At 51.1% G+C, this 70,063-nt stretch overlaps 1 protein-coding gene and 2 long non-coding RNA genes across 7 annotated transcripts in view; 1 reads left to right on the forward strand and 2 right to left on the reverse strand.

The window, feature by feature from the left end:
* Nucleotides 1–876: 876 nt before the first annotated feature.
* Nucleotides 877–5,712, reverse strand: LOC109023273 (uncharacterized). Of its 2 annotated transcripts, none has more exons than XR_010130833.1 (3): nt 5,482–5,712; nt 1,218–1,409; nt 877–1,116 (listed from the first exon to the last, which is right to left on the reverse strand). It is a non-coding gene; the product is annotated as an uncharacterized lncRNA (long non-coding RNA). The 2 variants fall into 2 exon arrangements; XR_002002668.4 differs by lacking the exon at nt 5,482–5,712 and adding an exon at nt 4,141–4,285.
* Nucleotides 4,615–18,682, forward strand: TNFAIP2 (TNF alpha induced protein 2). Of its 4 annotated transcripts, none has more exons than XM_031001836.3 (13): nt 4,615–4,764; nt 7,621–7,997; nt 8,294–8,918; nt 11,029–11,143; nt 11,291–11,413; nt 11,604–11,704; nt 12,340–12,438; nt 12,927–13,050; nt 13,969–14,091; nt 14,605–14,760; nt 14,925–15,046; nt 16,466–16,598; nt 17,056–18,682. In XM_031001836.3, the coding sequence occupies exons 2-13, from the start codon at nt 7,769–7,771 to the stop codon at nt 17,248–17,250; spliced, it is 2,145 nt and encodes a 714-aa protein (XP_030857696.1). In that variant the 5' UTR covers nt 4,615–4,764; nt 7,621–7,768; the 3' UTR covers nt 17,251–18,682. The 4 variants fall into 4 exon arrangements, with proteins under 4 accessions (XP_030857696.1, XP_030857697.1, XP_055217602.1 ...); XM_031001837.3 differs by having other exon boundaries at nt 4,741–5,262; XM_055361627.2 differs by lacking the exon at nt 4,615–4,764 and adding an exon at nt 5,762–5,817.
* Nucleotides 18,683–68,532: 49,850 nt separating this feature from the next.
* Nucleotides 68,533–70,063, reverse strand: part of LOC129526681 (uncharacterized) — a 2,370-nt gene continuing 839 nt past the window's right edge. Inside the window, exon 2 of the long non-coding RNA XR_008671402.2 lies at nt 68,533–69,578. This is a non-coding gene — a long non-coding RNA (uncharacterized lncRNA). The remainder of the gene's footprint in view (nt 69,579–70,063) is intronic.

Consider the following 70,063-nt stretch of genomic DNA (forward strand, 5'->3'; position numbering starts at 1 on the left):
GTCCCATGGGGCTGGGGTGGGGCACCGCCTGATGGTACATGTCTGGGCTGCTGAGGGTCCTCATGCTCCCTCCTTTGCAGGAGGGGATGTGCCTTGAGAGTGGCTCCTGGTCAGCTGTCCTGGCCATCCCACAGTCCCGGAGGAGGTCAGCAGACTTCAGCCAGGGTCTCATGGAGCTGTAGGTGATGCTGAGCAAGTCACTGCTCCTCTTGGGGAAGGCTGGGTGGCAGCAGGGACCTCAGGCTTAAGGCCTCAACCTCTGTGCCTGCTTCTCTGAGACTCAGTTTCCTCATCTGTCAACAGGGAACACAATGGCCCCACCCCATGCAGAGAGTAGGGCATCCCCAGGAAGAGTCTCAGGGCTGGTGACAGCCTGAGAAGTGAAAGGGAGAAGCAGGGTGAGTGTTGGGGTCCTGGGAACCAGGGTTAGGGCAGTGGGAAGTGCAAGTCATCATGCAGAGGGAAGTGGGCCCGGGCTGCTGGGGGAGGGGCTAGGTGACCCACCCTGAGGTCAGCACCACTCTTGTGACCAAGGCTAGCAGCTGCAGCCACGCCTCTGGCCAGGCCCAGCCACCTATAGGCCCTCTGCCCCTCGTGATCACCCACCACCCTGGGCCCTGCTCCAGGTTGCTCTCCCTTCTGCCTTCGACTGCCCTCTTCTTCCTTTTTTTTTTTTTTTTTTTTTTGAGATGGAGTTTCACTCTTGTTGCCCAGGCTGGAGTGCAATGGCGTGATCTCAGCTTACCGCAACCTCTGCCTCCCAGGTTCAAGTGATTCTCCTGCCTCAGGCTCCCGAGTAGCTGAGATTACAGGCATGCACCACCACACCTGGCTAATTTTATATTTTTAGTATTTTGTATTTTGTATTTTTAGTAGAGACGGGATTTCTCCATGTTGGTCAGGCTGGCCTCGAACTCCCGACCTCAGGTGATCCGCCCGCCTCGGCCTCCCAAAATGCTGGGATTACAGGGGTGAGACACCATGCCCAGCCCCAACTGCCCCTCTTCTAGAGAGCTTTCCTCTAGGTGCCTTCAAGAATGCAGAGAGAGAGAGGGCCAGTAATGCGCCTCCCTGTGTTATTCTCTGGTCCGTGCTGAATCGGCCTTTTCTGCTGCCCTACAGGGTGCAGGTGGAGGTTTAATTAATGGACTAAATGAGGTAATGAAAAAGATTGGGAACAATTTTTTTCAAGGTGAAAAAGGAGTGAAGGATAGTACCTCCCATTTCTGCATCTAAACTCCTTGGTCTGGAAGTCCTTTCTTGTGTCTGACTTAAATACATCAAGCTGAATTTCAGACGCTGAGCAACGTTGGAGGAGAAGCAAGATAACACTGTGCTTAGTGAAGGGGCTCCTAGCTTCACCACTGGCTGACACATGACTGGACCGCCCTGTGCCTCAGTTTCCTCATCTGTGAAAAGAAGAGAGTTAGTGCCCACTTCATTAGGCTGTCCGATGAAATCGGCTAATGTATACAAAACACTTAGAACAATGCCTGGCACCGGTGGAGATCAACAAACATCAGCAGTCTACCCAAAAGAATTGAAAGCAGGAACGTGAACAGATATTTGCATACCCGTGTTCTTTTGTTTGTTTGTTTGTTTTTGTTGTGAGACAGGGTCTTACTCTGTTGCCCAGGCTGGAGTGCAGTGGTGCAATCATGGCTAACTGCAGCCTTAACCTGCCAGGCTCAGGTGGTTCTCCCACCTCAGCCTCCCAAGTAGCTGGGGCTACAGATGCACCCCATCACACCTGGCTAATTGTTTGTATTTTTGGTGGAGACAGGGTCTCACTATGTTGCCCAGGTTGATCTTGAGTTCCAGAGCTCAAGCGATCCACCCGCCTGGGCCTCCCAAAGTGCTGGGATTACAGGCATGAGCCACCACAGCTGGTATACACCCATGTTTTATAGCAGCACTGTACACAGCAGCCAAGAGGTAGCAGCAATCCCAGTGTGCACAGAGAGATGAATGGATGCACAGTGTAGCCCATCCATACAATGGAATATGATTCAGCCTCAAAAAGGAAGGGAATTCTGATACCTGCTACCACATGAATGAATCTTGAAGGCATTATGCTGAGTGAAATAAACCTGACAACGCCCTCCTGGCAGATGCAGACACAAAAGGATAAACGCTGTGTGACTCTATTTATTTGCAGTACATAGAATAGTCAAGACCACAGAGACGAAAGGTAGAATGGCGGTTGCCAGGGCCCGGGGGAGAGGGAAAGAGGAGTCAGTGCATAGTGGGTAGAGTTTCCGTTTTGCCAGGTGACGATTTCTGCAGGTGGAGGGTGCTGTTGGTTGCACGACCCTGTGAATATACTTAATGCCACTGAACTGTGCACTTAAAAGATTATAAATTGCATTATGTATATTGTACCATAATAATTTTTAAAAAGTCAGCTGTCATTGCTCTGGCAGAGAGAAGGGAGGGAACATCCCATGTGTCGTAGCCTCTGAGGCCCTGGGTTGCGTGCGAGGAGCTGACCGTGGCTCCTGGCCAGGTGCTGGCACACTCGCCTTCTAGGCTAAATGGAGAGGTCATTGCCAGTCTGCTCCTGTCTGCTGCCCTCCCCGCCAGGCAGAGCCCCCTGCTCACTGCCCCTGGCCTGTGCCCTGGGGAGCTGGGGAATGGGACAGCCGCTGGCCACTGGTCACAAACATCCCCACCCAGCATGTGATGCTGGCTTCCTGCTGGGGAGGAGCCGTAGGCTGGCCTTTGGCTCCTCTGGAAGTGCCTGGCCTCTTGGGAACTGCTTTCTGCATCTGCGAGAAGAGGGTAAGGACTGCTCCTGCCCTATGGGCCCCATTGGCTGTCATCCCTTGGGCCTCCATGCTGCCCCATTTTCAGAAGACTTTCCTTGTCTTGAGGACTTCACGTATGTTACCATTAACCCTCATGCCTGAGCTTAGAGAGGGGAAGTGACTGGTGCAGACACAAGTCCAAGGCAGCAGCCTCGTTTCCCAATCCCCAGCCGGTGCTCTGGGCGGGCCACTGCCGTCAGTGGGGGACAAGGGTGGCAGCCCCGCCTCAGCCCTGCAAAGCCCGTGGAGACCAGGGGCTGCCTTCGAGGGGACAGTGGGGCCTAAGGCCTGACAACGCCCTCCTGGCAGATGCAGACTTCCCGAGCAATTTCCCGATCTGCTTGGGAATGGGGGGTGGGGGGTGAGGGGGTGGGGTGGGGGAACAGAGTCTGGCAGGAGAGTCTTGTGGGGATTGCACAATGAGGCCACGGCAGCCAGCCGTGAAGGCAGCCACCGGCCAGGGCCCCTCAGCCCGTATCCTCATCGCCCCTGTGTGGATGAACTCCATCTGCGCAGTGCCGATGGAAGGACCCTCCCAGCCCCGGGACACCGTGGCTCTGTGGACTCATCTGAAAAATGTCATCCCTGGAGTCCTAGGAGAGAAGGGGTGGTGTTGGCAGCCTTAACGCCCCATCCTGCATCCTGGCGGCCTCCTGCATCCGCTCCCCCACAGGTTCCCCAGAGACAGGGTGGATGGCAATCCGAGTGCAAACCTGGCGCTTGGCCAGCACTCTGGAAGAGGAAGTTCTCAGTTCCCAGGGCACCTGAACCCACAGCCGCCCCCACTCCGCTGGCCCCCCTGGTCCTGGAAGACCTGTTACTAGGCTGCAGAAGGGGTGGCGGAGTGATCAGGGGGCGGGGAAAGAGGCCAAACAAAAGAGGGGAGGAGCAGAGGCCCCAATGAGGCAGGAGGGAAGCCCCTGCCCAGCGGGAAATTCCTAAATGTCTGGGTCCTTTCCAGAGGGCAGGAATTCCTAGCCTAGAGTGTGAAATAAGGAAGGAAGTGAATCTCCAGTGGGTTCCCTTCACAGCCCCTTTCCATCCTCCCCACATGCCCCACCCCCACATCTCCCAAAACAGACTCTGAGAGACAGTGTGGATGGGGAAACAGGCCTGGAAACGGAGGCCTGCGCTGAATGGGCAAAGCCGGGTTGATGATCCAGACGAGGCCCTGGAGTCTGGGCTTTAGGCCCCTCCCCTTCTGCCTGCTCCAGCAGCCTGTGGGTCCAGCCCTAGCCCCAGAGGGGGAAAGGCTCCAGTGGGAGTCCCATAGGCCTGGCTAGGAACCCCACTCCGCTACTTAAAGTGGTGTGACCCGGGTCAGCCACTTCACCTTTCCGCATTTACGCATTTCAAGCAAGGCTTGACGACCGGAGGGGCTCAAGGCCCTGTGCACAGCCGCGCGGCCAGCACTCTGGCCAGCCTTGTAGCCCCCTTCCCCTTAGGGGGCCTCCTTCAGGAAGCCCCCGTCCCCTGCCTCCTTGTGGCCACGGTGATACCGGAACACTTCAGAGGGGCGGCTGGGGAGTTGGGGTGGGACGGGCTCTCCCGCAGCTGGAGCCGGTCTGTGACGCGGGAACGCGGCCAAGCGCGCCCCATCCAGGCGGCCTATCAGGAGCCGTCGTCGGACAATGGCTCCGCGCCTGACAACCCCGTCCTCCCCGTGCCGTCCCCCGAACTCCACATACCATGCGACGCGCGGCCAGACCCCCGCCCCTGCCCGGCTGCTGGGAGGAAGTGACAGCGCCCCGCATCCCCCGCTGGGCAGGCCGGGCGCGCCCAGCCCCTGGGACGCAGGGACACAGCCGGGCCGCACTGGGCCTTGGCCTCCGCCCGCGGGTTTTCCGCGGTTGCGGCGGGGCGGGGAAGGAGGGGCGGGCGGGGCGGGGCTGACTCTGCGACTATTTCAGGCCTTGCGGAACCCGGGCCAGGACAGTGGCGGCCAGGCCGGGACACGGTAAGTGACCTCCGCTTCCACGCGTCCATTCCCCGCCGCTCCGCGCGGCTTCTCGCCCGCCCCTACCCCGAGGCCAGGCCGGATTCCCCGAGGGAAGAGCCTGTCTCCGCGGCGGGGACAGGAGGGGGCTGGACGCTTCCAGGGACCCTGGCCCCACTGCCAGGGAAACTGAGGCCCTGGCGCGCCCAGCGTCCGCGCGTCCGGGCGCAGAGGGGCCAAGGCTGGCTCTCGCGGCGGAGGGCCCGGACCTGCCAGAGGCAGGGAGGGCGGGGCTGGGGCAGGCATAGGGGTCTCCCCTCCATTACAGCAGAAAGGCCCCAGGTCCGGCGTGACTCCCCGGCCGGGCGACACAGGCCGAGTCACTTCCTCGCCTGTGCCCGGGTGTCCTCATCGGGGGATGGGTGCGCCTTCCACATCCTGCCCAGGACTGAAGGAGCCGGGCCCAGCGAGCTCCCGGGAGGTGTGTGGACATCAGCCCTGACGGGGAAGGCGAGCCAGGTCAGTGGACCTGAGGAGAGGCCGGGCAGCAGGAGGCTGGGGGGCGCTGTTGAGCCACTGGCTGTGACCGATCTACGAGCCTCCCAGCAGGCCCCTTCCTGCCTCAGTGGGCCCAACCAGCGGCAAGGCTCAAAGGAACGCCCCTCCTCCCCTTCTTCCTTTCTGGCTGCACCGGCTCGCTGCTGCCTGCAGGACAGACTCAGGACACAGGAGACTCACCCCCACTGAGGCCCAGCTAGGCGCCCGGCACTTGGCTGTGCGGTTTGGCCACATCCCCTCAGCAGCACTGTGGGGTGGGGGTCCTCATCCCCTTTTCAAAGACGGGGAAACAGCGGCTTGTGAAGGAAGGAGGTGTGCAGTCCACGCACTAGTGAGAGGTGTGCTGAGCCCACACCAAAAGCGTTTCTCTTCCCATGGCACCAGCTGCCTCGGAGAGCGGAGACCTGGGGCGAGGCCCAGGGGGCTGCAGCAGGACCTTCAGGCGCTCTGGGTTTCGTGTCACAAAGGGGAGAAGGCGGTGATGCTGTGGGGGTCCTGCGGGAGCTGTGCCTGGAGGTGGGACAGAGCCTAGTACATGTGGGGTGGGACAGCGAAGGCTGAGGTGAGGCTGGCAGGGAGCATTGCTGGTAAGGGCCACCCTCCCCCACCCCAGGAGAATGGCAGAGGTGGGGCCTGGGCACCCAGGGTGGGGCTGAGTGGCCCTGCCAGACAGACCAGCTCCCGCGGGTGCTAGGCATGCACCTGAGAGGGGCTGGGAAACGAAGTTGGGGCACCGGGTGGGGAGCAGAGGTGCCCCGTGGCCTTGCCCCTGAGGCTCCCCGGAGCATGCCCCTCTTGGTCCTGGAGTGGAATGCTCAACCCAAATGGTACTAGGGAGGCCAGTGCCATCCAGGAGTGTGGGACTCTGCCCAGGGCACTGGGTGAGCATGGCAGGGGCTGGGGGTGGGAGGAGCCCAGGCTTCCTGTCCCTCAGGTGGCTCTGGCCAAGCCCCTCCAGGATGGGGACAGGGTAGTGGGGCTGGTGGAGGCAGCGGGGCCATGGGAAGAGTCGGATGGGCCCAGTCTGAGCCCCCATGGCTGCTGTGCTTGGGGCAAACACCTCCTACTCAGCCTCAGTTTCTCCTTCTGGATGGTGGATCATCCTGCCTGCCTTGCAGGGCTGTTTCAGGGGTCACTTGAAGTTACCATGATACATGAGACAAGGCTGCATGCATTTAGTCTTGGGGTGGGGCAGACAGGTGGCATCAAGGTTACAGGTCACCCCAGTTCTTGGGGAGGCCCAGCCCCTGCCTGCTTCCCCCTTTCAGATCAGCCATGCTCTTCTCCAGTGGACCTGGCCTTGCTCTGACAATGGTCAGGTGCTGGGCAGGGACTTTGGAGAAGCTCGGGTCTTGCCTCTCTGGATGTAGCTTGTAGGATAGCCGGGGATGTGGAGGCAGGGGAAAGCTGGGCTCTGGGACCGGGTGGCCTGAGTTCCAAGCCCAAGCTATTGACTATAGGGACAGTTTAAGCCGAAATAACACCCTTCCAGATGAGAGAAAGGAAGAGATGGGATGGGCACCCAGGAAGGCTGCAGAAACTGGAAGCCTTTGTGATGATGCTACGATCCCATTTGGGAGGGGGTGGGAGCCAGGAAGCCTGGCTTCTGGACCGGAGTTGCTGTGTGACTTCAGGCCGCCCTGTGACTTGCTGAGCCCCTTGCCCCAGTGATGTGTGAAAGGCTGTCTGAGGTCCCACCCACTGTGGCTTCTGTAGATCCTGGTCAGGCTCTGCCCCTTTCATGGCCCAGCTGGAGCAGCTGTGTTTCTGTGACCCCACCGCTGGATCAGAACTGGACAAGATGGTAGAGGGGCTGGGTCTGGGCAGGAGGAGGCTGGGTTCCAGTCTCAGGCCGGTTCTGGTGTTCTAGACCCCGGCATGTCCCAGACCTTTCTGGACCTCTGTTCCTGCTCTGTCCAAAGGGACAGAGCCCATGCCCCGCCTCTTCCCTAGGGTCTCGTGGGATCCAGGGAGGTGTCCATTGCCTGCTTCCTGCCCAGAGGGTGGGCTGGCAGGGAAGGATTTGCCCAAGTAAAGTGAAAGTCCCCCTCTGTGTGGCGGGCTTGGCGTCCCCAGCCTCTTCCTTGCTTCTGGGGCTGTGAAGTATTGGAAGGGGAGCTGTAGATGGTGAGATGCTCGTGGCCAGGGAGGAAGCACAGTTGTTGGTGCTCATCTGGGCCAGGAGATGAGCAGAGCCCTGGTGGTTGAATGGGTGAAACAGACTGAGTGTACTCAATGCAGCCAGCATAGCTGTGTGTCCAGCCCGGGAGCCAGGGCCGGTCCATGGTGACCACTGATGCCTTCACCCCCACCCCGCAGGAGCCTGCAGGCCTGAACCAGGGTGATGCTGAAGATGATGACCTTCTTCCAAGGCCTCTAGAGCCATCAGCCTGTGCCAGGCACCCTCGACTTGCCTAGAAGCCCCCAAAAGTTGCAGTCCACATCAGAGGCAGAGTCAGAGGCCTCCATGTCGGAGGCCTCCTCTGAGGACCTGGTGCCACCCCTGGAGGCTGGGGCAGCCCCATATAGGGAGGAGGAAGAGGCGGCGAAGAAGAAGGAGAAGAAGAAGTCCAAAGGCCTGGCCAATGTGTTCTGCGTCTTCACCAAAGGGAAGAAGAAGAAGGGTCAGCCCAGCTCAGCGGAGCCCGAGGACGCAGCTGGGTCCAGGCAGGGGCTGGATGGCCCGCCCCCTACAGGTGCTCTAGGACCCTGGGTTAGAGCTAGTCTGGGGCCTGGACGGGGTTGGCGCTCATCCGCGTGAGTGAGCCACTTGCACAGTGGGCCGGCAAGTGGGGCTGGAAGGCGCGTCTGTCTCCCTGCTTTCACCTGTGCCGCAATCTGGGGGGCTGGGAGGCCTTCAGCCTAGTCAGGGACACCGACATCACCCTTTAGGGTGTTGGCCGCCGGCCCTCTGCGCGTCTAGGGGAGGACGGTCCCGCTTGGCGCTGGGCGGTGGGCTGGGGCCGGGGCTGACGCGGCTTTCCCGGCGCAGTGGAGGAGCTGAAGGCGGCGCTGGAGCGCGGGCAGCTGGAGGCGGCGCGGCCGCTGCTGGCGCTGGAGCGGGAGCTGGCGGCGGCGGCGGCGGCGGGCGGTGTGAGCGAGGAGGAGCTGGTGCGGCGCCAGAGCAAGGTGGAGGCGCTGTACGAGCTGCTGCGCGACCAGGTGCTGGGCGTGCTGCGGCGGCCGCTGGAGGCGGCGCCCGAGCGGCTGCGCCAGGCGCTGGCCGTGGTGGCGGAGCAGGAGCGCGAGGACCGCCAGGCGGCGGCGGCGGGGCCGGGGACCTCGGGGCTGGCGGCCACGCGCCCGCGGCGCTGGCTGCAGCTGTGGCGGCGCGGCGTGGCGGAGGCGGCCGAGGAGCGCATGGGCCAGCGGCCGGCCGCGGGCGCCGAGGTCCCCGAGAGCGTCTTTCTGCACTTGGGCCGCACCATGAAGGAGGACCTGGAGGCCGTGGTGGAGCGGCTGAAGCCGCTGTTCCCCGCCGAGTTCGGCGTCGTGGCGGCCTACGCCGAGAGCTACCACCAGCACTTCGCGGCCCACCTGGCCGCCGTGGCGCAGTTCGAGCTGTGCGAGCGCGACACCTACATGCTGCTGCTCTGGGTGCAGAACCTCTACCCCAAGTGAGCAGACGAGGGGCTGGGCCCGGGCCGGCAGGGAGGGTGTCCTCTGTAGGAGGGGTGTCGAGGGGTGTCGAGGTGTGCCGCCGGCAGCTTTTAGTGAGGTCGGTGTTTGCAGAGTTTTGGGTCCGAGAATGCAGGGGTGGGACTTGGACTCCCTGGGGCAGAGCCTGGACAGGCAGAGACTGGGCCTGGACACAGGGATAAGGCTGGGGCTGGGTCTGCGTTGCTCTTGGAATCCTTAATTTCCTGGGCCTCAGTCACATTCTGCTGTTGGGGAAACTGAGGCACAGAAAATGGTAGGGATTTCATTCATTCACGAGCACCCAGTCTGAGGAGGGGGCAAAGCAATCAATAACCATCCAGAGCTGGAAGGGCTGTGGCAGCAGAGGCCAGGCCCCGTGCAGAGCATGGGCCCAAAGCAGGCCTGGAGAAGTCAGGGAAGCCAGCCTGGAGGGGGTGAAAGCCAGCGGTCCTTCTCTGAGCCAGGGAATCAGGCCAGGAGGCAGGAGGAGGGGTGATAGGGCAGGTAGGGGAGAAGGTGAGAGGAAGGTTGGTGCTTCTGAGCATGTCCTCTTCCAGGGCACTCTGGAGCTGAGCAGAGCTATGCGGGCACCCCCAGGCAGGAGAGTTCGAAGTGATGGGCTAGGGCCACGCGTCTTGTTAGACCCCCATTGTGTAGGGTTACCCTGTGAGCCTGCCGCAGAGCTGGAGCCCCTCAGGTGGGAGGCTGGCTGTGCAGCTGGTACCCCTGCTGAGTACAGCCTCAGGCGTCCCTTGACTCCATAGATCCCTGGGCGTGCCCGTCATTCGCACGGTCTGCATGGAGAGAGGCTTACTGCAGTGTGGAAAGGCCCAGGGCGGGGGAGTCCAGGGGCTGTTATTGTGGGGCTTGGCCACTGCTGGCCCCAGATCCTAGTGTGAAACTTTAGGAAGGAAGCCTGGAGATATAGACAGTGTGGGCAGTGTCTGCCGTCTCGGGGGCCTCGGGTGGCCTGTGGGCTCAGTTCATGTTGAAGGGTCAGCCTCTGGCAGAAGGATAGAGAAAGGGTCCAGTGGGGAGGGTGGGAGAGGAGTCAGCAGGGCATAGGGGAACTGGCACAGGGCAGGGGCCACGGGAGAGATAACCCAGCCCAGAGCCAGTTCCCGCTTGCTCGTCCTGACTCACCAGGAAATGCCGGGCACCTGCACCCCTGCCTGCCAGTCTTTCTGTCCCAGTGACCTCGGGGTCTGCTGGCCTGGGGTTAGCAACAGGCAACTAAAGCCAAGCTGGGCATGGAGCCCTGGTGAGAGGATACCCAGGGGGGCATCGTTGAAGCCTGTGTGCCAGAAATGTGGGGAACAGAGGGACACAGCTGCATCTGGATTGGGTGAGGGGCAGAGAGAAGGTCATTTGTAAGCCTCTAGGCAGACAAAGGGCCCTTAGGAAGTGCCAGGGCTGGGCAGTCCCCTGGGAGCTCTGGGGCGCTGCAGAGGCGCCAGGACAGTGAGCCAAGATGCGTCTGTGGAGCAGTTTGGGGCAGCCCTTCCTGCCCATTCTGGCCTACCCCTGGGATTGGGAGGTGGCCGGGGCTGGTGAGATGCCCAAGACCTGCAGGGCTGGAGCGCAGTGGGCTGGGAGCTGGCTGGATTCCAGGGCTGCTGTGAGTAGGAGCAGGGTTTTATCTGGGTGACACGTAGCCTTGGAGCAGGAAGAAGATTAGATCTTAAAGGTGGCTCTGGCTGCTGGGTGGAGAAGGAATTGCTGGAGGTGAGGGAAGGAGCAGAGAGGCCGGGAGGAGGCTTTTGCAGTGAGCCAGCAGGGAGCTGATGGGAGCCGGCCAGGGCGCCAGAGTGGCATGAGGCTGCTGATTTTGGGGGCTATTTTGGAGCAGGACCTAATGGGGGGGAGTGAGAGAGTCAGAGGAGGCATGATGACTTCAGAGTTTCTGTTCCAAACCAAACTAAGTAGATGGAGGACCCATCATCTGAAATGGGGACCGGGTGGGGGTGCGGGAGGGTGTGCTGGGCAGTCTGGGCCTGCCAGAGACCAAGGCTGAGGGCCTGGGCTCTAGCTTGAGTGGTGGTGCTGATTTGGTATAGTTGTCCTCATGCCAGCCTCCCCTGCCTGCAGTGACATCATCAACAGCCCCAAGCTGGTGGGTGAGCTGCAGGGTATGGGGCTCGGGAGCCTCCTGCCCCCCAGGCAGATCCGGCTGCTGGAGGCCACATTCCTGTCCAGCGAGGCGGTAAGTCTCCACCTGGGCCGGGGAGGGGCAGGGAGGCAGCAGAGGAGAGGCTCGGAGACAGACAGGACATGGGCAGGGAGCTTGACGGGTCTTCCAGGTGAACGAGGTGAGGGATAGTGCCCCAGTGACCTGCCCCTCCTCCTCCAGGCCAATGTGAGGGAGTTGATGGACCGAGCTCTGGAGCTAGAGGCACGGCGCTGGGCTGAGGATGTGCCTCCCCAGAGGCTGGACGGCCACTGCCACAGCGAGCTGGCCATCGACATCATCCAGGTACTGCAATCTGCCCCAGGGCACACGTACCGCCCATGCACATGCATGGGGAGCCCCACGCACATTCCGTCCTGTGTGCATACCCATGCCCACCTCGGGGCACCCCCTCTGTTCCCGCCTGTTTCCTCCCTGTCCCCTGACCCCTTGTCCAGGCGAGCCCCTGCTCAGCTCACCCACCACCACCCTGCAGATCACCTCCCAGGCCCAGGCCAAGGCCGAGAGCATCACGCTGCACTTGGGCTCACAGATAAAGCAGGTGCTGCTGGCGGAGCTGCCTGCGTTCCTGAGGAGGTGGGTGTGTGCCCAGGATGGGGTCCCTGTAGCCACCTCTCTCAGAGCCACGGCCCCTCCCTAGTGCCTCAGGTGGGGAGCTGAGCTGGCACCCCGCCCTCCACCCCTGTCCCTGTCATTCTGAGCCAGGAGTTGTTTCCCACTCAGCCAGGGCACTGAGAGCCTCAGGTGGTCTGACCTCCACCAGGATTCAATGTGGGAGCCTTTGCGCCCACCCCATCAGCAAAGCTCTCAGCAGAGCAGCCTCTAGCTTCAAAGAGGATACCCCAGGAGGGACTGAGACCCCGCCACCCCTTCATACAACACTCCTAGTCTCCACCGCCTGAATTCTCTCTGCTCTCTCCCTCTCGACCTCTGAGGGCTTCTCCAGCCAACCACGCGCTCACTCCTACCTGGTCTCCCAACTCTAGAGAGGGCCTGGGAGCAGCAGAGATGGGCTGGTACCCTCTTCAGGAGCCCTGGCCTTAGTTTGTGAAGCCAGTTCCATGATGCCCAGGGGCTAGCGGCCCCTCCCTTGGCTATGGGCAGCCAAACAGAAAAGTGAACCCCAGGAGCTGGCAGGGAGGGCGGGGAGGCTGCTGCTGTGGTCCCAGTGTTTGGGCTGGTCCTGAATGTGCCCCTTCTGGTTTCGCCAGCTACCGGCGCGCCTTTAATGAATTTCTGGAGAGAGGCAAGCAGCTGACGAATTACAGGGCCAATGTTATTGCCAACATCAACAACTGCCTGTCCTTCCGGTGAGAGTGTTGGGAGGGGCTTGCGGGAGTGGGAGTCACTCGGCAGGTAGGAGAGGGGAGCTGGAAGGTGGAGGGAGGAGGAGCTGCTTAGGCCAAGAAGTGGAATTCAAACCAGCAACATGTGTGAGGACGCCACGGCCTGCAGCAGCAGCAGCAAACATTTCCCAAGTGCTGGCTGGGGCAAGCACACAGGCAGATGTTTCACCCATTATCTTATCCTTAAAGCAACCCTGTGAAGTAGGTATAGTGATTTGTCTATTAGGCAGATGGGCAAACCACTGGAGGAGGCTCACTTGCCCTCAGTTACAAGGGGATGTGGTGGAGGAGTGTCCTGAGGGCATGGAGAACATGGATGGGAGGACTTGATCCCATAGAGAATGGGGAGCCATTGAGGGTTCTAGAGTGAAGAGAGGGGGCTGTCTGACTCCCTGGGTATGGGGCTATAGGCTGAGCAGGGCTGGGGTGACCTCTCTGCCTCCACCTTCCAGGATGTCCATGGAGCAGAATTGGCAGGTACCCCAGGACACCCTGAGCCTCCTGCTGGGCCCCCTGGGTGAGCTCAAGAGCCACGGCTTTGACACCCTGCTCCAGAACCTGCATGAGGACCTGAAGGTAGCGGGAGCCTCTTGCCCTCAGGAGCCCAGTGTTGGGGGTTCCCAGGGAGGGACTGGGAGGTGCCCCCAGGGAGGAGTGGCAGAAGCAAAGATGTGGGGAAGACACGCTCCAGGCCTGTGGACGGCACCGCAGGCCAGCTCTGGTGCAGCGGTGATGCCCGGTTGGGGACCCTAGCAGGCTCTGAACTCCGCCGATCATGTCCTGGGGTTTCACCTGAGAGGGGCCGCCTGGGGCTGGGAGGTCCTGGAAAAGTTTCACTGCCCCTCCCCGATTCAGACCCAGCCCAGTCCCAAGCCTGCAGACACCTTTCCTTCAATCCCCTCAGCCCCTCCTATCCACCCCCATCCCCGCGCCTGATTCCCAGCAACTGAGGCTCGGGGTCATCAGCAGCTGGGGTTATATCTGTTATGGGCCAAGAAATCCACAGAAAATGCTGTGAAAACAAGTAGTTCCTTTAGCAGGGTGTAAAGTGGGGGGTCTCTCAAAAGGAAGGGGAGAGGTTCCCTTCCTGGTGTCAGGGACTAGCGGCCATGGGTGGCCTGAGTGTGGTGGAAGCCCGAGCGGTGACCCCAGATCCCCTGGTACTGATCTCCCTGGCCCAGCCAAGCACAAGGTCTTGTTTATGAAGGGATTTATTTATTTAAGTGGCAGTGGACTTGGCCTCCGGGCCGGCAGACAGGCTCTCCTGGCTCCTGAGCTGCACTGGGTGACCTTGGATAAGGGTGCACAGAGCCGGCTCCCACTTCCTGTCTGTGAGCATGGACCTGAGCTTGGCCCGGGTTCCCTGGGAGTCCTTGAGTGCCCCCCGCCCCTCCACCAGGCACATGTGTCGGTGTGTGTCTGTGTCTGCGTGTCTGCGGCTGGCAGCCCTTCCTCTCCAGGGCGTGACTAGACATCCTGCCTCTCCTGTCTCAGCCACTGTTCAAGAGGTTCACGCACACCCGCTGGGCGGCCCCTGTGGAGACCCTGGAAAACATCATCGCCACTGTAGACACGAGGCTGCCTGAGTTCTCAGAGCTGCAGGGCTGTTTCCGGGAGGTGAGGAGGCTCTGGGCTGGTGGCTGGGTCTTGGGGAGTGGGGGGCACCCCGGACACGCACACTAGCACGTCTGTGTACACTCACGCACATGTGCTCACACACGCACATGTGAACACACGTGAATGCACGAGCATGTGAACACGTGTACATGTGAACACACGTGAAGGCACGAACATGTGAACGCACGAACAGGTGAACACACACGTGAACGCATGAGCATGTGAACACACACGTGAACACACGAGCATGTGAACACATGCACATATGAACACATGTGAAGGCACGAGCATGTAAACACACACGCATGTGAACACGAGAACACATGCACATGTGAACACACACATGTGAACACATGAGCATGTGAACGCACACATGTGGACGCACGAGCACGTGTGCAGTCTTTTACTCTGGCATCTGCTTCTCGCTGGAGGCCTGGCTACAAGGCTTCAAGGGAGGTGGCGAGCTCCCCATCAGCAGACAGCTCACACGCCCCTGGCTGCTTGCCCTCCCAGGAGCTCATGGAGGCCTTGCACCTGCACCTGGTGAAGGAGTACATCATCCAACTCAGCAAGGGGCGCCTGGTCCTCAAGACGGCCGAGCAGCAGCAGCAGCTGGCTGGGTACATCCTGGCCAATGCTGACACCATCCAGCACTTCTGCACCCAGCACGTAAGCCCCTGCCCACCTCTCCCAAGCCCCTCTGAAATGGCTGCCTCTTCTCCCCTAGCCCTTTCAGGGTCGGAGATAGGCCGTTGGTGCCTCTCTAAGCCCAACGAGTCGCTGACCCGAGCCTCTGGACCCCTGGGTCCCTCCAACCACACCCACTCCTGCAGGGCTCCCCGGCGACCTGGCTGCAGCCTGCTCTCCCTACACTGGCCGAGATCATTCGCCTGCAGGACCCCAGTGCCATCAAGATAGAGGTGGCCACTTATGCCACCTGCTACCCTGACTTCAGGTGAGAACCTGGGGCACCTCAGGACCACTGTCACATCACTGTGGCCAAGGCCTCACAGGGCTGGCATTGGGAACCCAGATCCTGGCAGCTGCCCACGTGCCAATCACTGTGTGAACCTCACCAGGGGCTCATTCTTGTGGCCTTCACCACAGCACTACGAGGACAATACTTCCCATTCCCGTTTCACAGAGGAGGCCTGGAGAGCTCACAGGATGTGTCCAAGGTGACACGGCTAGTTAGTGTCTGGCTGCATGGCCCACACTCTTAGCTTTACCTGACACTGCCTCTCACAGGGGAGACTGAGACCAGAGAGGCCAGCTTCACCCAGCCTGGGGGGCCTCTGCGGCCTAGGCCTATGCTCTGGGACCAGGGCTCATATTCGGGAGTGGAGGCTTAGCCCTTGGCTGCCTGAGGCTCTGGTGGGCCAGGGACATTGTTTCTTCCTGGGCTGGGTCCTCTGACATGTTAGGGTAAGTTTGAATGGGTCTTGACGGGGTTGACCCCAGCTTAGCCAAGTCCAGTCCCTGTCTGATCCATTCCACCCATTCATTCATTCACCCACCATACAAGCACCCATCTGCTCATCCACCCATTCCTTCACCCATCTGGCTATCCGTCTATCTTCTCACCCGCTCATCACCTGTCTACCCATCCCCCCACCCACCCACCCACCCATCTGTCCATCCATCTATTCATCCACCTACCCATATAAGCACCCATCCACCCATCTACTCATCCATCCACCCCTCCACCCATTTAGCTATCCATCCACTCAACCACCCACCCACCCACCCACCCACCCACCCATGCGTCTACTCACTCATCCATGCTCCCATCCCTCCACCCATCTAGCTCTCATCCCTCTGCTCACCCACCCACCATCCATCTACCTATGCCACCAACAATTATAGAGAAGTCTGCTAGGTGTCAGCCTCTGTTCTAGTTACCAGGATGCAATGAAGTACAAGGGAAGCCAGGTCTCAGTCCTCCCTTAAGCAGCTCATTCTGTTGAGGGCCAGCAATAATAATGACATAATCAGGCAAAGAAACAGACAATTACAAGTTGTAAATAGGGTTTAACCAAGGTTGTGAATAATAGGAGGTGCCGACTTTAGAGACAAGAAAGCCTTTTGGGGGTGGACATCTTAGCGGAGACCTAAGGGGTGGGAAGAGGCAGTCATCTCAGGGCCTGGGAAGAACATTGCAGGGGAACAGCCAGTGCGGAGGCCTGAAGCAGGCTGGGGCATGGCTGCTCTTGGGACCATCAGGTGGAGTGCATGGGTGAGGGAGAGTGAAGTGCAGCCCCCTCGTGGGCCGGGCGTTGGCTGTCGGGCCCTGTGGCACTGGCCGGGAGTGCAGGGAGCTGGTGAGTAGGGGTGTGGGTGACAGGCTGGGCTGACAGGATGCTCTCTTTGCCAGCAAAGGCCACCTGAGCGCTATCCTGGCCATCAAGGGTAACCTATCCAACAGTGAGGTCAAGCGCATCCGGAGCATCTTGGACGTCAGCGTGGGGGCGCAGGAGCCCTCCCGGCCCCTATTTTCCCTTATAAAGGTTGGTTAGCTTTTCCTGTGGCCTGACCTGCCTGTGAGTGCCCAGCAAGCCTTGGGCACACCCCGCTGGGAGCTGTTAAGAGCAGCGCTGGTTCTCGGTTCCTCCCGGGTCTCCTGTGCTCTGATGCTACTTCTGCCTAGCCCTGGCGGAGGTGCAGGCCCTGTCAGCTGGAACTGGACAGACCTTGGTTTGTTTACATGTCCGATGGGGGCAGGAGCTCCCATTCTGGGCAGCCAGCCAGGCAACACCAAGGACTCTTTGTAAACGATAGCTGATCGTGTGCACGCAAGGAAAGAACCAGGAGGGAGAGTGCAGCCAGGCTCAGGGATCCCCGGACACCTCTGTCCAGAGCCCCTCCACAGTCGGCCTCATGACTGTCCTCCTCGTGGGTGGGGCCGAGGGCCCTCTTCAGCTCTCTGGAGACAGGGGCCGAGCCTCACCCATCTGCCCTCTGCAGCCCAGGACCGCCGTGAGCTGGATTCAGCAATGGTGGAATGGAAGACAGAACTGGAAGAGAAAGAAGGAAAAGATGAGCTCTCGTCTGGCAGGGGCTTGTAGGGTCCCGTGGCGAGCTGTGAGCACCGCCAGCATTAGACGTCACACCCAGGTGGCCCCACGGCCCCTACAGGCTGGCCCTGCAATGGGGCCCTGAGCCCTTTCTCTTCATCCCCCAAGGCCTCAACTAGAGGGTGGTCCCCCAAGGGCTTGGTGTCCACTACAGAAGGGCCCAAGGCCTCCTGGGTCCTCTCAGGCTCCCCCTTCCCCAAGGCAGGGACAGGCCCTGGGGGTGCCACTGTGGGCCCTGCCACCCAGAAGTCTGGCTGAGGTCTGGGCAGGGGCAGGGCAAGCTTGACCTCTCACTGTTGACCCTTTGGCCTCTGTATTTGTTTCCTATTGCCGTGACAGGTTTCCACAAACTTCGTGGATCAAAACGAGGTCTTCCAGTTCTGCGGGTCAGAAGGCTGACCCGGGGCTCAAATCTGGGTGTCGGCAGGCCTGCGCTCCTTCTGGAGGCTCTAGGGGAGAATTCATTTCTGGCCTTTTCATTTTTAGAGGCTGACCATAATTCTTGACTTCAGGCTCCTCCATCTTCAGAGCCAGCTGTGGGTAGTTGAATCTTTTTCCCGTCACCTCATTGAGGCCTCCCCTCTCCTGCCTCCCTCCACCACTTTTTTTTTTTTTTTTGAGACAGGGTCTTGCTGTGTTGCCCAGGCTGGAGTGCAGTGGCCTGGTCATGGCATCAAGGCTCACTGCAGCCTGGACCTCCTGGTTCAAGTGATCCTCTTGTCTCAGTCCCCTGAGACAATCCCCCACGCCCAGCTACATATTTTTTGTGGATACAGGGTCTCATTCTGTTGCCTAGGCTTGTCTGGAACTCCTGGGCTCAAGGGATCTTGTCCTTAGCCTCCTAAAGTGCCGGGATCGTAGGCATGAGTCACTGCACCTGGCCTGCTCTGCCGCTTTTAAGGACGCTTGTGATCACATTGCGCCTACCCAGAGCACCCAGGTCGTCTTTCTATTTTCAGGTCAGCTGATTAGCCACCTTAGTTCCATCTGCAACTTTAGTTCCCACTGGCTGTGTAACCTAACATAGTCACGGGCTCTGGGGACTGTCACGTGGACATCTTTGGGAGGCCGTTATTCTGCCCACCGCAGCCTCCGTTCATCCCCTGCCCTGCCGGCCACCTCGCTCTACCCCAGGAAAACGTGAGCTCGTTTTCCTGCTCGGCATGTGCTACCCCTAGGGCTCTGCTCCTCCCTGGGCCTGAAAGTTCCTTCTCAGCCTGAGAGGGGGCCCTTCGGACTCAGGCATGACTCAGCCCGGCTGATGCCTCTGCAGTGCTGAGTCGGGATTTGGGGCCGGCTCTCTTGGGTCCGTCCCCTTTTCCCAGGTACTGCCTTACAAAGCTGTGGCCAGGAAGTGGCCGGTATAAAGGATGCCCAAGGTCTTTGTACATGTGTAGGAGTTAGCGTGTTTGATATTGTTAATATAATAATAATTATTTTTTAGAGTACTGCTTTTGTATGTATGTTGAACAGGATCCAGGTTTTTATAGCTTGATATAAAACAGAATTCAAAAGTGGCTGTGGAGTGATTTATTTTGGGAGCTGCACAATGATGGGGGGCCCAGCCAGGCAGCCTTAGCAGCTTTCTGAGCCTCTAGGGGTCCGGGCAAACCTACCTAGGTTCTGTGTCAATCCCCAGCCTGTCCCAGCCCCCAGAGCACCTCATGTGGTCCAGGCAGGAGATGGCCCACCATCCCCTCACTGTGAGCAGGAGCTTTGGAAGTGTCTGCCTGTAGGGCATGGACAGTCACTTCACCCTTCCGTGCCTCAGTTTCCTCATCTGTAAAAAGGGGACTGTGACCCTTTGGGGCTTCCTCCACCGTCCTTTACTGAGGAAGAGGGTGGGGTGGACACGGGGCAGCCATTTCAACCGCATGCGTGGGACACAGAGTGGGAACTGACTCTTACCATGCTGGCATTGACCTGAAAGCTACAGCTGTGGACACAGGAGGTCTGGTTTGTGTTCAGAGAGGGCCTCAGCTGCCACGGAAGGGTGGGCCTCTCCGCAGCCAGTCTGGCCTGGAATTTGGGAAGGAGCAGAGTACCTGGAAGGGAAGAAGGGTACCTTGATGAACGTTGCACAGAGGCCGGGGAGGGCCCCAAGGGGAGCCGTGTGCACCTGAAGCAGGGTGTGGGCTTCAGCAGGGCCTGGGACAGCCGGGAGCTGGGGGTGGGGGAGGGGAGGCCCTTTCTCCTGAGTTCCATTCTTGGGGCCAAAGCGAATGGCATGAGGCCACCGTGCAGTGAGAGAAAGGAGGGAGACGAGGGCCAGGGGCAGTGCGGCTTGGCACGGAGACCCTCTGCCCGGCTCCTGGACCCGCCGGTCCATGTGGCTGTGAGGTCCTGGCCTGGTTGAGCCACGTGGCGAGCGTGGGCCTTGGGCGGGCGAGTTCCCGTTCCTCTCCTCGGAGCACAGGGTCAGGGGGAAGTGGGGGCAGCGCGACTCTCCCCTGCATGGCCCCCTGACCCTGGGCAAACGTGGGGAGAGATGGCGCCTGAGCCCCGATGGAAGCTGTCAGTGGGCCCTGGCACACATTCTCCCACGGGGGCGGACTTAGGTCCCAAAGTGACCCCCAGCCTCGCGGCGGCCAGGGCGGGCCGAATCGTCGGAGCGCGGCGGGACCTGGGGCCAGGTGGACCCCCCTCGCGGGCTGCACCCACCCCTGGCAGAGGGGCGGGCTCCGGGCGCGAGGCCCCAAGCGAGGAGGAAGAGGGTGCGGGCGGCGCCTTGGAGGTTCCTGCTGTTCCTGCTTTTCGGGGCGGGGGCCTTCCGGGTCACTGTCCCGCCAGCTCTTGGATCTGCACCAGTAACTTCTCCAGGAAAATCCCCCGGAGAGGAGGATCTGCCCGGCGGGGAGGAGCGAGTCCCCCAGCGCGGGGACAGGGGGGCCGGAGCGGGGCCTGGGCCAGGCCTGGTGCCTTTGTGCAAGGACGGGCCCCGGGCTGCCCAGGCTCCTGTGAGCAGGGGTGGAGCGGGGAGGCCGCAGCCCCCGCGGAACACCGGGCGCCCCCGGCCTCCAGCAGTGGGAAGCAGCCGGCCAGGGCCTGCTCCGGGGGCTGACGCTCCCTGCAGGAGCCAGGAGCAAGCAAACAAGCAGCTTGAGTGCATGCGCGGGGACGGGCCCGGGGTGCCTGCGGTTGAAAGGGCGGCTCAAAGGGACAGTCGCTGGAGGCCCGGTCTTGAGGAGGTGCCTGGAGCAGACCCGGGCTGGGCGCTGCGGGGGAGGGAGGAGCTTGCGGAGGCCGGCGGGCGGGAACGGGGAGGAATTCCAGGTTTTAGGCAAAGAAAGACGGCAGGACTGGGGAAAAGGGATCCTGGACAGGAGACTCCGCAGGAGGAAGGAGGAGGCTGGTAAGTGGGCTCCTTCCAGCTGGGGAGCGGGGCTGGAAGGGGCTGGAGACGCGAGTTTCAACTCATGGGATTTGAGGCTTGGAAAGACCCCTCTGCCCTTCAGGGGCGCTGGGGTCCCCAGGGGAGAGATGAGGGCGGCAACGAGGGCCCACTCGTGCAGTGAGATGGAGCGAGCTCTCGGTGGGCTGAGGGAAAGAGCAGCCCAGGGGCTTCTAAGAGACCGGGAGGGAACCAGGCTGCTTCCAGGGACAGGGAGGGCCTGGGAGGGGAGAAAGGGCTGAGGAAGCGCTTGGTCAAGTTCAGGGGGAGAGGTCCCTCCGCACTCGCAGTTGTGCCCTGTGTCACCAAGATGTTGTTCCCAAAGTATTCTTTTGGTGTTTTTTTTATTTTTATTTTTTCCTTCTTTTCACAGGTGTTGACCCAAAGTATTTTCTCTCATGCCTGGCCACTCTGCCCTGGACCCTCAACCCAGCCGAATATGACACATCTCCAGAAACCCAGCAGGCGCAAGCCGCAGGGTTGGCCTTAAAATCCTGCTTAAACAGGAGACCCTGGAGGCCTGCTTCAGTGCCACTAGCCTAACCGCCAGGGCTCATCAAAGATGCTGCCCAGATGCATTGAATGTAAGCAAGATCAGCAAAGGTTTATCTCAACTTCAGACTCACTCCCAGAAACTCACTCTTGGGAGCTCTCTGTGGAATTGGGCCCCCCTTCTTCTGGTATTATGTTTTCAAAACTGACAGGGGTATGAAAGAAAAACTTATCCAGGAAAGAAAATTGGGTTGAACATTTAACATCTCATTTAAGTCTTGCAATAATGGCTATATGTATTTTTGCTAAATAAATCTTCCATTAATCTTTTTTTTTTTTTTAAGTTTGAGATGTCTGCAGAATGGGCATGTGGTTCATTAGAGTGACCAATACCCCAGTGAGTGACAACACTTTGTGTGCGAGGCTGCCGGCCGCCAGGCCATCTCTCTCACTCACTGCTTTGGGGGCATCATTTTGCACAGCCCCTGTGGAGGGTGATTTGGGCTTCCGGGTCAGGCTGACAAATGCAGGAACCTGTGAGGCAGCCATTCTCCTTCCAGGAATGTACCTTATCCATGCTCTACCAGCTATGCAAAGCAACTTGAGTGCCAGACTAGTCACTTCAGTTACAGTAGCAACATACTGGAAACTCCCTAAATGCCCATCGGCAGACACCAGGGAAATCACTGCAGTGCACCCAAACAATGGAGTACTATGTGGCAGTGAAAAAGAATGAGGAAGTTCTCTCTGTTCTCATGTTGACATTCAGGACACATAACGTTAAGTGGAAAAAAGCACAGTGCAGAGCAGAGTTTGTGGTGTGTGTGTGTGTGTGTGTGTGTGTCTGAGAGAGAGAGAGAGAGAGAGAGAGGTGAACAGGGTTGGATGGGGACAGGAGTTAGGAAGGAGCTATTTGGCCGTATATCTTGTAAATTTTCATTATGAGGCATGTGAATGTGTTATATTATTAGCATTTTATAACTGAACATTTAACTGAGAAAATGAAAGTGGCGTTGCTGGAGATGGGAGGAGAGAGGAGGAAAATACTTTAGTGTCTCAGGGGTAGGCTCAACCAGCCATGTCCAGCGCCTCTTTGAAGTGGGTTCATCAGCAACCTGTGACTTGGCGTGAAGCCAAGTTCAGCACTGAGGTGCAGACTGTAATCACAGGGCTGAGTTTAACCAAGACTCTGGTTTTGTCAGGCAATCACTATGGAGGATGATAGCTGAGCCGTGGGAGGGGCTTGCCAGGGAGAAGTCATACTGATGGGCAATACCCATACTGACTGCTGCTATACCCAGCAGTCCCTGGTCGCCCCCAGAACTCCCGTCCTCTGACCCTGTGCTGCCTTGCAGCCCCTCAGCCTCCCATGCATGCCCCCCATGCATGCCCCCACCATCCCTGCAGTGAGACCCCACGGCCTCCTGAGATGCCAGGTAAGCCATGCACAGCCAGGTGCTGTGCCTCAGAACTTGCTGCAAAGCTACTTATGCAAGGCGGGGGAAGCCGTCCTGGGAGGCTGTGCAGGTGAGCAGCCAATAAACAAGTGAAAAGAAACCACCCTCCCTCCTTGTTTGTCTCTCCAGCGCCCTCTACTGACAGTGCACAGCACGGTGCCAGCAGGAGAGAGGGAAAAGTTCCAGAATCCCTAAGCAAGGCAGTGAAAGATGGGCTTGGGTCAGAGGCAGTAGATGTATAGCAGGCAGTTGCTTTCCATATGCACCCTTTTACACACGTTTAACCTTTTCTAAAAATTCCAGTAAATGCAATACATGTATCCTTCCCACAAGTGAAGATGCACTCACGCTGTCTCCAAAATGAGGAGACAGTGAGGACAAGGTGCCAATGGTTACTGTAGCCACTGTTGGCTCTGTTAATTACACCACAAATTCAACCACAGTCCACTGAATATCTTGTTACCTGAAGACTGAATGGTAACACTAACCTCCAAAAAATTGTGTGTACAATACAGATGCCAGCGAGAGAAAACAGGAAAATGGTTGGCATGTGGAAACAAACACGTGAAAACAAGCAAAGGAAACTGAGCAAAACTACTACACTCCTTGCTTCTGTGACAGTTGGGAGCCGAGGCTTGAAGTCCATGGTTCCTTCTCCCATCACTCATCCTGGATTTTCCCCTCCCTCAGCCAGGACCTCAGCTAGTTGGTGATCTTTACTTGATGAAACAACCAAAACTTTCATTTCAGAAGGTTCTGAGTCCTCAATTTTCCTGCCTTTCTATGGCTGGGGTAGTTTTCCATGAACCTTTTCTATTGGCCATGGAAATAGTCAGAAGTGCCGCAGAGAATGAATGCCCTGATTTCCAGACATAGTAGCAGCTGCCTGGTCTCCCAGGAGAATCAGAACCTATCACTGCAGTCAAGAGAGCAATCATTTTTTAGGTCTTTTGGTGTCGTGACAGAATGAGCCCCAGACGGCCAGGCGGCGGCATCATCTTTCAATTTAATGAAACCATTGCTGTGTCTCCTGGTTGAAGGATGTTCCTCTCTGGGACTAAGACCTTCACATTGGCAGAGCTCAAAGTTGCTGCGACAGGAAGCAAAAATCCTACCAGCTGGTTGTTATTGGGGGTAATAGTAAATGGATCCCCCTCATATCAACTGGTTGCATGGAGTTCTAATCGGGGAAAAGGAGTCAGGCTGGGGGAGCAGGGAAAGCAAAACAAACAAACAAAAAACAGATAAGCTATAAGCCTGCCTTTCTACATGGCCCAGGACACACAGAGCCCTCCTAAGCAAATAACTCACAATCTTTCTGTGCCCAACTTATCACCAGACCCTCAGCCGATAGACAAATGTAAGTTAGCTCACTGCAACCTTGGCATTATCAGTACTGCGCGTGGCCCTCTCCAGCACAAGCACCATCCTATAAAATCCCCCACAAGTCTTTGTCTCCTTGTAGTCAGCTCCCCTTTTGCTGATCTGCCCATTGCTTTCTTGCAATGTATTTTCCTACGTTCTCTAATAAGCCTGCCTGTCTTTACCTACAACTCTCTTGGTAAATTCCTTTATTGCATGTGCCACTGGTCCTGGTTAGTCACTGCCTGTGACAGCTTGGTTTCTGGAGCCATGCATTTTGGCTATAAGGGAAATAGATCCATGTGGTGGCCCCTGATTCAAAGCGTATATGGAATCCTGTAAAATAGAGTCCATCTTTCCTGGGTATTGCCACTCAGTCTTTTGCTGAGGCTAGCTCCTTCTGGGTGATAGAATAAGCAGTAAGATCAGTGAACTCCATGGCCATGAGCCACTGTGGCATTTCCTTGGTGGTGAAATGGGTTCCTTGGTCAGAAGCAGCCCTGCATGGATGCCATGATGGTGGAAGGCCTCACGTGAGGCTACAAGCAGCAGTGCTGCAGAAACACTCTGGGTAAGGGAGGCAAAGTGTGTCCCTTCCAGGAAGGTGAGTCCGTGTCCCCTCCATGATGGAAGCGACCAGGATCCACCTGCTACCAGATGCTGCTGCTCTCTGTGGGGGAAGGTGCCATCAGGCACTCAGTGCTGCTCTCTGGGGTTGTGAGAGGGGGCTGCCAGCGTGAAATTAGTCAGACCAACCTGGAGAGATGAGCCTGTGTTGCTGGGCCCGTGCGTAACCTCCATCTTGGTCACCAATAAATACATTGTTTCTGGGTTCATTGAAAAAGCACTGGTGTGGCTAGGGAATTGTGTCCCCCCAAATTCATCTTAAAATCGTAACTCCCAGTACCGTGGAATGTGGCCCTATTTGGAGCTAGAGTGTTCACAGAGGTAATCAAGTTAGAATGAGGTCATTGGGTGGCTCTAATCCAATACGACTGGTGTCCTAAAAAGGGGAAATTTGGAGACAGACACAGGGAGAATGCAGTGTGAGGATGGAGACAGAGATCAGGGTGCTGCTCCTGTCAGAGGCATTCGAACCAGAGTGACTCCATCTTGAATAGGGGCTGGGAAAAATGAGGCTGGGGCCTGCTGGGCTACATTCCTAGGAACTTAGGCATTGTTAGTCGTAAGAGTTTACGGTTGAGGGAGCAGATTAATGTTTACTAACAGACCCGGAATGTCCTGATGTCCCAATATCTTGAGAATGCAAGCATTCCTAGTTTAAGACGTTTTGTTTTAAAGATAATAATATCGATTCTTGTGAAAGATGGTAATTACAAAGATTAATCCTTTATCACAAACCCTTGCAGTAAAGCACATCTCCTATGATTTTTGTATCTTAAACAGGCATCGTACTTAGGCTGGGCTTGGTCCTCCTTTTACTTTAAGGAATGCCCTTCTCTGTCTATAGAGTAGTCATTCTTTTTTTTTTTTTTCTTAAAAAATATATGTATATATTTTGGGGGCTCTATTTTACAGGACAATATATATATGTATATATCTTTTGTATATATATTTGTGTTACAGGCCGAAAGAATGAGGGTGGTGATCAACTCAGTATACCACTGGAGGCTCTATGAGTAAACAGCAAACTGTTTCTCATAAATGCGGAATGTTGGCAAACTGACAAACTGTGTCTGCCACCCAGAAGGGATGCTGAGGGCAGTCACTCCCCAAACGCAGTGTTTCTTGAGATTAGGTACATCTGAAGCCTGTTAGTAATAACATGAACCTGTTATCAATTAGCAGCCGACCAGTTGTTACCTCCTCCTCCCTGCCCTTGCTACCCAATAAATATGAAGGGCTGTGGAAGCTCAGGGGCTGCCTTTGCTCACTAGAAGCAGGGAGCTCTCTTCTTCCTTCCCTGGACAGTTCCTTTAAAACAGTTTCTTTTGTCTTCAGTTTTCATTTCTACGTTTGTCTCTTCGTTCAGTCTTGTAATGACGGTCTCAAGTAGTAAAAGTAGTAATTGTTGTGGGAATGATCTCAAGTAGTAACCGTGGCAGTCAGCCACATATTTGTATATATATATTTACAGGATACAAATTATATATATATATATTTTAAGACAGAGTCTCACTCTGTTGCTCAGGCTTGAGTGCAGTGGCACAATCCTGACTCACTGCAACCTTTGCCTCCCAGGTTCAAGCAATTCTTGTGCCTCCGCCTCCCGAGTAGCTGGGATTACAGGCACACACCACCACACCCTGCTAATTTTTGTATTTTTAGTAGAGATGGGGTTTCACCATGTTGGCCAGGCTGGTCTTGAACTCCCGACCTCAGGTGATCTGTCTGCCTTTGGTTTCCCAAAGTGCTGGGATTACAGGCGTGAGCCACCAGTCCTTGTCAAAAAAAAATATATATATAATATATATATTTTATATTTTATGTTTTATATATATAAATATAAAATATATATTTTATATTTTATGTTATATATATATATAAATATAAAACAGGCGTGAGCCACTGGGCCTGGCCAAATATATATATATATAACAGGCATGAATGGGCCTGGCCAAAATATATCTGTATATTTTATAGAGACAGGGTCTTACTATGTTGTCCAGGGTAGTCTCAAACTCCTGGGCTCAAGCAGTCCTCCTGCCTTAGCCTCCCAACATGCTGGGATTACAGGCATGAGCCACCATGCCCATCCAGGAGTAGCTATTCTTTCATTCCTTTACTCTCTTAATAAACCTGCAGCTAGGTGTGGTGGCTCACACCTGTAGTCCCAGCACTTTGGAAGGTCGAGGCGGGCAGATCGCGTGAGTCCAGGAGTTTGAGACCAGCCTGGGCAACATGGTGAAACCCTGTCTCTGTGAAAAATTTAAAAAATTAGCCAAGCATGGTGGTGTGCACCTGTAGTTTCAGCGGAGGTGGGATGATCACCTGAGCCTGGGAGGTGGAGGTTGCAGTGAGCCAAGATCACGCCACTGCACTCCAGCCTGGGTGACAGAGTGAGACCCTATCTCAAAAGATAAAATACATAGAATAAAACAAACTTGCTTTCACTTTGCACTGTGGAATTGCCTCTAATTCTGTCTCGTGTGAGATCTGAGAACACTCTCTTGGGGTCTGCATTGGGACCCCTTTCCGGTAACACTTCTACAAACCAAGAAAGGCCAGAGATTGCCAGAAAACCCCCACAGCTGGGAGACGGCCTGGGATGGAGTCTCCCTCACTTCCTCGGAAGGAGGCAATTCTGCTGACACCTTGACCCCAGACTTCTAACTTCCAGAACTGGGAGATAGCACCTTTTTAGGGCCTAAGCACCCCCAGCTTGTGGCACTTTGTTGCAGCATTCCTAGGAAACACACAGGGTCTGGCTGATGACTTCACAGAACTTCCTTCTTTTACCTGATTCAGCCTCTTCTGAAGAGGACACCCTTTGGTGAGCATTTATATGATGCGCAAATGTTTCTATAGTCTGTGTCCATTTTGAGAGGTTGACTACATACTTCTTCCCCAGACATCCTTGTTACCAAACTTCCAATCCTTTTCTTCCAGGTCCCTGAACATCCAACCAAACTGTCAGCAGCTGTTTCTAAGTGGGCACAGATCTGTACCTCTGGGCATCTCTCTGTCTGCATGTAGTGGACAGCCGAGTGAATGGCTCAAACTGTGCACCTAGGGAGGGTTCCTTCGCTACTGGGGCTCGGCCAGTGGAGCTGTAGTACTCATGTCTATTTTCGGGGGAACTGGCATAGCATGCCGAGCCCTCTGTCACCAGGCTCGAGTTTCTTCCTCAGCCAACTGGTTGTGAGGAGTACCCGGGGAGGCTGGAGGCATGGATGGGGAGGGAGACAGGGCAGCAGGGGTAGGTGCTGAGGGAGTCTGGGCCACCTGCCTTCCCTGTGAAGTTCCCATGCCTTCTGGACCCACCCCAGCTTGCCTCTACTGCATACATGGACTGAGAGGCTGCCGCTGCAGATCCCACGCCTTGTGGCTGGGTGGGTCCAACAATGCCCGGCCCCTTATGGGAACTAGGCTGAATGATCACCTAATGACACAGGGATGGGTGTTCAGACTCGAATCCCAGTAGAAAGCCAGAAGCAGTTTCTCAGAAGGAAACTAGTTATCTACAGAAGAGAGCAGAGAATTGCTCCACAATTCTAGAGGTCCGGACTGCAATTTTCCCATTGGCGCTTGTCATGGATAGGTTGAGCAGCAGCGGCTCACAGGGCTGGGTGGCAGAGCGGCTTGTACGCATACAGCAGCCCAGGCCTGCAGAACCTCCTCTTGCTCAGCCTCTTATGGAAACTGGCTGCCTTATGGGGCACTCGGGAGATGGGTCATGGTAACACACTAAAATGTGTTGGGCCAGCTTGGTGGCTCACACCTGTAATCCCAACACTTTGGGAGGCTTAGGCACAAGGATTGGTTGAGGCCAGAAGTTTGAGATCAACCTGGGCAACATAGTGAGACCCCCAAAAGCCCTTCCAAGCATTTGCCTCTTTTTTCATAGTAGGTAGTGGGAGGTGTAGCAACTTGCCTTCACCTTAGAGTGAATATTTCAAAATTCTCCAGCCCAAATAACCCCCAAGAAGCTTAGAAATCACAGGTCTCAAATTTGGGGGGATTTATCCCCCATCTTCTAGCTGACATATGTTTTATTAAAGCTTCTAGAGGATGTGCTATTTCTTATCAGATCCAATCAGCTTTATATCAATGCAGGGGGCCAGTGTAGTGGTGTGTGGAATGTTAAATAATAAAGATCAATTTGGCCAGGCGCAGTGGCTCACGCCTGTAATCCCAGCACTTTGGGAGGCCAAGGCGGGCAGATCACTTGAGATCAGGAGTTCGAGAACAGCCTAGCCAACATGGTGAAACCCTGTCTCTACTAAAATACAAAAATTAGCCAGGTGTGGTGGCCCACGCCTGTAATCCCAGCTACTTGGGAGGCTGAGACAGGAGAATCGCTTAAACCCAGGAGGCGGAGGCTGTAGTGAGCCAAGATCCCACCACTGCACTCCAGCCTGGGTGATAGAATGAGACTCCATCTCTAAATAAATAAATAAAGATCAATTCATAGAGATGGAAAGTAGAATGGGGGTTGCCAAGGGTTGGGGACAATGGGGATTTATTGTATGATGGGTGCAGAGCTCCAGTTTTGCAAGGTGAAAGGAATTCTGAAGATGGGTGGTGATGACGGTTGCACGACAATGGGAGTGTGCTGAATGCCACTGAAGTGTAGACCTAAAAATGGTGAAAATCGTGAGTTTTATGTTATGTATGTTTCACCACAATTTAATAAATAAATACAAAGTATAAAGGAAAAAAGGAACTGAAGCATGGATTAAAATAAAGGATTTTCATGTTGTTTGACTACATTTTAGAAAGCAGTGTGTTAGGACCTTGATACTGTAAGAATGGTTAAGATACTAGCAGCATGGGCACTGCCGGGAAAGGTTTTAGAAAGTCAGAATGCCTGCCTCAGCTGGGTGCAGTGGCTCACACCTGTAATCTCAGCACCTTGTTAGAGCAAGGCGGGCAGGTTGGTTAAGTCCAGGAGTTCGAGACCAGCCTGGGAAACACAGTGAGATCTCATCTCTACAAAAAGTTAGCCAGCATGGTGGTGTGTACCTGTAGTCCCAGCTACTTGGGAGGCTGAAATGGGAGGATCACTTGAGCCTCGGAAGTGGAGGCTGCAGTGAGCTGAGATGGTGCCACTGCACTCCAGCCTGGGTGGCAGAGTGAGACCCTGTCTCAATCAATCAATCAATCAATCAGTAAAAAGAATGCCTTCCTCAGACCTACTAGATCAGAGTCTGCAATTGTACAATCCCCAGGTGACTCATACAAATTAAATATTTATCTGGGCTTTTTTTGAAGTATAAGGTACAAACAATAAAGCTTACTTAAATACAAAATAAAAGATAACAAAGCCCTTTCAGCCGGAACCGCCGTTTTCCAGTAATTCGCCAAAATGACGAACACAAAGGGAAAGAGGAGAGGCACCCGATGTATGTTCTCCAGGCCTTTTGGAAAACATGGAATTTTTCCTTTGGCCACGTACATGCGAATGTGTAAGAAAGGTGATCCTGTAGACATCAAGGGAATGGGAACTGTTCAAAAAGGAAGCCCCACAAGTGTCACCATGGCAAAGCTGGAAGAGTCTACAGTGTTCCCCAGCATGCTGTTGGCATGTTGTAAACAAACAAGTTAAGGGCAAGATTCCTGCCAAGAGAACTAATGTGCATATTGAGCACATTAAGCCCTGTAAGAGCCCAGACAGCTTCCTGAAACGCGTGAAGGAAAATGATCAGAAAAAGAAAGAGGCCACAGAGAAAGGTACCTGGGCCGGGCACTGTGGCTCACGCCTGTAATCCTAACACTTTGGGAGGCTGAGGCGGGTGGATCATCTGAGGTCAGGAGTTCGAGACCAGCCTGGCCAACATGGTGAAACCTCGTCTCTACTAAAAATACAAAAAATTAGCCAGGCATGATGGCACGCACCTGTAATCCCATCTACTCAGGAGGCTGAGGCAGGAGAATCACTTGAACCCGGGAGGCGGAGGTTGCAGTGAGCCGAGATCACGCCATTGCACTCCAGCCTGGGCAACGAGAGTGAAACTCCATCTCAAAAAAAAAAAAACAAAACAAAACAAACAAACAAAAAAAAATAGAAAGGTACCTGGGTTCAACTAAGCTCCAGGCTGCTCCACCCAAAGATGCACACTTTGTGAGAACCAACGGGAAGGAGCCTGAGCTGCTGGAACCTATTCCCTGTGAATTCATGGCATAATAGGTGTTAATAAAATAAAAGACCTCTGGACTGTAAAAAAAAAAAAAGATAACAAAGATACCTGTGGACTATATTATAGCAGAAGCCAGGATTCATGTAGTTAAGACACGAAGGTGTACTGTTGGCCCTGCCAGGTAAAAGCAAATTGTTTTTGCAAATTAGTATGGAAAATAAGACATTAGCTAGGCCAATAGCTGCATACCAAGTGCCAGGGGCCAGGTGGATTTGCACCAGTAAAAGTGCTACGTCTGGGACAGCAGCCGCGAGTGCAGTCAACCACCTGATCACGTTTATTACAGGTCACAGTCATTCTCCAAGGTTTGTCCAGCATCTGCATGGGTTGAGCTGGTGGGTTCTACGGCATGGGAATGTAATAGATAGCCACATCTCTGCTTCTTTCAAGCCTTTAGTGGTGGCATGAATCTCTGCAGTTGCCCAGAGATGCAGTCAAGGCCAGGATGAGAGGGAAGCTAGTGAGGCACCAGGGCACAAAATGGAAGGATCTCAGGATGATGCCAGAGCTGAGCCTGCACTACATTCTGTGCCCAAGATGCCTTACTATTTTTTTTTTCTTTTTTCTTTTTTTTGAGACAGTCTCACTCTGTTTCCCAGGCTGGAGTGCAGTGATGCAATCATAGTTCACTGTAACTGAGGACTCCTGGGCTCAACAATCCTCCCTCCTCAAAGCTCCCTCCCACCTGTAGCTAGGACTACAGGCCTGTGCCTCATTGTCCAGCTAATTAAAAAAATTATTGTAGAAATGGGGTCTTGCCATATGGCCCTGGCTAGTCTCAAACCCCTGGCCTCAAACAATCCTCCTGCTTCAGCCTCCCAAAGCACTGGGATTACAGGTATGAGCCACCATGCCAGGCCTATATGTTACTGCTAAGGAGACCCTCACTCCAAGGCTGTGCAAGTGCAGTGTTGAAATTTAACACATGAATTCACCGTTGGTGGGACTGTAACCTAGAACAAACTTTACAGAAGACATTTGATAGTTTATTTTAAAAAAATTAATTCCGGCTGGGCACGCCTGTAATCCCAGCACTTGGCAAGGCTGAGGCGGGTGGATCACGAGGTCAGGAGTTTGAGACCAGCCTGGCCAACATGGTGAAACCCATCTCTACTGAAAATACAAAAATTAGCTGGGTGTGGTGGCGAGTGCCTGTAATCCCAGCCATTCGGGAGGCTGAGGCAGGAGAATCGTTTGAACCCAGGAGGCAGAGGTTGCAGTGAGCCGAGATTGCGCCATTGCACTCTAGCCTGGGTGACGGGTAAGACTCCATCTCAAAAAAAAAAAAAATTAATTCCAAGGTTTCAAATTGTCACTTCTCACAAATTTGTTTTTTTCTGTGAATTTTAAATTTTTGATTTACGTTTTTGCCAGAGTAGTACATCAACATAGTTTCAAAAATCAAATAACAGCTCTAGAACAATGTCCATCCTGCGCCCCCTGCCACCACCACCCCAGGCAGCCCCTTTCACCTCTACCCGTGTCTCTGGTCCTTCTTGAGTTTTAGTTTTGAATGTTCTGTATTGAGTTGTTACTATGTAGGTCTTGAACAATTCTTTTAAAACATATTACCAGGTTTTTCATAGTTTTAGGCAATACTGTGAATCAGACCCTTTCCCCCTAAAAATTATCTAACTAGGTCCTCAGTGTAAAATGTAAACCTACTGAGTTTTTCATATTTGTATTATAATCAGTGACCTTTCCAGATTGTGATATTTGTTCTAAGAGGCTTTTGGTTTAGTCTCTGATTTTCTGGGTGAACTATCCTGTCATTTGGGGGATTATACATTCATATATGCACTGTGTCACATCTGCATAAGACGCATGTACCCTGTCTAATGGCACGTATAAGATGCGTATAAACTGCTGGTATACAATCAATTGTTTGTTGGGGTGCCAACAAATGACCTACCGAGGCACAACCTGAGAGAGGCAGGCAGGCGAAGATCAAATATAATCGTCATTCCTGAAAAAGCCACTGTGAAGAATGTGGCTGTCATCTGCAGCCCACGGCTATGTGAGCACCACCAGCGACAGACAGATGCTTTAACCCAGATGTGGGCAGCTGTGCTTCCCCCCTTGGAGACATAAGAAGGAGAAACACTGAATAAATGTAACAAGTTAAAGCACAGAGAAATGGGCTTAATACCTTCACCCATCTGCCAGTCAGGTGAGTTCTCCTTCGCCTGGGATAGCGGTTGGAAAGGGAGAGACAGACGAGGCCAGGTCACGGCTCTGGCAGATCCTACACAGGGACAAAGCATGCTGGCACCCCGCTCTGCCCATGGGCTTCGTCTCCACATGGCATCTTGGAGCAATTACTGTTTTTCTTTCTCTCTCTCTTTTTTTGTTTTTGAAAGCAGCTGACAGTACTCCATTGTTTGGGTGCATTGCAATGGTTTCCCTGGTGTCTGCTCCTGGGCATTTAGGGAGTTTCCAGTATTTTGCTACTATAATTGAAATGATTTAGCCCGGGACTGAAGTCAGTTTATGGGTTTTTTCTGTGTGTGTGTTTTGCGTTTTTGTTTGTTTGTTTGTTTTGTTTTTTGTTTGTTTGTTTTGAGTTGGAGTCTCGCTCTGTAGCCCAGGCTGGAGTGCAATGGTGCAATCTCAGCTCACTGCAACCTCCGCCCTCTGGGTTCAAGTGATTCTCCTGCCTCAGCCTCTTGAGTAGCTCGGACTACAGGCACCTGCCACCACGCCCGGCTAATTTTTGTATTTTTAGTAGAGACCGGGTTTCACCACGTTGGCCAGGCTGGTCTCGAACTCCTGGCCTTAAGTGATCCGCCTGCCTCGGCCTCCCAAAGTGCTGGGATTACAGGAGTGAGCCACTGCACCCGGCCACTTTGCATAGCTGTTAGAGAATGAATAAGATACATTCTTGGAAGGGGAATGGCTGGCTGACAGGTTCCTGCATTTGTCAGCCTGACCCATGAGCCCAAATCACCCTCCACAGGGGCTGTGCAAAATGATGCCCCCTAAGCAGTGAGTGAGATGGCCTGGTGGCTGCCATTATAAATATTAACTATTCAACTAAGATCAGATGGTACCTGGAGATGGGGGAGCAGGGAAGGATGAGAGGGACAGGTCACCCAGGGGCATGGTGAATCCTTTGGTGGTGGTGGATATGCTCATTATGCTGATTGTTGTGATGCTTTCACAAGTATATACACGTGCAAATTAATTAAACACATACTTTACATATGTGCAGCTTATTGCATGTCAGTTATATCTCAATAAAGTTGTTTAAAAATCATAAAACATTATTTTTTTGGTCCCATCAGATTGTCAAAAAAATAAACAAACAAGGTGGCCGGGCACGGTGGCTCACGCCTGTAATCCCAGCACTTTGGGAGGCCAAGGTGGGCGGATCACGAGGTCAGGAGATCGAGACCATCCTGGCTAACACGGTGAAACCCCGTCTCTACTAAAAATACAAAAAATTAGCCGGGCGTGGTGGCGGGCGCCTGTAGTCCCAGCTACTTGGGAGGCTGAGTCAGGAGAATGACGTGAACCCGGGAGGCGGAGCTTGCAGTGAGCGGAGTTCGTGCCACTGCACTCCAGCTTGGGCGACAGAGCAAAACTCCATCTCAAAAACAAACAAACAAACAAACAAACAAAAAAAACCAAGCAAGGTAATTAACTCTAGTCCTGGCAACTTGTAAGGAAGCCAGCTCCCTATCTGTGAAAGAATGAATTGGCATATGGAATTAATTTTTGAACTATTCATTTGAAAAGTGTTTCTGTTCTCTGTGGAAGAAAAATTATATTGCTCCTCCTTCAGCTGTTATAACTAAGATCCTATTAATGCATTTCATTTTTGACCGGGTAAAACCGAATTCCATGGGTTTGCTTTTTGCTTCTCAGGTAACTAATGAATTTTCAGATCCTCTCCTTAAAAATGAAAATGTGCATTAACAAAAAAAAATCTAAGAGAGGGTTAAAGATTTCTCCTTTCCCCTGAAACCATGGAGGAGAGATATTCCAAATGATAAAGGTTGATCACAGAATTTGATTGGATAAGGTGTGGAATTAAGACCATTTACAAGAGTATAAATCTTGTTTTCCTATAGGAAATTAGAACTTGTGTGAAACTTTGTAACTGTTATCAGCTTTCCAATCTCTTGATTACCATGAACTGTTATTGAAACAGAAGAGCCTTGCAGTGTTTCTAAGGCTTTAGAGTCTGAGGCCATGGTTTTTGAAAATAACTTCAAATAAAAACCTGGAATTCTGGCTGGGCGCGGTGGCTCTCACCTGTAATCCCAGCACTTTGGGAGGCCAAGGCGGGTGGATCACCTGAGGTCAGGAGTTTGAGAAACCCCGAACTGCTTTAGTAGAGAAACCCCATCTCTACTAAAAATACAAAATTAGCCGGGTGTGGTGGCAGACGCCTGTAATCCCAGCTACTCGGGAGGCTGAGACAGGAGAATCGCTTGAACCCAGAAGGCAGAGGCTGCAGTGAGCCAAGATCACACCACGGCACTCCAGCCTGGGCAAGACAGAACGAGATTCTGTCTCAAAACAAACAAACAAACAAACAAACCCTGGGATTCTGCTTGATTGTCTTGATAACCTGCTGCCTTAGTAGCCCTGTTATAATCACATTTCTGGATTCTTAAGCCATACAGGTCCCTGGGAGAGTCCTCAGACAAACGAGATGGTTTGCATCCCTGCTAAAATTTTTTTACCTTAGTAAAGAGATTTCTTATCCTAGGCTGGGTGCGGTGGCTCACGCCTGTAATCCCAGCACTTTGGGAGGCCGAGGTGGGTGGATCACCTGACGCCAGGAGTTCGAGACCAGCCTGATCAACATGGAGAAACCCCGTCTCTACTAAAAATACAAAATTAGCCAGGCATGGTGGTGCATGCCTGTAATCCCAGCTACTCAGGAAGCTGAGGCAGGAGAATCGCTTGAACCCAGGAGGTTGTGGTGACCCAAGATCATGCCATTGCACTCCAGTCTAGGCAATAAGAACAAAACACCGTCTCAAAAAAAAAAAAAAAAGAGAGAGATTTTGTATCTTAATAAAGAGATATTGAACAGTATCTTTGAGGTAATAATTCTACTTGTAGGGAATGTATGTTATCAGAAATAATAGGACAAACCTTTGTCATTATTCATACAAGGATTCTCATTGTAGGGAAAACTAGAAACTCCCAAACTATCCAGCAAGAAGGAAAGAGGAAAACAGTTATACTACACAATGCAGTGTGGCCATTCACACAAGGAGGCAGATCTGTTTCCACTGATCTGGAAAAGCACCCGTGACATGACATTAGTGAAAAATGCAAATTTGTAGAACATTATCTGTGCGGAATGGCTGTGCTAATATAGATGCGTTGGCACCAAAATGTTCAAGGGGAAGGGGAAGGTGGCAGGATCCAATCTGTACTTCACGTAATCCTTTAAAATGTGTGGGATGGTGGGTGAGTCTTCTCTGTATAGAATTTTGCAAACAAGATGGTATTTTGCATAAATATAGTGGGGAAAGGCATTTAAGACATATTCATGCCTGTAGTGCTTGAGTAATGTAAAATTTCTTATTTTGATATTTAATTTGAACATTTTCTATAAGAAGTGCTTTTAAAACTAGAAAAAAAATTTTTTAAGTCTATGTAATAAATTCCTACAGCTTTACTTAAATAAGGGTGCCTAGGATTTTTCTTGAATATGAACCTGTCACATGGCTGGTTGTGTGTTGAGGCCAGAGGGTGGGACCATCCCTGAGGGCCGGGCTGGGACATCTCCCCACGAGGTTGGTCAGTCCTTCTGCCAGCTCATCCATGAAGAGTTCAACCCAGGTCAGGGCCTGGGCCCTGGCAGGCTGGAGGCTTAGCCTGGCAGGCCCTTCCCTTTTCAAAGGCCAGCACTGTCAGGCACTTTGGTCCAGACTCCAGGCCTGCAGAGGCACAGAGCGCACCAAGAGGGGCAGTGGGAGGGGCCAGGGTGCGACCCCAGGACAGGCTGGGACCCCAGGACAGGCTCGGACCCCAGGACAGGCTCGGACCCGAGGACAGGCCGGGACCCCATGACAGGCTCGGACCCCAGGACAGGCCGGGACCCCAGGACAGGCCCGGACCCCAGGACAGGCCGGGACCCCAGGACAGGCCCGGACCCCAGGACAGGCCGGGACCCCAGGACAGGCCCGGACCCCAGGACAGGCCGGGACCCCAGGACAGGCCCGGACCCCAGGACAGGCCGGGACCCCAGGACAGGCCCGGACCCCAGGACAGGCCGGGACCCCAGGACAGGCCCGGACCCCAGGACAGGCCGGGACCCCAGGACAGGCCCGGACCCCAGGACAGGCCGGGACCCCAGGACAGGCCCGGACCCCAGGACAGGCCGGGACCCCAGGACAGGCTCGGACCCCAGGACAGGCCGGGACCCCAGGATAGGCTGGGACCCCAGGACAGGCCGGGACCCCAGGACAGGCTCGGACCCCAGGACAGGCTGGGCTCAGACTTCACTTGTCCTGTGTCCTCTGGGTTGCTCTGTTGTTCCACCATCCCCGATCCCACAGTAAAATCCTGTCACCCTCACTGCCTGGTCTCTGCCCCTGTTGCGGGTGAATGAGCAGCTTGTCCTGGGTTTGGGGCAGAGAGGCCTGAAGGAGGAGCCTGGGCTGGGGGCAGCCATGCTCATTTGGGGACAGGGCAGGCTTGGTCAGCAGAGGGGTTCCCCACCCGGAGGGCAGCTGATTCTCAGGGTTGGGCAGAGTCTGGAACTTCAAGGGCAGGACCCATGTCCTAGGACCAGCTCTGTCCACCCTCCCACATCCTCCCGTTGCCATGACCTTGGCCCCATCTCCGTCAAATAGCCTGGCCCTCATATGTGCAGGAGCCCGGGGGTCCTTCCCGAGACCAGACACTTTTGCAGTGAAGGGCCCTGCCTAGCTTCACCCCATGCAGGCCTGGGCAGGGGCAACTCTGTCAGGTGCCCTCTGCCCCCAGGTCTTTCCCCTGAAAGCAGCGAGCATCTCAGTCACTCCCACTGCATGGGTGGGTAGAGTTCAGAAGAGTGGGAGAGGAAGGGGAATGCTTACTTTTTCCAAAGCGATCCAAGGATTGTTCTGGAATTGTTTGGCAAGGGCTGTGTGGCCATGTGTTTTTCTAGATTCACTTAAAGAAAAAACAGTGTTGGGGTCCCCAAGGAAATAGGGCATCCAGGCTGCAAGGACAAAAGCCAGGTGGGCTGAGGGGCTGGCGGGGCCAAATCTGTCACGAGGAAGGGGAAACTGAGGCCTGGCCTTGCGGGCCCAGGACCTACCCTGCCCCTTTGCACTGAAGGGAGGGAAGGTCTGAGTCCCTGGGAAGCAGAACTGGGGCCAGCTGGGCAGGGGACAGAAGCTGGGTCACCCCTGGGACACCCAAGCAGAGTGACGCAGCCCCTGGGACGGGCCTGGCTGGGTCTCTCGTCGGCTCTTTTCTCTCCTGTAAGACGAGAACATGGAAAATCCTTCCCCACGAGCGGGATGGCCCAGCACACTCCCCCATAGCTGGTGGCAACGCCCTGGACGTCCCGGCTGTCACGGCTCTGCCTGCCCCTTTCAGATGCTGTCTCGATGACGTGTGTCCAGGTCGAGCCTGTTCACCAAGCTTCAGCCCTCCCATCCCTCACCCTGGGGACCAAGAGACAGCTCCAGACTAGCCCAGTCTTTCCCGAGGGCTCAGGTGCTTCCCAGCTTCCTCCAAAGGCCAGCAGTCCCAGCGAAGTCCTGGGAAAGGCAGGACAGCCTCAGGCAGCTCCAGCGAAGGCTGTGACCACTACAGGGAGCACCTCTGCCAGGTGGTGGCCCCAAGGACTGCCCACGACTGTGGGACACTCAGCTTCCTGGGGGGAGAGGCCCCGGCCCACTGTGGGCAGCACAAACTGGCTGTAGAGGAAGCTCTGGGGGCTATGGGAGCCCCTACCCCAGGGCACGCGGGGACTCGGCCAGGTCCAGGCCTTGCAGGAGGCTCTCTGGGGAGTTGCAGAGGCGCAGTTTCCATTCCACGGAGCTGCTTTCTCACCCTAGTGGTGGGACAAGCCCTCTCCCGGGTCCATCCCTTCCCTGCCCCTTCACCCAGGTCCTGAGAACTTCTTCTGAGCCATGGGTGGGTGATTTATGACCCACTTCTCACTACAGAGGGGCCGGGGCAGCTCGCTAACACCAAGCAATGCAAAAAGTCAGTGCGAGGGAAACACAGACTCCAACGTTTTTCACCAAAGTGCTGGTTGAAACACTTTTGAAATCCGGGAAGTCTTGTAATCATGTCAACATATAACCTTTTAAAAAAGCACAAGTTTAGTGGCATGGGCCTGCAGTCCCAGCCACTCAGGAGGCCGAGGTGGGAGGATCGCTTGAGCCTTGGAGCTTGAGGCTGCAGTGAGCCACAGTCCCAACACTGCTCTCCAGCCTGGGTGACAGAGCGAGACCCTGTCTCTGAAAAAAATTTAAAAACTTGGAGCTTCCGTCGGACGATCCCCTCAGATCAAGGCACCGAGTTACTTTTTCCAAGTTACTTGGAAAGATTGGCCCTTTGGGTCTTGCATGAGAACTCCATTAGATGAGACCCAAGCAGCATCAAGCCTAGGGCTAACTTTCCCTACTCCTGAGCTGAGACCCTTCTGAGGGCCCTTACCAATGCCAGGTGAAGTACGAGTTCTTCCACTCCGGCTGATGGGAACAGGCAACTATTCCCAGCCTTGGGTGAGCACCAGACACTGCGACTTCTAATCCTTTGCGGTGGTTCTTTCCCCAGGCTCAGGCAGGTTCCCCTTATGCACGTGCTGATCAGTTCTCGGCTGAACACTCGCGGGAACCTTCTGCAGACCTCCGGCTCCCTCTGTGCAGCGCTTTGCCCTCCTGCTCCGCCCTGTGGACCCTGCCGCCTGGGCTTGCCTGGACTCCCAGCTCACTGTGCTCCGCTCAGGAGGAGGCTGGTCCCGTCTCCCTACCCCATGGCCTGGAGACTCTCCACGTGGCTAGCCAGGCATCTCAGGGCTCACCCCACTTGATTCCCGTTTTCCTTCATTGCCTGACGCTCAGTGTCACGAAAGGTCATCTTGTAGATTTTTCTCTTTCTCAGGGTTGTTTTTTTTTTAGAGAGAGAGTCTCATGCTGTCACCCAGGCTCTTGACAGAGTCTTGACAGAGTCTTGTTCTTTTACCCAACGAAGTGCAGTGGCGCAATCTCGGTTCACTGCAACCTCCACCTGCTGGGTTCAAGCAATTCTTGTGCCTCAGCCTCCTGTGTAGCTGGGACTACAGGAGCACAGCACCGTGCTCTGCTAATGTAGAGATGGGGTTTTGCCGTGTTGGCCAGGCTGGTCTTGAACTCCTGGCCTGAAGTGATGTGCCAACTTGGCCCCTCAAAGTGCTAGGATTAGAGATGTGAGCCACGCCCAGCCTCAGGTTTTTCAGTTGTTTCAGAGCAGAGGGTAAACCTGGTCCTTGTCCCATTTTGACCAGAATCAGAAGTCCTCTTTGTAAACCAAAAATACAATTCTGAGGCTCCCCATCCATCTGAATGGACCCCACCTCTCAGCCAGGGCACTCCAAAGTTAACCTGAAAAACTGGTTCAGACCATGCCAGGAAGCAGGGTGGGACATGCCTCACGATGCCCTCCTCCCTTTGTGAGTTCTGGAAAAGCCAACCAGTGTTTCACATCAACACAGACCTTAAGTCTGATAAGAAGTATTTATGAGCTATTCTCTCTGAAGCCTGCTACCTGGAGGCTTCATCTGCAGGATAAAAGCTTTGTCTCCACAACCCCTTATCATAACCCAGACATTCCTTTCTATTGATAATAACTCTTTTTTTTTTTTGAGATGGAGTCTCACTGTCACCCAGGCTGGAGTGCAGTGGCTCAATCTCAGCTCACTGCAGCCTCCGCCTCTCGGATTCAAGTGATTCTCCTGCCTCAGCCTCCCATGTAGCTGGGATTACAGGCACCCACCACCACACCCAGATAATTTTTGTATTTTTAGTAGAGACAGGGTTTTGCCATGTTGGCCAGCCTGGTCTTGAATTCCTGACCTCACGTGATCTGCCTGCCTCGGCCTCCCAAAGTGCTAGGATTACAGGCATGAGCCACCACACCTGGCCGATAATAACTCTTTCAACCAATTGCCATCAGAAAAATTTTAAATTAAGTCTACCTATAACTTGGAAGTCCCCCACTTGAAGTCGTCCCACCTTTCTAGACTGAACCAACGTATTTCTTACATGAATCTGATTGATGTCTCAGGTCTCCTGAAATGTATAAAACGGAGGCTACGCCCTGGTCCCCTTGGGCACAAGGGCTGGGTCATGGGCCATGGTCACTTATATTTGGTTTAGAATAAATCTCTTCGAATCTTTCACCGAGTTTGACTCTTTTCGTTGACATCTTACGTGGTTTAAAACTGTGAGAGACTGTCTTAAAATCTGAATTGAGTCTGTTTAACTGAACTGTCAGAAATTACCAGTGACTTCTGTTGCAACAGGAAGATAAGACAGTGAACGGTTTTGTTTTTAACTATTTCTTTCTTTCTTTCTTTTTTTTTTTTCTTAGACAAAGTCTTGCTCTGTCACCCAGGCTGGAGTGCAGTGGTGCGATCTCAGCTCACTGCAACCTCCACCTCCCGGGTTTAAGAGATTCTCCTGCGTCAGCCTCCCGAGTAGCTGGGATTACAGACACCCACCACCAAGCTTGGCTAATTTTTGAATTTTTAGTAGAGACAGGGTTTTGTCATGTTGGCCGGGCTGGTCTTGAATTCAAGACCTCAAGTGATCTACCCGCCTTGGCCTCCCAAAGGACTGGGATTACAGGTGTGAGCCACTGCTCCCGGCCTGTTTTTAACTATTTCTAAGTTTTCACAGGTCTGCGAAGAACAGGCATTTAAGGAGAGAAATGCAAGAGTTCTCTGCCGCTGAATTCCCCCACCTGGCACACGATATGAGGTGTGTGCATGTCGGGACAGTTACAAAGCCTCACTCAACACGAAGTCAGGATCTCTTCCTTCTCCTTGGCCACCAGGAGTCTGGGAGAGCCGAAATGACAATTTAGAGCAAGAGTCCATCCACTTTTGCATTCCCTCCTGGCCACTGAAAATCCGCCGTGTTCTCCCCCACAGAAGCAGGGGATCCCAGTGCTGGGTTGTGCTGCAGAAACCCCCAAGGGGTCTCCTCCAGGGCCCAGATGCTGGCCCAGCCCCAGCCCCAGCCCCAGCAAATCAGAATAACGGGGATGTTGAATAAAGACCCGAGTTTTCAACACCCCGTCCCTGCCTGCAGTGATTCCGATGATCAATCAGGCGCGAAGCCCAGAGACCCAGGAGGACGAGTCACTGACTGGGCCATGAGACAGGACCCCACAGCCTGCACCCCCCACAGCCCGCACCTCAACAGCCTCCTGCCTGCACCCCTACAGCCTTCTGCCTGCACTCCCGACAGCCTCCTGCCTGTACCCCCCACAGCTTCCTGCCTGCACCCCCCCACAGCCTCCTGCCTGCACCCCCCACAGCCTGCACCCCGACAGCCTGCACCTCAACAGCCTCCTGCCTGCACCCCTACAGCCTTCTGCCTGCACTCCCGACAGCCTCCTGCCTGTACCCCCCACAGCTTCCTGCCTGCACCCCCCTACAGCCTCCTGCCTGCACCCCCCACAGCCTGCACCTCAATAGCCTCCTGCCTGCACCCTGACACCTGACAGCCTCCTGCCTGCACTCCCGCTCACTTCTCCAGTTCCAGTGGAGGCAAAGACCCTGACCTGTGAGTTCTCCAGCACTGAAACCTGTGCTCCCAGCTCCCTGGGGAGGAGGCTGTCTCTGCAATGACCCCATCCTAGCTGGGCTGTGTCATTCTTACAGAGGGTAATGGCTCTACCTGCATTCCTGAGGTTTCTCAGGCTCAGGACCTGTGGAAAGTGAGCCATAGAATCTGCTGGCATTGCAGAGAGGAAAGCCAGACAGCCAGGGTCACAGCCACTGTGACGTCCACACTCGGAGTCCTCTGTCTGCCACTCTGAACACAGGGTAGAAGCAGTTATTGCAAAACAAATGCCACTGTCCTGTCCAAAAGTTAGATGGGTTTGGTTCCCTACAAAACCTCCTGCAGTGCATGCTAGGAAATTTTGGAGGAAATACCAAACGTCCTTTAATTCATAGCTGAGATCCTAATCAAGGGAAAACTCTATTGGCCAAAAATGAAAAGGAGCTGCAAAGCAGGCACTAAGCTGACACAGATGCTACAGTGGCCCTGGGGAGATTTGCTAGGCCAGGTAACCAAGACACTTCCATTTCAACGGCCATATTAGGATGGGGAACCAGGCCTTGTTCTGTGAAAGGTTAGCACTGACACCCCTGAATGAAGCCCGTAATTGTGAAGGGCTCTACTCACAGTGGAACTGGTGGATTAAGAGGGAAAAATTCCTTTTTCTTTCAAAAAGTGTCAAGGATGAAGCTTGTCTTGGTTTGATCTCTGGAAAGAGAAAAGTCTCTGTAACTTGGAAGCCAAGGCCGGTCTTCATGTCAGCATGCAGCTCAAACTCACCCCATGTGCAGTTTTAGGAACTGCAAGCTAAGACTCTGACAGGAGGTGTGGGTAGCCGAGATGACCCTGTTTCTAGCTTCTGCACGTGATGCTTTACATCTGGGGCCTTGATTAGCCCGTTCCTAGAGAGTAAAGGACCAGCCTACACGCACGCCGCCATACGGCAGCCACCAAACCAGAGCTCCTACCCAGCCACCTCCTCTACTGGCTCTAACACTCTGGGCCCGTCTCCACCTGCCCTGAGCACCCTAGAACCAGGTACCAGACATCTAGGGGCAGTCCCTATGCGCCAGAGCCCGTGAAATTATTTTATTTATGCTTGGCAGTCTTAAACCATTCATCCTGCCTCACCTGTTCCTTCCTGCAAAAACCCTGATAAAGGCTCTTGCCCATGTTTTTCTGCCCTCTCTGCCTCCTGACAGATCTTGGTACTTCCCTGTGTGGCCCCTCTGTGGCATGGCCCCTGCTCTTGGTACCTGTGAATATAACAAACTATCTTTTCAATAGTATTGATGTAGGATATTTTGCTCCTTAGTTCAGCTAAATCCAGGTTCTTGTCTCACGACCAGGAAAAATTAGGCACATGGACATATTGAAGGGTGAAGAGAGTGGCATTTATTAAGCAAAAGGGGAGCTTTCAGCAGAGAGAGGGGTCCCACCAGCCAGCTCCTACCTCACAGATTGAATACCAGGCCACCACGCACAAGCTGAAGAGGCCAGTCTCCTTCCCAGCATAGGGCATGGATTCCTGAAGGCTCCATCCTTTTCTTCCAGTGCGCATGTGGGCCATTAGTCTGAGCCACTCCACATTGATTTATTTCCCTTACTGCGCATGTGTGAAGGGATGGAATTTTTCACTGAGGGCATGTTTAGGTGAGCCCCCTGTGCACAGTGACCTGGACGGGTCGGAGGGTCTCTGAGGACCTTCCCTTATCAGCCTAGGCATTTGGCTGTCTACTGCTTCTATCAGTATAACTAGCTATCTTTTTAATTTGTTTGTTTTCTAAAACAAACAACCAAAAATCTCCTACATTTTAAAGCAGTAAGAAGTTCCCCAGGAGCTTCACACAAAGGGTGAAATCTATGGAGCAATGCACCTTCAGTGTAGACAGGCTGCCAGGATGCCCTTGGGCACGGCCCCAGTGAAGGAGAACCCATGAGCCATGTTATAGATGGGAGAGGGCACAGACACCTGAGTGACTGCCTTTAGACAAAAAAATGGACTGGGGCCATCTGAAATTTCCAACTACAGAATGACTTGATAGATACACAAAGTTAATATTTAAAGTACAAAATACTATGTTTCATTTGTCATGTTTAAATTCTATTAAAATACTAGAAAGATGGGAAATAACTAAATAAGACCTTTAAAAACAAAAAAGTATCATCACTGAAATCAAATACTTCTGGACACGTAGAACATGATTTTGGACACAGTGAATTTTGGACACATGAACTGCAAGAAAGATCTGAAGTGAGACCCGGGATACAGAATACAAGTACCGGGGCACAGAGTCCAGTCCAGCAGAATGGAGACTAATTCTGCTGCCCGGTGGGTGTGTTTCTGTTGTCTGTGGCCCCTCTTTGTCCTGGCTTCCATCCTTGGTGTTTGGACAGAAGCCCCACCTTGTACTTGAACATAATCATGATAGGGACAGGAGGAGGGGAAATTCTGGGCAGAAGAGGGTGAGTCCCCAGTGAGGGCCTCACTCTCAAGCCTGGAATTATAGCCCAAAGTAAGAACATGCATTCCTGTTTTCCCACTCAAATGTTGCTTTTTCCAAAACCACCCATGGCCCGCCCCCACCCCCATCCTGCACCCATAAAAACCCCAGGCTTCACTGGCTCCACCAGCAAAGAGCAGAGAAGAGAAGAAGCAGCTGGACATTGGAGACTATGGTTGGACATCAGAGGGAGGCAGCTTGACTTCAGAGGGGCAGCTTGATGATGTTGCTTTGGAGAGGAGTCCAGCTGGAGATGGCTAGACTTGGGGAAAATCACCTTCCAGCTCCATCCCCTTGCCAGCTCTCCTTCCTGCTGAGACCCACTTTCATTGGCAGTAAAATCCTCCACGTTCACCACCCTTCCATTTGTTTGTGTGACCTGATTTTTCCTAGATTCTGAACAAGAGCTCAGATACCACGAGTGCACATGCAAAAGGCTGTCACACTGACCCTCTGCCCTCACTGGTGGAAAGCAGCTGCCTCATGCAAAAAGGCAGAGGGTCCACCGAGCTGTTAACACTTAAACCACCTACGGATGGCAGAGCTGAAAGAACATTGACTGTAACACTCCTTCAGGGACTTTGGGGGTCATGGGTTCCCACCATAGATGCTGCCACGGGGCTCCCACGGGGTTTTGCTCCTGCTGGCACCCAAAAGCACTCACCCCGGCTCCTGCACCTGCTCACCTGCATGCTCCCTCCCACGAGGAGTTGAGCACAATGGGTTAGAATGAGTGGAGTTTGTCCCTGCCGGCGCCAAAGTGGCCAGCTAGCTCCAGTGCCCACACTCCAGTTCCCGCCTGTGAAGGGGTCAGGGGAAATTTCCTGCTCATTTATGGGGGCTCATTTGGGATACGTCAGCAGGGTGAGTAAATGCGAATCTGCCAGATCTGTCTCTTCTTGTCCTCAGACTTTGCTCTGAGCTATGCCACTTTCAGGGGAGAGGATGCAACCCTGCCATCTCTCTCTTTCTTTTATGTAAAAGGAATGTTGGCTCCGTTCCCTTCATGGAGGTCTAGCCGTTGCCTGGGACTGGAATAAAGTCCTGGGGCCACTGAAGGCATCTGGTCGAGGCCATACCTCGGTGTTGCCAGAAGGCCCCAAGACTGTACCCAGTTCCTGACTGCCCATCAGGGGGCTGGCCAAGACCCCCAGAATTTTCCATGGTATCTTTCCTTTCTTCTTTCATGGTTTGAAATAGCTCTTATCTCTTCTGTCATAATGTTAAGGGTTTTGCTGCAAACTGCAGAAATATTGCTAGAGCATTTGGCCCAGCAGTCAGACATGCAATTCAGGACAGTGTGATTTCCACTTGTCCTGAGAGGTGCCGTCCCCAACCCCAGCCCAACAGCCACAGGCACGTGTGGCACATGGTGGCCCCCTCCTCACCCCCCTCCCTTCCTGGCTGGGGTGCTTGGGCATGTCTGCGGCATGCACGTGCCATGCCACCAGCCATGGGCAGTGAGAGAGAACCATGGCTGCCGCCAGGGCCGCAGGGCAGTCTTGAGGGCAGGGACCCCGTGCAGCCTGCTGGCCAGTGTTTGCCACTCGCCGCCCCCCCTGCCATGTGCCCATAGAGTCTTTCCTCCCCTGGCCAGGGAGTTCATCTCGGTCCAAACCGTGGGAGGGATACAATGATTAAAGGAACCCGTTTGCAGAGAGCAAGAGGTTCCTCCCACAGCTGTTTTTTTCTTTCCCTTTCTATGCAAGAGGGTTATTTTCCTGCCTCAGCACTCCGCTTATGATAGGGAAACAACCGAGGAGCGACCCCCACCGGCTAATAACTGCAAGTTTGGCAGGGCCCATCGGGGAGTCCATCTAAAGGGACCCATGCACCCCCTCAGACACCTTTTTGTTCCAAACTCGATTCCAAGTTTTGGGTTGAAGCCCTAGAAAGAAAAACCAGATCTGAGGGATCCAAAGTGAGGCAACAGGCACAGTGTAAATGGTCAGGACAGATTCCTGCTGGCTCAGCCCATGCTTCATGGAAGGAGGCCATGCTCCACGGCATAGATAAGGCCCAGGGAACCTGAGGGCTGCCGACAGTAGTGGGGGGTGGAGATGTGGGTGAGGGCAGACGATTCCTGTTGTGTAGGCACCCCCTGCTTCACAGGTGCGGGCCATAGTGGCACCTGTGGGTGGTATCTGTCTAAAGGTCGGTGGGTTTCAGGGATCAAAAACCAGAAGAGAAAAGGGGGATGCTTGCTTTCTCTCTCCCTCACACCCCAAGTTTTTGCCGAAAGAAGGAAGGGCAATGAGGAATGCCTATTTCCCTGTCTTTCCCTGTCTTTCAGAACCAGCTATCTTCACCACCCCCAGTCTATACTCCTCTGGAGTGTATACTGAATCACTGGGACTGCTTTGACCCTCAGATTCTGGAGGAAAAACACCTCATAGTCCTCTGTACAAAGGCTTGGCCAAATCATGATCTGCAGGAAGGACTGGCTTGGCCTCAGGAAGGAACCATTCATTTTGATACCATCCTGAAGTTGGAACTTTTTCCGTAAACATGAGGGCAAATGGTCCGATGCCCCATATGTGCAGGCTTTCTTTACCTTGCAGGGTAATCCAGACCTTTGCCGACAGTGTAGGATTGATCCATCCCTCCTGTTTGCCATCTCAGGAGAGGCTGCAAGGGGCAATCCCAGGGAACTATAGAAATGAGCCCCGGAGGCACCTCCAGCAGGGGAGCTAGCTCCCACCAGCCCTGCTCCTCCGGATCCACCCGGTCCTCCCTCTCCAGCTTCTCTCTCTCACTTGCCCCCTCCTAGAAATCCTCACCCTGGACAAGCCCCAGTCTCACACTTGCCCCTCCAACAGATGCTTGGTGAATTTGGCCCCCATGAGGTCCAGGTCCCCTTCTCTCTACAGGACTTAAAGCAAATCAAGGGAGATCTTGGCAAGTTTTCAGATGACCCTGACAGATATATATAAAGGCTTTCCAGAATTTAACCCAAGTATTTGAACTCTCCTGGAAAGATGTTATGTTAGTTTTGAATCAAACCCTGAGTAACAACTGAGAAGCAGGAGGCTCTGCAAGTGGCAGAGGGGAGGGATTTGGGGATAAACTTTGCATCACATATAGTGTCAGGGAAGGGGTCAAACTTTATCCAACTGGAAGAGAAGCAGTAGCATTGGATGACCCTAAATGGGATCCCCATGATGACATGGGAGAATGGAAGAGGAGACACTTTCAGGAGTGCATAATGGAGGGCTTACATAGGACTAGCACTAGGCCTCTCAATTACACCAAGCTATCCATGATCAAACAGGGATTTGATGAGAATCCCACTGCCTTCCTGGAAAGGCTAAGAGAGGCCTTGGTAAAGCACACCTCTCTATCTCCTGATTCAGTCAAAGGAAACTAATCCTAAAGAATAAATTTATTACTCAGGCAGTCCCTGCAGAAACAGGCCCTGGGATCAGATAGTACTTTTGAGAACTCCTGAAGGTGGCCACCTCAGTCATTTATAATAGAGACAGGGAGGCTCAGGAGAGAGAGAGGACGCACAGAAAAGAGGCAGAGGCTTTAATGGCCACCATGCAGGTCCACAAACCCCAGAATTCCTGAGGTTCAGCTGTTAACTGCTACAGACGTGGCAAGCCAGGGGATTTTAGAACGAATTGCCCTAGCAGCATGAGGAAGCCACTTCGTCCGTGTCCAATCTGCAATTGGGACCACTGGAAAGTGGATTGTCCCTGAGAATGCTGGTCTCTGCCAATCTCCCAAATGGTTCAGCCAGACTGACAGATCCTGGGGCTCCTCTCCCTGGCTCTGGTGGTCTAGACCACCATTAGCATTCAGGAGCCCTGGGTAATTCCAGAAATCGAAGGAAGGAAAGTGGACCGCATTCTGGACACCAGAGCTGGTCTCTCGGTTCTCCTCTCCAATCTGGGTCCCTTTCCTCTGTTAGCACAACCGTGAGAGGCATCTCAGGAAGACCTTTAACCCAATAGTTCTCCCAACCCCTTAGTTGTAGTTGAGGAGACCTCTTGTTCACACATGCTTTTCTAATTATGCCTGAAAACCCAACTCCTCTGTTGGGCAGGGATATTCTGGCCCATATGGGGACCACCATCCTGATGGCCCCAGGACAAACTCTTTATCTCCTCCTTGTGGAGACCAATATTAACCCAGAAGTTTGGACAATTCAAGGGAAAATGGGCCAAGTTGGCTGGGTGCCGTGGCTGACACCTGTAACCCCAGCACTTTAGGAGGCCGAGGCAGATGGATCAACTGAGGTCAGGAGTTTGAGGCCAGCCTGGCCAACATGGCAAAACCCTGTCTCTACTAAAAATACAAAAATTAGCTGGGTATGGTGGTGCACACCTGTAATCCCAGTTACTCGGGAGGCTGAGGCAGGAAAATCACTTGAACTCAGGAGGCGGAGGTTGCAGTGAGCCAAGATCATGCCACTGCACTCCAGCCTGGGTGACAGAGTGAGACTTTGTCAAAAAAAAAAAAAAAAAAAAAGAAAAGAAAGAAAGAAAGAAACTTGGCCAAGCCACAACTGCCATACTGGTCTGGGTCCACCCTAAGTTCTCCTTTTTTAACCAGAAACAATATTCCCTGAAACCAGAAGTTAGAAAAGGACTAGAAGCCATCATTGATAACTTGAGGTTGCAGGGCCTCCTCAAACTCTGCAACAGCCCTTGTCATACCCTAATATTGGGGGTACAAAAACCCAATGAGGAATGGAGACTAATTCAAGACCTCCACCTCGTTAATAAGCCTGTGGTTCCAATTCACCTGGTGGTTCCCAATCCATATACCCTGCTAGGTCAAATACCTGGAGGAACTAAATGGTTTACAGTCCTGGACCTAAAGAATGCCTTCTTCTGCGTATTGTACACCCTTTCAGTATTTGTTTGCATTTGAGGAGCCCTCTAACTAAACCACTCAGTTGACTTGGACAGTGTTACCTCAGCGGTTCTGCCCACTTGTTTGGGCAGGCATTGTCAAGAGACATCTCCAAGTTCCTTTATCCTCAGGTTAAAGTTTTACAATACATAGGTGACATTCTCCTCTGTGCTCCAACTGAGGCAGTCTCTCAGGAGGGCAGAAAGGCTCTTCTTAATTTTCTGGCTAACAGAAGATATAAGGTTTCAAAATCTAAACCTCAGCTCTGTCAGACTTCAATGAAGTACCTAGGCCTGCTCTTATCAGAGGGGACCAGAGCATTGGGTGAAGAGAGGATTAAATCCATCTCCTTCTTTCCCATCCCCCAAACCCTCAAGGAACTAAGGGAATTCTTAGGCATTACAGGATTCGTGACTGGGTACAATGAAATAGCTGGGTATAGTGCATAACTGGGTACAGTGAAATAGCTCGTCCCTTATATCACTTAATAAAGGAGACTCAGGCAGAAAAAACTCACTGTCTAATTTGGGAACCAGAGGCTAGAAAGGCCTTTGACCAACTAAAACAAGCCCTGCTTAAGGCACTGGCTTTTAGTTTCCCCATAGGGAAGACGTTTAATCTTTATGTGTCAGAAAGAAAGGGAATGGCCCTGGGAGTTCTAACAGAGGCCCACAGTCCAGCCCAGCAGCCTGTAGACTACCTAAGTAAGGAACTTGATTTGATAGCCAAAGGATGGCTAGCCTGCCTCTGGGCAGTTGCGGCAGTAGCCTTGCTGGTACTAGAAGCTACTAAGTTAACCATTGGGAATAACGTAACTGTTTATACCCCACATAATGTGGAAGAACTGCTGTCTTCTAAGGGGAGTCTCTGGCTAACAGACTACTGCTTCCTCAGGTATCAAGGTCTGTTATTAGAAGGATCTGCAGTCAAATTAAGAACCTGTCCCTTCCTAAATCCAGCCCCCTTCCTCCCAGAGGAAGCTGGGGAGCTTGAACATGACTGTGAACAGATAGTAGTACAAATCTATGCAGCCAGGGAGTACCTCAAGGAAACCCCCTTAGAGAACCCTCACTCTTTATGGATGGAAGTTCTTTTGTAGAGCAAGGGATCCGTAAAGCAGAGTATGCAACAATTACTCTGAATGATATTGTTGAGAATGCATCTCTTTCCTTGGGCACAAGTGCTCAACTAGCTGAGCTAATCACCCTGATGAGGGCACTAGATTTAAGCAAAGGGAAAGCAGTTAACATTTATACTGATTCTAAGTACACTTTCCTAGTCCCCCATGCCCATCCCGCTATCTGGAAAGAGAGGAACTTCCTCACAGCTAATGGGTCTCCCATTAAATACCATCAGGAAATTAATAGACTATTATCCTCAGTTTTCCTTCCACAGGAAGTGGCAGTAATACAGTGTAAAGGCCACCAAAAAGGGATGGATGAAGTAGGCGAGGGAAATAGGTTGGTGGACCAAGCAGCTAAATCAGCACTGAGAGGGCCTCTGATTTCTGATACACTTGAAGCCCTACTGATCTGGGAGGGCCCCATAAGAGAAATAAAACCTCAATATTCTCCTACAGAAATAAATCGGGTCACCTCTCGAGGATATATCCTTCAGCCCTCAGGATGACCACAGTGTTGGTAGAAGAGCTGAGGCAGGACTGGCTTGTCTGTCATAATATAAAAGAGTTTTGGAAGATGTCCAGGGTCCAGGGTCTAAAACCCCTTGTGGCCTTTGGAACACCAAGCTCTGTGCCAAAGTGTAGAAGGCTGCCTTGCCGCACCACAAATCTAAGCCCGTGGCTTGCATGGAATCCAGGGCTCAGGGCATAAAACCCCCTGTAGCCTCCGGAATGTGCACAGACTTGTTGTTTGCTCTCCCAGGCTTGAAAACATGTTCTCCATTATCTCAAGCAGCAAAGCATACTCTATATGCGTCAAAGAAAATGCTAAACCATCACAGCTATATTTGATGCACCCCTACCTTTCCACCCCCACGTCCTCACCTGTTTACCCCCACATCTGCACATCCTCACCACCTGCTTTTTTGTTTGATCACCGATAAATAGTGTGGGCTCCCAGAGCTCAGGGCATTCGCAGCCTCCATACCAGCGTTGGCCCCCTGGACCCACCTTATGCACTCTTAACTTGTCTTTTCTCATTCCTCTGACTCTGCTGGACTTTGTAGCCCCCATGGCCTGGTGTTTGGTCTGATCACCCCAACATTTCTGGCACCCAACGTGGGGCTATGAAGACCCCAGTGAAGGAACACTAGAGCAGGCTGAAGTGGAGGACGCATTGTCAGAGGACACCCGAGGATGACTGAAAGAAGCTCGGTGGGAAAGCTGAGCACTCGGAAGAAACAGGGTAACAACAGGACAGAATGAAAGTAAATACTCTGTTTATTTAAATTTCTTAAGGCATTTATTACGGAGAGGGGGAGTGAAAGTTAGTACTCAGAATTTATTAACACTCTTTAATACAGTAGAGCAGTTTTATCCATAGTTCCCAGAACAAGGGACAATGGAGTTAGATGAATGGGAAAGAATTGGCAGAGATTTTTAAAAGGCGCATAAAGAAGGAGCCAAAATTCCAGTTTCTGTTTGGTCAGTGTGGGCATTGATAAAGGCAGCTCTTGAACCATTTCAAACAGATGACGAGGCAGATTCAGATGAGAAAGAGGTAGATGAGTGTAAAAAATTAACTTCAGACTCTGAATATGAGGAACAGCAACCGGAGAAAATTAAAGAAAGGAAAGGGACACTGAAAAAGGTATATTTTACTAGCCTGTCGGTTCCACCTGCTGAATTAAGTGAATGGCCACCTCCTCCCTCTCCCCTTAATGGGCGAGAAGACGAATTAGCTGTAAAACGTACTGCTTCTGTAGTGGCAACATTAAATATGGGGAACAATTGCTGGTGCTATACAAAATTCTATTCAGAAGGCTGGAGCTGAAGGAGAGCTAGAAGCATGGCAATTTCCAGTTACTATAATTCAGCAAGGAGGACAAAACATAGCTAATTGGGCCACTTTTCCTTTTAAGATGTTAAAGGAATTTAAGCAAGCCATTAGTCAATATGAGCCAAATTCTCCTTTTGTACAAACTTTACTAAAAAATGTGGCTCTGATAATAGATTAATACCATATGACTGGGATACTTTAACAAAATCTGTTCTCACTCCATCTCAGTACTTGCAGTTTAAAACTTGGTGGGCTGATGAAGCTCAAACTCAGGCAAGAGAAAACACACAAGCACAGCCACCTGTGCCTGTTTCCTTTGAACAGTTAATGGGGTCGGGCCCTAATTGGGGTCAATTAGACAATCAAGCAGTAATGAAAAATGTTGCCATTGTTCAGTTATGCACTGTGTGCTTACAGGCATGGAAAAAAATAAATGTTACAGGGAAAAAATATCCTTCTTTCATTAGACCTATGAGAGGGAAGGCTCATTTGGCTGAATATATTAAGGCTTGCAATGGCATTGGAGGTAACTTACATAAGGCTACTCTTTTAGCTCAAGCTATGGCTGAATTAAAGGTGGGGAAAAACATGCCTTGTTTCTCAGGCTCTTGTTTTAATTGTGGGCAATTTGGACACACAAAAAAGGAATGTAAAAAAGGAAATCAACAGGCAAGGGCTACTACCAGTAAGCAACAAAAAAGTCCTGGTATCTGTCCTCGACGTAAGAAGGGCAATCACTGGGCAAATCAGTGTCATTCTAAAGTTAGCAAAGATGGGCAACCTCTTTCAGGAAATGGGAAGAGGGGCCCACCTCAGGCCCCTCAACAAACTGAGGCATATCCAGCACAGTCAGTGTCCTTACAAAGGTACAGCAATTGTCCCCTGCCACAGCAGGCAGTGCTGCCATAGATCTCTGCAGCACAATTCCCGTTTCCTTACTTCCTGGGAGCTACCAAAGAAGGTCCCCATGGGAGTTAGGGGCCCTTTACCCTCAGGAACAGTTGGTCTGTTGCTTGGAAGGTCTAGCTTAAATTTAAGAGGCATCACTGTACATACAGGAATAATTGATTCTGATTATACTAGAGAGATTTAATTAGTTATTAGTTCCTCAATTCCATGGTCTGCTTCCCCAGGAGAAAGAATTGCTCAGTTGTTACTGCTACCTTATGCAAAACTGGGAAGCAGCACAGTAAAAAGAATAGGAGGCTTTGGTAGTACAAATCCAGCAGGAAAAGCTGTATATTGGGTTAATCAAGTGTCTGACAGAAGACCTATTTGTACAGTCACTATTCAAGGTAAAGATTTTGAGGGGCTAGTAGATATTGGAGCTGTTGTTTCTATTATGGGTTTAAATCAACGGCCCTGGCATTGGCCAAAACAAAAGGCATCCATTGGTATTGTTTATAGAGTAAAGGCTGCCTCAGAAATTTTTCAGAGTTCTTTAATTTTGCCATGCTAAGGGCCAGATGGCCAAGAAGGGACAATTCAACCTATTATTACACCTATTCCTGTCAATCTATGGGGTAGAGACTTATTACAAAAATGGGGTGCTGAAATATCTATTTCTATGGATCAGTTTAGTAATAACAGTAAACAAATGATGAGAAAAATGGGATATCTCCCAGGAAAGGGACTGGAAAAAATGAAAGTGGCCAAACAGAACCTTCAGAACTAAAAGGGCAAACAGATCGAACTGGATTAGGCTATCATTTTTAGGAGCACTCATTGCTGAGCCTCCGGCTCCCATTCCTCTTATTTGATTAACTGCCAAACCGGTTTGGGTGGAGCAATGGCTGCTGAAACAGGAAAAACTAGAGGCTTTAAAAAAATTGGTACAGGAACAATTGCAAAAGGGACACATAGAGCCTACTTTCTCTCCTTGGAATTCTCCTGTGTTTGTTATTAAGAAAAAATCAGGGAAACGGAGAATGTTAACAGACTTGAGGGCTGTTAATGCTGTGATTCAACCCATGGGCGCACTGCAACCAGGGCTGCCCTCTCCAACCATGATCCCAAAATACTGGCCTCTCATAGTAATAGATTTAAAAGATTGCTTTTTTACCATTCCTTTAGCAACTCAAGATTATGAAAAATTTGCTTTTACTGTTCCCGCTAAAAATAACAAAGAACCAGCGGACAGATACCATTGGAAAATACTGCCACAATGCATGTTAAATAGCCCGACTATTTGTCAAACTTATGTCAGAAAAGCTATTAAGCCAGTTAGAGAACAATTCAAAAAATGCTATATTATCCATTACATGGATGATATTTTATGTGCAGCTGAAACTAGAGAAGAATTAATGCTATGCTACAAACAATTGGAAAAGGCTATAACTGCAGTGGGATTAATCATAGCCCCTGATAAAATCCAAACTTCTACTCCCTTTCAGTATTTAGGAATGAAAGTAGAACAAAGTACTATTAAGCCTCAAAAAGTTCAAATTAGAAGAGATACTTTAAAAACTCTAAATGATTTTCAAAAATTATTAGGAGACATAAATTGGATTCGTCTCACTTTAGGCATTCCTACTTATGCTATGTCTCACCTCTTTTCTACCTTATGAGGTGATTCTAACCTTAATAGCAAATGCTCTCTATCCAAAAAAGCATTAGAGAAACTTCAATTAATTGAAAAAAATTTCAACAAGCCCAAGTGACTCGAATTAACCCTATGCAGCCATTACAGTTTTTAGTTTTTCCTACTAAACATTCACCTATAGGAGTTATTATTCAACAGAATGATCTTGTTGAGTGGCTTTTTCTACCTCACAATACAGCTAAAACACTCACTCTGTACTTAGATCAAATTGCTGTACTAGTAGAACAAGCAAGGCTGTGCACAACAAAGTTAATGGGATATAATCTAAATCAAATTATGGTTCCATTAAACAAACAACAAATTCAGCAGGCTTATATTAATTCCCAGCAATGGCAAGTTAATTTAGCAGGTTTTACTGGTGTTCTTGGATAATCGTTATCCTAAATCCAAAATATTCCAATTTCTTAAATTAATATCATGGATATTGCCCTCCATTACTCAAAAAGCCCCTATTGAAGGGGCCATTACTGTTTTCACTGATGGATCTAGTAATGGAAAAACCTCATTTGCAGGACCTCAACAGCAAGTTTTTCAAACTGACTTTGCTTCTGCTCAAAGGGCTGAACTTATGACTGTGATAACAGCATTAAAAACTTTTAAACAGCCAGTAAACATTGTTTCTGATTCAGCCTATGTAGTGCAAGCCACGCAAAATATTGAATGTGCCTTAATTCAAAATGTGACTAATGACCAACTTAATCTTTTATTTCATTCTTTACAGCAAGCAGTACAACAAGGCATTCCCATTTCTATATCACTCATATGAGAGCACATACTAACCTCCCTGGACCTTTAACTAAACTTAATCAAAGGGTGGATAATTACATGGGGAAGAGGATTTGTTTGTGTTTATCCAGGTGACAATCAGGTGCCTGTGTGGGTGCCCACCAAACATCTGAAGATCTATTATGAGCTACAGCAGGAAGAGAGGACTCTGGGAAGAGCCAGATAAAAGCAATGTCACAAATAAACATCTCAGAGATGAAGGAGAAAACCAATCTCCCCAAAACAATGCCCCCTGTCAGCAAGAAGTAGCTATGATCAGTCATTGTTCATATTCCAGCAGCAGTTAGATGTGCCTCTTCTGAGGCAGGGAGTGATAGGGACAGGAGGCAAGGAAATTCTGGGCAGAAGAGGGCAGGTGCCCAGTGAAGGCCCGAACCTGAAGCCTGGAACCACAGCCCAAAGTGAGAACATGCATTCCTGTTTTCCTGCTCAAATGTTGCCTTTTCCAAAACCACCCATGGCCCACCCCCACACCTCATCCTGTGCCCATAAAAACCCCAGGTTCCACTGGCAGACAGCAGAGAAGAGGAGAAGCATCTGGACATCAGAGAGTACAGTTGGATGTTGGAGAGAAGCAGCTTGACTTCACAGAGATGGCTTGATGGCATTGCTCCAGGGGAAGATCACCTTCCTGCTCCATCCCCTTTCCAGCTCCCCTTCCCACTGAGTGCCACTTTCATCAACAATAAAATCCCCTGCATTCACCACCCTTCAATTTGTGTTACCTGGATGCCAAACAAGAGCTGAGGTACCATGGGCGCAGATGCAAAAGGCTGTCACACTGACCCTCTGCCCTCACTGGTGGAAAGCAGCCACCTCATGAGAAAAGGCAGAGGGCCCACTGAGCTGTTAACACTTAAGCCATCTGTGGATGGCAGCACTGAAAGAGCACTGACTGTAACATTCCTTCTGGGGCTTTGGGGGTCATGGGTACTTCTCCCAGATGCTGCCGCAGGGCGCATGCAGTTTTGCCCCTGCTGACACCCAAAAGCACTCGCCCTGGCTCCTACAACTGCTCACCTGCGTGTTCCCTCCCACAAGGGTTGAACACAAGGGGTTTGGGTGAGTGGAGTTTTCCCCTGCTGGTGCCAAAGCTGTGGGTAGCTCCAGTGCCTGTACTTCAGTTCCTGCCCATGAAGGGGTCAGGGGAAATTTCCTGCTTCAATGGTAGCAATATTTTGAGGCCTGCAAGGTGGGCACCTTCCCCAGAGGCTGAGCATGTGCTTCTGCCAGGCCCTGGCTGGAGTCAGTTTATTACACTTAGCAGTGAAGGAAATAATGTACACAGTGGTCCATTTCCAAGACAATGTGCCTTGAATCAGCTTAGGTCAGCAAACTACAGAAGAAACAAGATATACTAGGCCCCTGCCTGCTTTTCAGCCTCCCCCTGCCCCCTCTCCCGCTCCCCTCTTAGTTGCCCTCACCCAAACCAAAAAAGTTTAGTCTAAAATGAAAGTTTACTACCCTGCAAAATAGTTTGCTTTGTCTATTCTTATCAGCCTGCCCAGCTACTTAGGTCATAAGTCAAATACTTGAAGAGCCCGTGAGCTAACTAGGATTGCAATGCATTGTGGGCTGCAACAGAATGCAACAAGACAACCCTAAAGAAAATGTCTAAAGCCCCTGCCCAACAACCAATAGGTGACCTCCAGGAAGGTTGTGACCCCATAGTACTCAGCCTATGAGGAACCAAGGGAGGGACCTGCACACTAGGGGATAAATTGCTTGTTGAAACTGTGCTGGGTGTGCCAGCTCATCAGACAACCAATCTTGCAAGACCGTCATTAAAATCTCACTTTCGGGCCAGGCACAGTGGCTCATGCCTGTAATCCTAGCACTTTGGGAGGCTGAGGTGGGTGGATCACAAGGTCAGGAGTTCAAGAACAGCCTGGCCAAGATGGTGAAACCCCATTTCTACTAAAAATACAAAAATTAGCCAGGTGTGGTGGCAGGCACCTGTAGTCCCAGCTACTTGGGAGACTGAGGCGGGGGAATCACTTGAACCTGGGTGGCAGAGGTTGCAGTGAGCCCAGATGGTGCCACTGCACTCCAGCCTGGGCGATAGAGTGAGACTCCATCTCAAAAAACAAAACAAAACAAAACAAAAACAAACTGTCACTTTTGTTGTTCTCTGGGTCTCTGAGTCCATTCGTTGGGTTTGGACAGATGAGTTTATTTCTCACATTTCTCACACTAGGAAATGTGAGTTCCGGGGGAGCAATTGCGAAGCCTGGGTTCACTCTGGGTGACCCAGCTGTGACTGTGAGACTCTTTGTGCGCCCAGTACAATGTGGAGGGGACTTCCTTGGGGACACCCAACTCGGGCACACAGGGGTTTGTGTTCTGTTTCCCCCAGAGCCCATGGCAATCAATGTTCTCATCCACCCACTAACTTTCCTGGGCTGACCCCACAGAGTCCTGCCTCCCTTCCCCTGGGCCTGGTGATTATCTTGCCAGCTCTCCAGTCTTTTAAAAAGACACATTTTAAAACACTGAGTCCACCGTATGATCTGGTTTCAGTGGGAATATTGGTCTGACTATATGGACCCTCCCATCCACTCTTCTCCCACTCCTGTATCTGTGGCCCAAGCCCACTTCCTGGCATATTCTCCGAAGAGGCTGAAATCTGAAGCAGAAAGGAGCTGGGCCCAAGAAATTAACTTGGGGCATTTTTTTAATGCTGCACCCAAATGCTCCCGTGTGACCGGTTATTGGAACCTGCACAGATGTGTCCAGGGGAGGGCCCTTCCCGCTGCCAGGGGGATGCCGCCACATGTAAGCAAGGGCAAGGGTTCAACCCCTCCCTGCACCCAGGAGGCCTTCCAGAATCGACCCAGGGCTGCAGTGGGGGGTACAGTAGAGACCAGGAGATGCAAACACGGGCGGGGCTGGGTGTGGAACCCCAGGATTCTGGCCCTGAGCTGCAGTAGGCAGGGTGGGGAAAGGGCGTGGTGTGAGGACCCCACCGACCCCAGGGGGGTCCCTGGAGGGAGCCAGTGCCAGGAGTCCTGGGATACAGGAGGCTCCACCCCAGGGAAGGAGGCCCCAAGGCTCCCTCAGCACCCAGGGCCTCAGGTGTGTGTGCTGGAAAATGGGGCCAGGGTCACTTTTAAATATTTTCAATGATTTCCTCAATTATTCAACTGGAGTTACTAAATATTCAAATTGTGATTACCTAATGATTTTTAAAGCTTTATATTAATATTTTGAAAAAGTATAGACTCACAGGAAGTTACCAAAATAGTAGAATCCTGTACTCTCCCCAGACCCCTCAATGGTGACATCTTACTAAGGATCAAAACCAGGAATCTGTGCTCTTTTTATTTTTTTATTTTATTATTTTTTTGACACGGAGTCTCACTGTATCACCCAGCCTGGAGTGCAATGGTGCAATCTCGGCTCACTGCAACGTCTGCCTCCCAGGTTCAAGCAATTCTCCTGCCTCAGCCTCCCAAGTAGCTGGGATTACAGGCGCCCAGGGGTTTCACCATGTTGGCCAGGCTGGTCCTGAACTCCTGACCTCAGGTGATCCACCTGCCTCAGCCTCCCAAAGTGTTGGATTACGGGCGTGAGCCACCGCGCCCGGCCTTGTGTCCTTTTTAAATAGCACCTTATTCAAATATAATTCATGCAGTGCACAATTTCCTGGTTTTTATATATCCATAGAGCCGGGTGTCATTTTTAAAGAAAGTCACAATGGAGAATGGGCTGAGCCTCTCTCTGGCCAGGGGTTCCATGAGTGCATGGTGGGGTTTCATGGTTTCCTGGAATGGTATCTGGAGGCCTCTCCCCTCTGCTGCCCCATGGCAGGGCTGCCTGAGCACCGCAGATCATGCTGAAGTGGGTGGGCAGAACAGGCCCCTCCCGCAGGGGCGCTGAGTGCTGTGATTTGTGCGGACTGTGTTCCGAGAATTACTTTTGCTATTTGAAAGACTATTTAGCCAATTTGGCACAGAATTCCACCAGATTTGCGTGTTTTAAGTCATTTATAGCATTGTATGTAACAGTAACATTTAATTTCCATGTAGTTCTAAATATATTTATGACCTACTTATCAAAGTTTTTAAAAAAAGAGATAGTGTTTCCTGGGTAACTTAATTTGATATAGAAACAGAGGGAGCCCAACTCAGTCAGTCTCATTATAATTGACATAATTAACATACGCACTTGAAAATTGAGTGCAAATAGTTTAAAAACTTTCTGGGGCCTCTTATTGGATTCTCCTTCTTGGGCAGGTCCTGGCTGTCAAATTCTGTCCCCAGCACCCCCAAATCTACAAAGTAGAAGCTCAAGATCTGCAGAGATGGGTAGAAGGCCTCAGTAAGACAGCTAGGTTGACCAACTTGTTCCAGCTCACCTGGGATCTTGCCGGCTTTGAAGTGGAAATCCTGAGGTCTGAGAGCACCCTCAGTTCTAGGCACCCTCAGACTGTTGGTTGTCCTTCCGGCAGCATGCCTGCTTGACTTTGATGTAAACATTTCTTAACACACACACATGCTTCTTACTGTCAACACACTCCAGCTAAAGGCCACTGGACCCACTTGCAGCTGAGCAGTTTGAGCTCATTATGCATTGCAGAGAGGAAGAGCAGGCGCCACGGGAAGCGCCAGACACACGCTCAGAGGGGTTAGAAAGAACTTGTGCCCACACTGAGCCAGAGCTGGGGGCTTGGGGGAGGGTGCAAAGAAGCAGGGGTTCTCTGTAATGTGGATGCTGCCAGAACTCAGGGTGGTTCTGTGATCAGGCATCTCGACAAAGCTCCTCTGCGGTGGGCAGAGAAGAATGGAGAACCCATAAAGCAGCTGCTGCCACTCATTTTTGCCAACAGAGGGGCTGGCTGGGAGTTTGAGGGGGGCACACTGACCTTGCTTTTGTCTGTGTTCGGACAAAGTTAAGAGTGGCCTTGTCTTGTCTCATTCTGTCACCGTCTCAGAGACACCTTGTCTGATATTGGTGGTCTCTGAGGTGGCTCCTGTCCTACAGGAGAGTAACTCAGCCCAGCTGGGTTGCCACCAGCTTCTGGGGACAGGGCTGCACATTTTTTCTCCCCCACGAAGCAGGGAAAGGTAAGTAGAATACTGTTAAAATGGGCCAGGCCCGGTGGCTCATGCCTGTAACACTTTCAGAGGCTGAGGTGGGCAGATCACTTGAGCCCACGAGTTCAAGACCAGCCTGGGCAATATGGTGAAACTCTGTCTCTACAAAAAATACAAAACTTAGCCAGGCATGGTGGTGTGCACTTGCAGTCCCAGCTACTTGGGAGGCTGAGGTTGGTGGATCGTTTGAGCCCAAGAGGTTGAGGCTGCAGTGAGTGGAGATTGTGCCATTGAACTCAGCATGGGTGGCAGAGTGAGGCCCTGTCTTAAAAAAAAAAAAAAAGAAAGAAAGAATACAGTTAAAATGAAAACCTGTGTTCCTCAAAGTCACTAATGTCAAATGACAAAATACAACAAATTCAGTTAAGATTGAATAGGTTTTTATTTGCAGTTCCAGACTTAGGCAACCCCTCATTCTTAGGAAATAGAAGGAGCATTTGGATGAGCTGAGCAGGAGAGGTTGGCTTTGTAGGCAGGAAAGGGTGGAAGAAAGCAGAAACAGAGACCAAAAAGCAGATTGGTCATCTCAAACTTACTTTCCTTGTCATGGTTAAAGCACAGCGGACTTCCCTTATCACACCGGCTAAAACTGGCCTATTTGGGGATTTGGGGGCTCTCTCTCTCTCTATCTCCTGAAAGAGGGTCAGATAAACAACTTAGTTTCTGCTTGGTGGTATGAAACTCCCCGCATGAGTAGCTGCATTTCAGCTTGGTCTGTTGGTCCTAGTGCAGAAGCTCACTCCAAACCAATGGCATCCTCTCCATTTATTTAACACCAGCAATAAAGTAAAAAGAGAGGTTGCACAATTCCAGGAGATACCGTAATACGTGTATCTGAAAAACACTAGTGTCCAGAAAACACAAAGCACTCCTACAAATCAATCATACCAAGGCAGAGACCCAGTAGAAAAACTGGCTTCTTAAAAATTTAAATGGGAATGTCAAAAAAGTAGACTTCTGAATAGCTCATAAGAGTATGGAAAAGTGTTTGACTGGCCGGGCGCGGTGGCTCACTCCTGTAATCCCAGCACTTTGGGAGGCCGAGGTAGAAGGATCACAAGGTCAGGAGATTGAGACCATCCTGGCTAACACAGTGAGACCCTGTCTCTACTAAAAATACAAAAAATTAGCCGGGCGTGGTGGCACACACCTGTAGTCCCAGCTACTTAGGAGGCTGTGGCAGGAGAATGGCGTGAACCCGGAAGGCAGAGCTTGCAGTGAGCCGAGATCGTGCCACAGCACAAGCCTGGGCAACAGAGCAAGACTCTGTCTCAAAAAAAAAAAAAAAAAAAAAGGAAAAAAAGGAAAAATTTCTCAGATGTATATCTCAGTGGTTCAACTTTTACTGTATCTTGCTTCATACGATTTATTTTCATTGACTTCAGCTGTTTCTTCCCTGGAAAGGCCTGGAATGCTAACTCTTCCCTTCAGTTTTTTTAGGTCAACTCCTGTAACTTTTTGTTCAAGAGACAGGTCTTGTTATGTTGCCCAAGCTGATCTCAAACTCCTGGTCTCAAATGATCCTCCCACCTTGGCCTCCCAAAGTGCCGGATTACAGGTGTGATTCACTGTGCCCAGCCTCCTGTAACTTTTTTCTCTGGTTCTAACTCTGCTTTTATAGACTGTCACTAAAATGTTTACCTGAAAGCCCTAAAAAAGCAATGTTTTCTTCTAGTATAATTTAATTTTGTACTGTTGGCTTTTCTTAAGGTATCTAAATTGTTATGCTAATAACTTTGGACACATTCTTTTTGTGTTTGATTAAATCCAAGTCCCTTTTTCATCAGGTTTGACTTCCAAGTTATCTAAATTAGCTCCTATAAAGAAAAACAATCATACTACAAAAGGTTTTTCTTTACCTTTTGGTAGCTGGTCTGAAACCACAAAAATTTTATGTTTTATCAAGATAATTTTCTATGTTGTCTTTATTAGGCTTGTAATTACTTACAAAAATCTAAGCTTTAAAAGGGTTAAGGTTTTTATATCTATATAACTTTCTGCATTGCTTTCAAAGTCTTTTAATTATCACTCTGGTTAAATAAATATGATTTTACAATGCAAGTCTGTTTTGATCAAGTGTTTTGAGCCTTTTAACGTCTTTGACAAACTTCCCGAAAATCAATCCTAAATTCAAGTCTCTTTTGCCTAAAATTAACTTTGATATTTTTTAGATGGGGCCCTGAAAAGCCTCAAAAAATCTCTCTCTCATCCTATAGAGATACTAAATGATTAGGCTGATTTGGCAAATTACATTTTTTAAATGTCAAATAATAATTCATATTAGATCTTCTTTTAGCTACATATATGAGTATGTTAATATAAATATTTCAAAAAATATATAACTTCATAAAAATCTAATATGCTGTCAGTCATAATTCATAATTCCGGTTGTTATCGGTTGTTATCTCAAAATGCTATCTATATGTAGTAGAAATAATTAAGTATCCTTTTCAATTGGAAACTTTCATCAGATTTTTAATTATGGTGATGTGGTTTGAATATATGTTCTGGCCATATCTCATGCTGAATTGTAATCCCCGGTGTTGGAGGGAGGACCCGTGGAGGTGTTTGGGTCATGGGGGCAGGTCTGTCACGGCTTGGTGCTGCCTCACAACAGTGAGTGAGTTCTTCTGAGATCTGGTCGTTCAGTGTGGCAGCCCCACACCCTCTCGCTCCTGCTCTGGCCACGTGAGATGCCTGCGTCTCCTTCACCTTCCACCATGATTGTCAGCTTCCTGAGGCCCTCACTAGAAGCTGAGCTGATGTCAGTACCATGCTTTCTGTATCGCCTGCAGAACTGTGAACCAATCGAACCTCTTTTCTTATCAATTACCCAGTCTCTGCTATATATTTCTATACAGCAATGCAAGAACGACCTAACACACATGGCTATGCTAAGTTTTTGTCATTCACTGTTATTATTTTAAACTCTTCTCTAAAAACTTTCACAGTCAGATTCATAGAAAAGACTGCAACAAGTACTCTTAAATATGGATCTCTAATAACTTTAAGATCGATGGACTAAATAAAAATTTCTAAAACTCTTATAAAAATTAATAGATTCATAAAACTAATAAAAATCAAGCAGAACAAAAGTTAATGACATAAAATTAAAGAATAAATGATAAATATGATAAATAATAAATGATAAAAATATTTTTATAATTTTTATTTAAAATGTTATTGGCTCTTTACTCAAATGTTTTGTCTTCCAGATTTAAGAAAATCTTCTCTTTTAAGCTATCTATAATTTACTACAATTTGATAAAATACTTTTTTTAAACAAAGATAAAAAATTTGTTTTTTCTCCTCACGTGATTCCTTCAAAATGTGAAAACTATACATGAGTATACTTACGACAATATGGTTATTTATATAAGTCCAATAAAATCTGCTCTGTTTATAACAAAGTACAATGAAAAACACCGGTTATATTACCAAGACTGACTAAAATGGCATATTTTAAAATATACATAAAATATCTGACTTCGAGTGTCCTCAGACTTACAGTAAGTTAATAAAAACTGTCATTTTCTGGCAGGCCCAAGAACCTTAGGACTATGACTAAAATCTAAAGTCTTATTTAGTTTGACTTTCTAGCCTCAAGAGATTTTTCATCTGAAATTCCTATATGATCAAAGTAAAAAGAAGAGTTATAGTCCTTAAAAAAAAAAGCTATAATACACCTGTTATTAGATTTTAACTCTATGCACTATTTTTTAGTTCTTATCTACTTTAGACTAAATCCTAAATTATTCTAGGTTCCTCCAATCCAACTTTCTTCCATAAAATTACCAAAATGAAAACTGCTCTGTTCCTGAAGCCCACTAAGCTAAAACTAAACTGATATTACAAAACAAAGTCCAAGGTGGGAGGATCGCTTGAAGCATCACTTGAAGCCAGGAGTTTGAGACCAGCCTGGGCAACAAAGTGAGACCCCTTCTCTGCAAATAATAAAATAAAATGAATTAGCCAGGTGCTATGGCATATATCAATACCTGTAGTCTCAGCTGCTTGGGAGGCTGAGGTGGGAGAATCACTTGAGCCCAGGAGTTAGAGGCTGCAGTGAGCTATGATCATGTCACTGCACTCCAGCCTGGGCAACATAGCGAGACCCCTGTCTCTACAAAAAATAAGTTAGCTGGATGTGGTGGCACACGCCTATAGTCCCAGCTACTTCAAGCCTGCAGTAAATTAGGATTGCACCACTGCACCTCCATCCTGGGCAACAGAGCAAGACCCTGTCCCTAGAAAAACAAAAACAAAAGCAAACAGTGACCAAAGCGCAGCATGGAGACCCTCTGCACCCCTCCCTACGCACATGGCACTGAGTGGCGCAGTGTGTGTGGGCTGTGGTCTGCAGCTTGAGCAGGGCCTTGGCACCTGCCATGCCTCACCGGCTGAGGCCTTGGTGGCTGGGGATGGGCACGGTTTGTGCATGGAACCCGCCCTGCTCTCGGTGCATGAATTCTCGGGGAAACGTGGTTGGAGAACAACAGGAAATGGTATGGGAACCGTGGGAATCAGGCATTTTGCACAGGAAGTATTGGGAGATGTTTTTACTGTAGTCTGCCTGAAGCTGGGACAAAATTGAACAAACAAGATGAATTTGGTGCTTTGGAAAGTGTGAAAGCTGTTGGTGATCTCCATTCTCCTTTATCAGGAGAAGTAACTGAAATTAATGAAGCTCTTGCAGAAAATACAGAACTTATTGACAAATCTTGTTATAAAAATGTTTGGCCGATCAAGATGACACTGAGTAACTCTTCAGAACTAGATGAACTTGGCCGGGCGCAGTGGCTCACACCTGTAATCCCAGCACTTTGAGAGGCCGAGGCAGGTGGATAATCTGAGGTTAGGCGTTTGAGACCAGCCTGGCCAATGTGGCAAAACCCCATCTCCACTAAAATACAAAATTTAGCTAGGCATGGTGGCAGCTGCCTGTAATCCCAGCTACTCAGGAGGCTGAGGCAAGAGAATCATTTGAACCCAGGAGGCAGAGGTTGCAGTGAGCCAAGATCGTGCCACTGCACTCCAGCCTGTGCAACAAGAGCAAAACTGTCTCAAAAAAAAAAAAGAACTAGATGAACTTATGAGTGAAGAAGCTTATAAAAAATACGGAAAAATCTACTGAGAAGTGAAAATGGAACCCCTAAATAAACTAGTATGAAATAATTTAAAATATAAAAATAAAAAACAAAATTAATAAAGTAAAAAACAAGTCTTATGCCTGATATATGAACCACACCAAAAGTTCACCAAATTGCATGATGCCGTAATCAGAGACAATCAAACCACAAACCAAGAGGAGCAGTTGACGTTTTCCCTGCTAAAAACAGCTTTTCCAGCAGGTATGGTGCCTGTAGTCCCAGCTACTTGGAAGGCTGAGGCGGGAGGAGTTGAACTTCAGCCTGGGCAACACGATGAGACCTCACTATTTAAAAACAAAAATTGAAAAAGAAACCTAAAAAAGCAGGTTTTACAAAGACGTTGTTATAAGGCTCCATATAATAATGAGACTCTTATCCTCTCAATGCCACTCTTTTCATTTGGCAGGATAATGCTACAATTAAAATTTCACAATAAGTAACTGCTATAGGTAACTTGAGAAAACCTGACCCAAAAAAAAAAAAAAGAAATCCTTTTAGTCCACCTAGTGGGCAAATTTGGCATTTTCCCTAACACAGTTTTTTGTTCAAATTGTACTGGTGGTCCCTTTTATAAAGCTGGCGTTCACAAAGTAGTGATTAATTCGATCTGGTATGAAATACTTCTCAGTGGCTATCACAGGCCTCGCCCAGTCTCCTCCATGGCCTTTTGTTTAATTTGTTGCCCTTAGGCTGGGGCTGTTAGTTCAAAACCACTTCTACGAACTAAGTTTATTATATTGTTGCCAATTTTTTCATTATAATTTTTAAATGTTGTTCTTAGTGCCTGTCTAATCTCAACGAAGCCAACTCTCCTAACAGGATAATACTTGCTCAACACCTCCAGATAATGACTAATGCCTACAAAGCAGATGAAATAAAACTTAATACTGGACTCCAGATGAAACTGCTTTGAGGCCAGGTGCAGTGGTTCACGCCTGCAATCCCAGCACTTTGGGAGGCCGAGGCGGGCAGATCACCTGAGGTCAGGAGTTCGAGACCAGCCTGGCCGACATGGTGAAACCCTGTCTCTACAAAAAAAAAAAAAAAAGAGAGAGAGAGAGAGGAAAAAATCAGCTGGGGGTGGTGGCGCATACCTGTAATCCCAGCTACTCAGGAGGCTGAGGCAGAAGAATCGCATGAAACCAGGAGGCAGAGGTTGCAGTGAGCCAAGATAATGCCACTGCACTCCAGCCTGGACTACAAGAGCAAAACTACGTCTCAAAAAGGAAAGAAAGAAAGAAAGGAAAAAAGAAACTGCTTTGAGACATTTTTTCCTTCTGGCCTCGTTATTACACAAATGTGGCCCAGGTTGCTGACTTAGACCCCGCTATGTTCCCTCCAATGTGGGACAGAGACAGCTGGCACAGGTCCGTTACAGCCCCAGGGACAGATAAGCCTGGCTGCAGAACGGCTGGTTAGCGATGCTTTCAGAGAAATATCTTGATCAAAAGAGAAAAATGTAAAGCTAATCACACAAATTGGGTCATTCTTGTCCCACCCAACCAAGGGTCAAGAGGCCAGCGGGAAGGAACACTCAGGGCACGTAGAATTTCTCCAAGAATGTCATCCTCTGTAAGACCGGCTGCTGAAACTGCTGCCACCTGAAACCAGTTTACCTAATGCCTACTAAAAAACCTGCTGACACAACTCGTTTTACCCTCTGCCCTCACTCACCAGTCGGAGCTTGCCAGCTCCCCAAACTCACCAGTGCCAATGAGCTTTCTCAAAGAGCAGTAGTAATATTTCTCCTCTTTATAAAACCTCCAGCCTTTCTTCATTCTTTGGACGTCCTAAAGACCACTCAGGCTACAGATATCCACAAATTACACTTCTTTCCCCAAATAAAACATTTTAATTTCGAGGATTCATCTCTGTATTTAACTTCGACACTGATAACAGGGAAATACGCAGCAAAGAGACCTCAATCCCCAGGGGTCCCCTTCTAAGCACCCCCTCCCCCAGTCAGCCCAGACTTGCTAGGGGCGGGGAATGGCTGGGCAGCTCCACCTGTGACAATCGAAATGACTGACAGCAAGCTCTCCTTCAGGCCTGGCCTCCCTGGAGTTCTCACTTAGCAAATGGCTTTCTAATGAGAGCACAGTAATTTGTCCCTATGTGTGGACTGACAATGAATAAAAGAAGCAGAAATCCATGGTGAACTTTATTTCAGCAAATAGAGGACAAAGATCAACGACAGCTCCTGTAGGATTCGGGAGATTTGTCAGCCACGTAGGCATAGAAGATGGGAAAATGGGATCCACCTTTTTCCCCTTTGGGGCCAACCTGGCAATTTGTGTGCAAAGCACAGAAATTCCACACAAGGAATTTGGCGTAATAGAAGTAATTAGGGCTGGGCGTGCTGCCTCATGCCTGTAATTCCAGCACTTTGGGAGGCCAATGCAGGAGGATTGCTCGAGCCCAGGAGTTGAAGACCAGCCTGGGTACCATAGCAAGATCCTATCTCTACCAAAACAAAACAAAACAAAAATTAGCTGGGTGTAGTAGTGTGCACCTGTCTAAAAAAAAAATGTAATTAGTAACAGGAATGCTCCAAACTCAGGAAAAAAAACAAAACAATATTTTTAAACTGCTAAAAGACCAAAAATTATTTCAAAACCATGAGGTAAAATGACAGAGGTCCTGGTGAGGAGAGGACTTTATCAAGGGTGTAATGGAAGACGCTGGGCATGATTCACATGTTGTGGCGACCCCTGGAGAAGGGGGGCTAGAGTCAGGCAGGGGTGTGAGTGACCCAGGCACAGAAGTGGGGCGGGAGGGACTTGGGATCCTCCTTCTGAAGCTCCCCAGGAGGCTCCTCCTTTTTCCTGCCCTTGATCCTGGAGTCCTCTCTGCCAGAGACAGGGGGCCACATGGTTCTCACCACCAGGCTAGTGGACAAATCCCTTTGTTTCCAGGGTGGGCCTGGAAGGGATTAGGTTACTTTCTGGTCCACACCAGAGGCTCCCCTAGAGGGCAGACAGCCCCAGGGACTGACTCAGGGACCCAGAGGCTGGGATGGGGGAGGCCAGGGAGTGAGGCCAGGGCAGGCAGCTGTGGGGGCTGGGCTGGGGAGAGGAGACAGTACTGGGGCACAGGGGATGCATGTAATCCCAGCACTTTGGGAGGCCGAGGTGGGAGGCTCATTTCAGCTGAGGAGTTCAAGACCAGCCTGGGCAACATAGCGAGAACGGTTCCTGGGGGGGACAAAAAAAGAAAAAAAGCATGAAATACAATGTGTCTGTATTGAAATCTGTACTGTAATTGAGATGAAATACTGTGGAAAAACTCAAGGAATTTACCTAAATGCTCCTTAATCTAATTCCAAATACCAATGGTAATTCTCAATACCTAATTAGGAAAACATCACAACCTGCATTTGAAGAAAAGAGTAACGTTCAACTTCTAACAAGGCGTGCGATCTTCATTTCGGCACTTGGAACATGAAACAAAGTCAAAACATTTTCAGGCAAGGTGAATTGCTGATCAAGTATCAGATGTCCAGGTCTGCTCCCCTTACCATTGCGATTTATTCACCACTACATGCTCTGAAAGTACCACACGGTGTGGAATCCTCAACTTAAGTACAAAACACGACGAAACTGATTAGGAAAATCCATTTGTCAACTGTGGGAGGCTCTGGATGTGTAGAGTACCTAGACTGTGGTAACCCCTCCACCCT

Source organism: Gorilla gorilla, chromosome 15, assembly GCF_029281585.2.
Source record: "Gorilla gorilla gorilla isolate KB3781 chromosome 15, NHGRI_mGorGor1-v2.1_pri, whole genome shotgun sequence".
Taxonomy (NCBI): domain Eukaryota; kingdom Metazoa; phylum Chordata; class Mammalia; order Primates; family Hominidae; genus Gorilla; species Gorilla gorilla.

What these genes read in the sequence shown, in the direction of transcription:
- TNFAIP2 (XM_031001836.3), top strand. Translation starts at nt 7,769, where the DNA reads ATGTCGGAGGCCTCCTCTGAGGACCTGGTGCCACCCCTGGAGGCTGGG. An exon ending in GTGCAGAACCTCTACCCCAA is followed by an intron (nt 8,919 to 11,028) that starts GTGAGCAGACGA and finishes CCCTGCCTGCAG; the next exon opens with TGACATCATCAACAGCCCCA. An exon ending in CTGCCTGCGTTCCTGAGGAG is followed by an intron (nt 11,705 to 12,339) that starts GTGGGTGTGTGC and finishes TGGTTTCGCCAG; the next exon opens with CTACCGGCGCGCCTTTAATG.